Below are 68,976 nucleotides of genomic sequence, written 5' to 3'. Positions count from 1 at the left end.
CTTTTTCTTCTCTGCTGTAGGTGCACATCCAGCTGTCCATCCTCGAGTTGTAGGTTTCTAAAACATTTGTAGGAGACAGATTGCTGATGCCGCCGCCGGCGAACAAGATGGAATATGGGAGCGGCAGGCAGATCCGGGTATCCGGAGTTGTCCAACCTTGTTAATGGCCATCAAGGCACGGGTGATGATGGACTGACACTCCAAGGAGCTGCTGAAAAGCAGGGGTGTCTCGATATTTTCCAGGAAGTATTCCAGATCTATCAGAGCCAGCCGCACCTGATCACACAGCACAGAAAGTGGAATAGAGAAAAAAAGTGGACTGTTGTATGATGACATGATTTTCCCTTGGTTCTCTCTGTTTTAGATCAAAACTTCTGCTGTATCCGGTCACAATGGCTCACATTGTGCGTTCTGATCTCGGCTCATGACCAAAGAAACTTTTTTATAATGTGCATAAACCCGGCTTAACCAAACTCGGACCTATCACAGAGTAATTAGAGCAGCAGAGAGGGTTACAACAGTTACAGTTAATTACAACAGTATGTTGAACTGATTAAGTTATTTTGAAGGTCACTGTGAAAGTTGAATAATGATAAAGCAAGTAGCAAAGAGCAGTCTGGTGCATACTATGGTGCGCACAGGTTGTTCATATGTTGTCCTAATATCATGTTTATGCATGTAAATTATGGAGAGGGATGCTTGTATCGATATGATGTGGGAGTAAAAGAATGTGCACTCCCAGAAAAAGGGAGGTTTTGTCTTAGGCAGTTAGAACAGTTAAAACTCAATTCGGAAGCAAAAGAGAGAGAGATTCCTAAAAGTAAAAAAAAAAGAAGCACAGTTTTTAGTAGACTGGAAGGCATTTGGTAAATGTCAGTGTGAGGTACATAAAAGAGAGAAAAATGTCAGGCAGGGCCCTCATCTGTTTCTCAGTGTGCTAAGTTACAGAAAGCTGATCCTGACCTGGACTCCGCCCCTCCACGGCAAACACAAGTAGCAGCAGAAGTGGGTCCCTCAGCACCATCATCAGATCCACATTTCTGTCCAGCCCTCACTGCGCTGGAAGCCCTACCTGATTCCTCTGAAAATGCAAAGCAGGACTTCTCACCACTTAGGACTCAGAAGCACATGCCCACACCTCCCTAAAGGCACAGGGACCTGTACATGAGATAATAACAGTCCCTATGGTGGACATGGCAGGGCCTGATGAGGTAGTGCTCGTCCACCGGCCCTGGGCAATGGCTGACTGAACCCAGGATGGCAATGTAGCCTACACAGGAGCGATTTCAGCTCTCCAACAACGACTAATTTAAGCCGAATGGACATGGAAAAAAAAATAAAAAAATAGCAATGTGCAAGTAGCAAGATTCAGAGGGGAAGATCCAGAAGAGGGGACATCAGACACCCAAACTGTGAGTTAGCTCATAAAGAGCAGGTATATACACATAGATGTACGCTAGGGCTGCAACTAACGATTATTTTCATAATCGATTAGTTGGCCGGTTACTTTTTTTTCGATTAATCGGATGGGGCGGGGCAAACTTCCAGTACCCTTTTTTTTTCCATTTAAGTGTTACAAATATTAACTTAAGACTAAAACTTTACACAACTATTTGTACAATTGTACAACTCTGAAAAGAATCTAATACACAGACCAGAATATATATTATTCAATTTTAACTGTAGTTTAATTCCATGCTTTTTATTTTATGTATGTATGTATGCGTGCATGCATGCCCTGATTGGTAGAACCGGTCATTCCCCAGGGATTGGTTCAAATACCAGATTCAATTACATTTCATTGTTAGTGTGACATTTAATTTGACTCTGAATTATCTTTTGTGTATTTTATCCATCAGTGTGACACTTGAACTTGTCTACCACTGGTTTTTGCAAATTATCATTTCATTTGTAAATAAATTTTGGGAGAGTGTAGCAATCACAGGGGTCCAAGCACTGATGGTAAATAAAAATGTCATGTTGTACAAGTTCTGGTCTCTACTCTACAGCAAAATTAATGGTTAGTCACTCCTTTAAAGGACCGGGAATTTACAGGATAGGCACTTGAATTTACTCACAAAAGTCATGTTTTCCAGTTTACAGTTTGTCTTGTCTTACCTCTCTTGCTTCCTCAGTCACGGTGTACCTGTCTTGAGGCACAGAAGCTCCAGTACAAGTTTCGTTCTCTACACTACAGCCAGACTAAAGGTTAGTCACTCCGTTAAAGGACAGGGATGTTCCAGGGGGACATAAGAAAATAAGAGAAAAAAAAACCCTATCACCCAAGGTGCGCCGGGGCAGAGATTTAGATGCAAACCCCCGGTATAGCCTAGGCTATAGGCCTGCTGGGTGATAGGTGGGACTGGGTGATAGGTGGGAAACACGAACGTGGGACTATGTCCCATGTCCCAGGTCGCGAGTCATAGCAGGGTCTGAACCCTGCTATAACAGAGAAGGGTGGGCCCCCCTGGGATAACTAGAAACCTGTGACTTATGTTCTAAGTCCCACAGCGCTAGTTATACCATGGGCTGTGTATTTCATTTTTATTCCGTGGGCTGTTGTGTTGTACATGGGAGTGGTTTATTTATTTATTCTTTTATTTATTAATTTATTGTCTGTTTCTTCCTGGTGAAGCAGCACAAATCTGATTTCGGTCACACTAAGCTGGCTTTCAACAAAAGTGAGCTGAAGTGCCTGAAATGCTTCTAACACTGCAGGAAGCACATGCCAGGCTATGGGGCTTCTGTCAGGTGGTTCTTCTTCTTGAGCACAGGCTCACAGACCAAGATGTCTTTGCGTGTCAAGAATGCCTTGTGGACACTCGTGGGGAAGGACAACAACATCTCTGACATCAGGACAGCTCTAGCAACCTACGCAAGCTAACATATGTAAAAAAAAATTAAAAATGTAAATGACTAAACGAACGAATTAATTTCAATATTTTAAACATTTAAAGTGATAGACAAATGTCTTCTTTCTTCAGAGTGAGAGGAATCTCAACAGCGCGCTCTCATCACGAAAATAATGTGCCACAGCAAGGGGACATCAGACCGCTTCTACGTCGCGGAGCTGTCGGTCGGTGAGGTGCACTCTGCCCAGTCCCCGCTTGAGGACGCTTTGGGCATCAGTGTCACGTCTATCGAACAACCCGGTGGCCCGGGAGGCAAGGAAAGGCCAATAGTTTTTGGTTAATATCCTGGTATTTGTGTAAAAAGTGTATAATTAACCCTCTTACCCCTAAGTTCCCACAGTATTATGTCCCATAACCCTATATTCCCCAGAGAAACAGCACGCCGACCCTGAGTTCCTGGGCCAAAATCAACATTTTAATTTTAACATTTTTAGGCCTTGAAACAACTTATAATGTATTTGTGTAATATTACTTTGAAAATGAAGCAGTTCAGTGTTTTTACTAAACTTAGAGCACAATTCTTAACTAGAGAAATTACGAAAAAAATGCTCTCTAAAATCCTTCTACTCATTTAGAAGTACCATACGAGCATCAGCGTGGTCAATGCCTTTATAAATAATAAATAAATAAATGCATTTTAGTGCCAAAAGTCAAGTTTCTGGTGATAATCAGACCAGCAGGTAGTGTTTTCCCGAATGCACAGAAATGGTCCCGTTACGACTCCAGACCCCTGCAGTGTCAGTCGCACTGGTTCATGCTGAAGATGAAGATGGATCAGGGTCTGAATCAGGAGAGTTTGCGTCTCTATCGGTTTCGGTTTCAACATCGCCTGAACTTTCACTGCTGTCACTATCTAGAATCCTCGCTCTCGCCTGTGTAACTGTGTATGTTTTTTTGTTTTTTTTTACTGTTTTAGATGTACCTGTGTTCACTGTAGGTGTAACTTTAGCTGGAACACGATTAGCTTGTCGCTTTGGCATTTTTAGTTCACTTCTAGTAGTACACTAATATTCACGCTTGGATCTTCATCATAATGCCGGCGTAAAAACGTAATCACGTCGTGACGTCATCAACCTTCCGGGTCAAAAAATAATAATTAAATAAGTAAGGAATCATAGCAGAGTAATGCCTGTACACCGGCCTTACGGGGATAACGTTTACACTGTAAATCCTCTATATCGGCCTTACGGGGATTTGGCATAGACGACCAAGCCGGTCTATCATCCTTACAGGAATAGATCAAAGACAGGCAAGCCGGTTTTTCGGCCACACGGGGTAAGATGGTTAAATAAAAATCCTCATGTTTGAATGAAAATCTCGCTGCTTGTGTTACTCGACCTTAGTGCAGCTTTTGATACTATAGATCACACTATTCTCCTTGATAGATTAGAGAATGTTATTGGCATTAAGGGAAAATTCCTCTCCTGTCTCAGGTCTTATCTGACTGATCGTTATCAGTTCGTAGATGTAAATGGAGACTTCTCCACGCATACTGAGGTTACCTTTGGAGTTCCACAGGGTTCTGTTTTTAGCCCCACTGCTTTTTAGTTTATATATTCTACCTCTAGGTCTAATTATTCGCAAACATGGAATGATCTTCCACTGTTATGCTGATGATACACAGCTATATGTTTCAGCGAAGCCAAAGGACAGACAGAAGCTTAGTAAAGTTGAGGATTGTGTAAAGGACATTAGACGTTGGATGTTAACTAACTTCCTTTTACTTAATTCTGATAAAACAGAAATACTTTTATTAGGATCACGTGTAGCTAGAAGTAATCTTTCTGATCACATGGTTACTCTGGATGGTCTTTCTGTTTCATCATGTACAGCAGTTAAAGACCTTGGAGTGATTATTGACTCCAGCCTATCATTTGATGCTCATGTAGATAATATTACTAGGATAGCTTTCTTTCATCTCAGAAATATTTCTAAGATAAGAAACATATTGTCACTACATGATGCGGAAATACTAGTTCATGCATTCGTCAGCTCTAGACTAGATTACTGTAGTGCCTTACTGTCTGGATGTTCCAGTAGGAACATAAACAAACTCCAGTTAGTCCAGAATGCAGCTGCTAGAGTCCTAACTAGAACCAGAAGATACGACCACATCACCCCGATCTTATCAACACTGAATTGGCTCCCAGTAAAATCTCACATTGATTATAAAATACTTTTATTAACCTATAAAGGACTAAATGGTCTCGTGCCACAATATCTAAGTGACCTTTTGGTTTTCTATGATCCGCCACGCCTACTTAGATCAAAAGATGCAGGCTATCTGACGGTACCTCGAATAGTGAAGGCTACAGCAGGGGGAAGAGCTTTCTCTTATAGGGCCCCATAGTTATTGAACAGTCTTCCAATTAGTGTTCGGGACTCAGACACAGTCTCAGTGTTTAAGTCTAACCTTAAAACGTATTTGTTTACTCAAGCCTACCCTGATTAGATTCTGTTCTACTACTTCGCAGTCATAATAATCTTTTTTCTCCCTCTCTCCTTTCACCAAGCCCCACACGAATTTATGGAGATACTAGAGATCCTGATCCTTTCTGATCTCCGGACCTGCCTGATCCGTTTCGGATGTCCTGCCTCTGGATGGAGCTCTAATCTACTCCAATTCCAGACTGCTGGGACTACGGTTGCTTCTAAGGCCATACTGACTTCATATAAATCCATAATGAACTTTTTCACTATCTGTTGTTAGATGAGGACAGGTTCCCTTCTGAGTCTGGTTCTTCTCAAGGTTTCTTCCTCTTAAAACATCTTAGGGAGTTTTTCCTTGCTACTGTCGCCACTCAGTGGCTTGCTCATTGGGATAAATTCACACCTTTTAATATCTGTATAGCATGTTGATATTTCTGTAAAGCTGCTTTGAGACAATGTCTATTGTAAAAAATGCTATACAAATAAAATTGAACTGAATTGAATTAAATAATTTTCTTTAAAGGTGCATCTTTAAGATGTTCTTGAGTTTTTGATATATATGCCAACTGTGGTGTAATCATTGAGGTTTCACTCAATAGTTATTTGTCTGCCAGGGTGATTTCCCTTGAACTGAGACCCATAAGGGCTTTCAGTATTGAGAAAGAGAGGGCTAAATATTAAAGAGTTGTAATTCCTAAACCCTTCCTCCAATGTGGATATGTATATATTCAAATTAAAGATGAGAGACTGCACTTGAAGCCCATATTCATTATTTAACTGTAGCTTGAATGTTTTGATAAACAGCCAAAATAACACAACTTGTCAGTTTCCAAATGTATATAGACCCAACTGTGTGTGTGTGTGTATATATATATATATATATATATATGGTTGTATATATATATATATATATGCATGTATTTATGTATGGGACATTGTTTACATTAACCCCTTGTTGTAGTAATAAGGAGGAAATATAGCCAAGAATAACAATAGTTTATTTTCCTTAAGGTCCAAACCCACCACAGCCTCAACAGACTCAATTACATGGATGCCAAAGGACCATGCATCAGACCACCACCCCTAAAGTTATTGTCTGTAAGTTTATCAAGTTATGTTTCAGCTTATCAGCAGAATGTAGTTGAGCATATAATAGCTAGTTCAAACTGCCCCAAAGAATGGCAACAAATAATTGCTGGAGTTTGTTTGATCAATGTAGTAATCCCTTCAGTGTTTGTTGGATATTGTTTTTGTTTTTGTTTTTTGTTTTTTGGCGTCAGTGTTTGTCAGGTTTGGAAAGTCTGATATAATTTTGACACCCTGATGTAATCAGACATGATCAAGAACCTTCACCATGATGATGAGTTTAGCATAAGAGTAAGGTACAACCATACCTTCTGGTTGACCAATATGAGTTTTTCAGTGGCTGATGCAGATATAATGAAGATAATAAAGAAATATAATGAATTAAAACATGGTAAACAAGACAGGCAAGGTTGCTGAAATATAACATTTATTACACATTATATTTGTTATTATTATTATTATTATTATTATTATTATTATTATTATTATTATTATTATTGGCAGAAATTTAAACAATATCTCCTCCAAGGGCTTTCAAGCTACAACCACTATTTTATTAAAAATAAAATAAAAATTAAAAATAAAATTAAAAACTCCTGGAGGACATCCTCCTCTGGCAATATTGGCAAAGCAAGCGAGAAATATTTTAGTTATCAAACATTGTCTGACAATGACTAATAAAACAGTGCTAAGTGCTAATAACAAGTGATAAGGTGCACTCCTAAACATGCATGCACGCACACATACACACAGAGACCTTATACTCTGAATGCAAGCATTAGTTTAAATTCACTGATATGGTGGCAGCCCAAAAAGATTTATTAAATGCATAAATGTGTGAATAATTATTAGTGACACGAGCTGAATGGTGATGCCGGGTGGCCCATTAGGAGGTAGTTTGTAACATTGAAATGCGTTAGCATTGTTAACAAATAACTGGCTATCAACGGCTACAATGCCAGCTGTCTCAAACAAACATAATATAGGACCTGTCTTTCAGGTGCTTCGCCAAATTCCAGGTGTGTCCTCGCTTTGTTTGAAATGAACGATCGCATCGGATGCACACCGGGAACCGATGCTAGCTTTCCTCTCAACGAGCTTTCCTCTCTTTGCTGCTCAACGAGTCAGGGCGGAGCTAAACTTCTGTAGTTTTTCCCGTGTGCTTGATGTTTTTCTTCTTTTTTACCACTTGTGGACCGACTAAAACACTTGCGCGTATTTGCTGCCATCTTCATTTCCGGAAGAATTGCAACCACGGTACCTTCATTAATAAGGGTACTTACGCTACTGCGGAAAAACAAGTACCGTCACGTTTTAAGAATGTTGGTACCGACTTAGTACCGAAGTATCGGTTCTCGTGATAGTTCTGACTCAAGTTGCTATATCTTTTTGAAGTGACCAGAATGTCAGGTATGGAAGCTCAAAGTGGCCAAAATTTCCATTGACTTGCATTAAAAATGTCTTACTGTTATAACTTCAGCTTATAATCAATCTACTTCAAAGAAATTAAACACAGTCCTTTAGGTTGATCAGACTGGTCAGGCTGTATTTTTCCAAACTGATCGGACTCCCAGTATTTCCATTGCGGATGATGAAATTTCCCCAAAATTCCCATTCACTCACATTGAGGGAATGCTCAGAACCTGGCTCCAACTGTCAACTCACACACACCTGAGTGCACACGGCCTGAAGCCTGAGTGCGGTTTAGCTCCAAAGTATTGGAACACTGTCTTGCACCACCCATAATACCCCAGCAACTGCCTAACAGCACCCTAGCCGACTTGGTTTCTCCAGTCAACATCAAAGTTTGTCATGATGAAATTTACCTATCTAGTTATATATTCTCAAAAACTAGAATATTCATACAAGAACTCAAGGAATAACAATGAAAAATTAATATATAATAATAATAATAATAATAATAATAATAATAATAATAATAATAATAATAGTTAATACTTTTACTTTATTCCTTCTTGTTTTATTAATCTTGCAATATTAATTTATTGCTTGTTTTATCTGCAAAAAATATTTGCAAATTGGGTAAGTGAAACAGCACTTAATTTCTCACATCTCAGTGGGTTTTTTAAACCACAGTAAGGATGTGAGCACATATCGGCAATGATTTTGGCATGGGAAACAATCGGCCTTGAGGGAAAACTTATCTTAAAGTTTTATATTCCAAATATCAGCCAATTTGTTGGTCAACCAGTGCATACATCCCATTTCCACCTGGTATTAAGATGTGTGTTTTTGTGATTAGCAAAGTATAGTTGTAAACAGGATCCAAAACTTTTGGTTGCGGATCACTGAAACCCCATACAGAGGTAGTCAAAAACTCATGGGACCACATCACATTTTTAGTGGAAACGATATCTGTCCTGAATGCGTCCTTAATGGTATGGAAGGCTGCCCATCCACTACACCGAAGCTACATCCAATTGCATGTCTGCATTTGTTAGCATTTGTTGAGGTAGTGTGAACCAGCCCTAAAGCTTAGTCATTCACATCCCCTTGCTGTAGACCTTCAAATGTTTTACCATTGTCCATGTTATATTCTCCTAAAATTACCCTTATTATATTTCCTAGCACTAATCCATGAGATGCTAACAAAGCAAGAAATGATTCTTGACCAGCAATAGTCCATTCTGCGCATCCTCAATGCGAAGCAACTCCAGGACACCAATTCTGATGTTGACGATGGACTTTTGCCAATGAAAGGCCCACAGGGCCTCCAGAGACTGGAGCAGAAATTCCAAGAAATGATTTCAAGGAAAAATTGGTGAGTTTGCTGGGATGAAAACTAAGGGGAGAAAAAGTTTACAAAAAAATTTTTTGTGAAAAATTCAAAATCAGACTGTTGCAGTGTGTATGTGGTTTCTAATGCATATTTCTCCACAATGAGAACATATCACTTGAAGATCCACCAAAAATTTACATTTTGTTATTGCTCACCCTCTTCGTTCTCAACCGGTATGACTTGTGTTAATCTTCATAACACAAATGTAGATACGGTGCTGTGAAAAAGTACATGAGGGTGGGTAAATGACTGAATTTTCATTTTGGGGTGGACTATGACTTTAATGTGTGTTGATGTGTTATTGATTGATATGTTGCATGAAGATAATCGATAAAAAGCATGTGTTTCCCTAATCACCTAGGCCTGGTTGGAGGGTGTGACCTTAATGACACTGTGTGGAGAATAATGAGGCGAACACATTCAAATGAACTTGCAAGAAACATAAATTGGAAAGGAATGAATGGGAAAATATCCTTGGCATCCCTGCAATTCAAGGATGTTGTAATTGGTAAGTTGTGATGTCAAAGGTATCTGTACCAAGTTGATACTAAAATTTTAAAAAGAATGATATGATAAGTTTTTTTTTTTTTCAGTACCAGCAGTACCAAGTATTCTTCTGTCTTCTGATTGACTTTCTTTTGTAGGTATTAATTAACCATGATTTCCACTCAGCCATCTTACTGGAATTTGTGTAGGTTAGGAATAAGACTGAGGATGGAGTTGTACAGTTTTGTAGTGTGTATCGTTTGTAAATATTGTTAACTTCTTTACCATAGCCATGCTGAGGGAGGTGTTGACTAAATTAGAGATGGTGCTGGACCAACAAACCACTGAGCTTGCTTCAACTACAGGAGGTCATGGTGTAGCCTTTGGATATTGATGAAGATTTACTGCCTCTGCAAGACCTTCCTCAACTGCGTAGTCTGGAGCGAAGGATGCAACAGAGCCCAGATTACAAGCAAAAACTGGGAGGATTTTTTTTTTTTGTTAACAATTGCTTGCACAATTACACAGCTACTGAGAGCATTTCTGTTTTCTCAAGGTGACACACTCGTACTCAAAGCACAACATTCAACACCACTTTGATATGAGGGAAAATCCATCCATCTATCTTCTACCGCTTACTCCTTCTTCAGGGTCGCGGGAGAACCTGGGGCCTATCCCAGGGAGCATCGGGCAAAAGGCGGGGTACACCCTGGACAGGGTGCCAGTCCATCGCAGGGCACAATCACATATACACTCATACACCCATTGACATGAGGGAACAGTTATGACCTTTGGATCTTTGGTAGAGGAGGAAAACATGGAAAACCCACAGGGCAGGGTAACTGCAGGAGTAGTGAGAAGCACTGACACAGTTGACGAGGCAATACATGCTTATTAATTATATATATTTTATATTGTTTTATATCATATTATTGTTTTAAAAATCATCGGTTTCAGGTAAACTGGTTGGCGCTTATTGATCTGATTGATTAGAATCTGATTAAAGTTATACTCGAAGTGAGCACTAATCAAATTAAGACGTGAAGTACTCCTGTTTTAATAGTATTATCGACGTGTATAACAGACATGTAAACATCTTAATCACATTATTAACGTTGTTTGAGAGTTTTCACCGCATTTTGTGACAGGACACGTACACACACGCTCAACGTTTTACGGCGAACAAGAGAGCGCGGCTGCATCCCAAAACGCATACTTGCCTACTATAGGCCTGTAGTGGGGAAAATACATCTATCTCGGCTACTATATAGACGGTAAGTGGGTGGTTTGGGATGCAGCCCACGGCTTCAAGCAGTTGTCTGTTTGCACGCATAGCGTGACAAATAATTAACTGCACTTAAAGCGTTCGTAAAAAAATTAAATAAAAACACCCAAAATTGTATACTATACCATAACGAAGACGAACTGTATGTTGATACGTGAAATTTTGGAGGGACATCAGATGGCATGGCGCTGTTAATCTAATTATGTTCTGAAACATGTAAAACGGGAACATGACAGGAGTATTCTAAAAGCGACTCATGTAAAAACCTTAATCACATTATTATCTTACTCAGAGTAAGGTCAATAATTACATTACTGCTGTCCATGTAAACATAGTCAGTGTTGCACAGCAGTAGTGTAGTAAAACTGAGAGTTGAATTACTTCATAAACATGGATGGTTCCACCTCGTTGCTGAGAAATATAATGTAGCTTTTCACCAGCAAAGCTATTTTTATTGTTAAAGTTGCAGACAGCGCTGGCAAGAAGTGTCTGTGCGTATGAATGTGTGTTCACGAGTGTCTCTGTATGCTCGAATGTCTTTGCGTGTGTGTGTGTTTGTGCATGCGTGTGTGTGTGCATGTAGGCTGCGCATTGATTTAGAAATGATCACGCTGATCAAACTGTCTGGAACTACCTGTGCAATAAACGGTTATAACGCACACTTTTTTTTTTTCCAAGATGGCACCAGCGTACCTGTCGGCATGCCATCTCTGTTATCTTTCCCATCTATTACAGTTTGTTCTATCTGTTTTGTCTGTTCATCTGGCATCTCTGCTGTTTTTACTGTGTATCGTGTCACACTGGTATCATGTAGATTCAGTATTGACCTGCAATCGTCAAGCTTTGCTTAACATCAGAAGTCATATGGGAGCTCATCTGCGATGTTGTCCTACTCTGTATTCTCGTTTTCAATCCTCGTCCAGCGGACCCGCGGTGGAGTGCACTCGCCGGCTACCTCGCTGCTTTCCTCCTCTAAGGAAGCGCCGCAGGAAGAGAAGGAATCGTGCTGGTGTTCGGGTGAGAATCAGACGGACAATCGCTTCCTCCATACAATCGATTGAGTTTCCCTTAAGCTTGGAAGGGCTCCACTTGAAACGACGGTCATGGGATTACAGATATGTTTTTCATCTGCCTATTTTCCAAGGACTTCCTACACTCGTCTAATTGTTCTGCTCCTCCACGATTACGGATTCGCCAGAGAAGAGTGAACTGTTTAAAACTGGAATTCGTTTCACCGGATCGGACCTCGCTACCTCAGGTCCGTGTGCAACAAAACTTTCATTTTAAATGACTTTTCTAGCAGACATAACCTGGATATTTTATTCCTGACGGAGACCTGGGTTAGTCCTGGTGAGTCAACCGTCTTCGAGGAACTCTGTCCACCGAACTGTTGTTTTATTAGTACTCCAAGGCCTTCTGGTAAGGGCGGTGGGGTTGCTATGGTTTTTAAACAGTCACTGAACATTCGGAGAGTTTCTGTTGAGAGTTACTCGTCGTTTGAGGTACAGTGTGTTGTGTTGGAGTCGACCTCTTCCACACTATTCTGTGCTTTGATCTATAGGCCACCTAACCTGGACAATGCCTTTTTAAGTGATTTTTGTGATTTTTTAACTTCTATTGTTCCGTTGTATGATCGTTTGTTATTATCGGGTGATTTTAATGTGCATGTCTGCTGCCCTGGTCGACCCTTGGTTACTGAATTTTGTAATATCTTGGATTCCTTTGGTTTTATTCAACACATAAATCAGGCAAGTCATGTCCTTGGTCATACACTAGACCTTATATTGTCATATGGAACCACTGTTGATGATGTTAATATTGAAGATGCGTCCTTCTCTGATCACAAGCCCATTGTTTTTAATGTCCCTGCTGCCAGCTCTGCCGTTATGACTAGGCCTTCAGGATATTATTCTCGCTGTATTAATTCACTCACTGCCTCTCATTTTAGTGAAAGTTTTCTAGCTAATGCTGTTGAAACATCTATCTTGAGTGCTGCAGCGTCTTCTTCTGGAGTTCTGAAGTTTTTTTTAATTTCTGAAGTTTTTTTTACATTTTTTGCTGATAAAGTAATTACTATTCGTTCTTCCTTCACTTTGCATTTATCAGACCTGTCCCCAAATTCACTAGCTTTACCGGTTTCATTTGATCAATTTGAACACGTTTCTCTAAAGGAACTGTGTGATCTGGTTAACCAGATGAAAATATCATCCACGCCCTTGATGTTGTTCTCGCTGTGCTTATGAAAGCAAACTTTTCTGAAATTGGCCCCAGTATCCAAGTGTTGATAAATTCTTCTTTGGATGCAGGGGTGGTCCCAAATTGTTTTAAGCATGCTATTATTCACCCTTTGCTTAAGAAACAGGGTTTGGATGAAGGTTGCCTTAATAATTATCGGCCTGTCTCTAAGCTACCGTTTCTGTCAAAGCTGCTAGAGAAAGTAGTACAATCTCAATTGCTCCTGTTTTTAAACTCAGCTATGTTATTTGAACCTTTACAATCTGGTTTCACTGCTTTTCATAGCACGGAGTCTGCTTTGTTAAAAGCATCCAATGACATTTTACTAACAGTGGATGCTGTGTTGATGCTACTAGATCTTACAGCTGCCTTTGATACTGTAGACCATAACATACTTCTCTGGTGCTTAGAGCATCTGTTTGGTATCAAGGGTACCGCCCTACAATGGCTCAGCTCATATCTTAAGGACAGGTCTTTCTCGGTAGCGTTGGGTAATTTCTGCTCTTCTTCTAGTCCTATTATTAGTGGTGTTCCTCAAGGCTCCATTTTGGGCCCACTTCTTTTTAATTTATGTATGCGGCCATTGGGGAATATTATTAGGGCTCACAATGTCTCTTTTCATTTATATGCTGATGATACCCAGTTGTACATTCCTTTGAAAGCTGGTGACTCCATTCAGCCATTGTTGGACTGTCTGCATGACATTAAAAAATGGTTGACAAATAATTTCCTCCGACTTAATGAAGACAAAACTGAAATAATTGTTTTTAGCCCCCTGAGATTGAGAGATGGTCTTATTAACGAGCTCCCTAAACACTTACCCTCAATTTCTTCCCAGGTTCGGAACCTTGGCTTAATTCTGGACTCAGAATTATGCTTAACTAAGCAGATAAATTTGGTCTTTAAGACTATTTTTTATCTACTACGGATTATTTCAAAACTCAAAACATTTTTGTTTTTCCAGGATTTGGAGAAGGTTATTCATGCTTTTATTACTTCTCGCTTAGATTACTGTAATTCATTATACTTGGGTCTTCCTCAGTCTTCTCTGGCTCGTCTTCAGATGGTTCAGAATGCAGCTGCAGGGCAAAGAAGTTTGATCGTGTCACCCCAATTTTAGCATCGCTTCACTGGCTCCCAGTCTGTTTTAGGATTCAGTTTAAGGTTCTGGTGTTTGTTTTTAAAACTTTTAATAATCAAGCTCCTTCGTATCTTGAGGATCTTCTTAATCCACATTCATCAAACAGATGTCTAAGATCTTCTGATAAAAAACAAATTTTTTATTGATTTTTTCTATTGTCTGCTTTTATTTGGTCTAATTCTGTTTCTATTTTACTTTCTGTACTCTGTTCAGCACTTTGGTCAGCGTTGCTGTGTGAAACATGCTATACAAATAAATTTTACTTACTTACTTACACTTTCCAGCCAATCAGAATCCAGTATTCACACTGACCATGGTATAAACATAATTAATGCTTAAGATTCATAATGACCTTACGATATTTATTGCTTTATTCCAAAGGGTTAAACAAGGGATTTGCCATAAATGGGAAGCAATTTTTCCTAAAAGTCGCATCTATCCTGTGTGATGCTCCAGCTAGAGCTTTTATAAAGGGAATCAAATCACATACTGGTTATTCAGGTTGTGACAAGTGTATCCAATCTGGTGTGTACATCAACCATAGAATGACCTTTCCTGAGACCAACAGCCCACGTAGGACTGATGAGTCTTTTATCAACATGTCTGATGAAGACCATCATACTGAAACATCTCTTTTAAAAGCTGCAGGAATTGGCATGGTATCATGCTTTCCACATGATTACATGCACCTTGTATGTCTTGGTGTTATGTGAAAACTGCTGGACTTATGGCTTGCTTCAGGGCCTTTATGTTGTCATTTGTCTGCTCGCCAAAGTGTTATAATCTCAGACACACTTGTTAGCTTGAGACGTTATATTCCTGAGGACTTTTCTAGGAAACCCAGGCAATTCTCAGAAAGACTGAGGTGGAAAGCAACTGAATTGCGACAGTTTCTGTTAGACACAAGTCCAGTGGTTCTTCTAAATGTGCTGTCAGAACCAATGTACAGCAATTTTATGTTATCTGTTGCTATCTTTATACTCTCCAATCCATTCTTTGTATAGTTCTTAATGACTTTGCTCGCAGTTTGCTAGTGTCATTTGTAAAGCATTTTAGTGAGTTGTATGGTCCTGAATTTGTTAGCTACAATGTACATGGGCTAACCCATCTTTCTGAGGATGTCAAAAAACATGGAAGCCTTGACTTCTTGTCTGGGTTTCTGTTCGAAAACTTCCTGGGATGAATAAAAAAAATTAGGAGAACTCCACACCATCTCCTGTTACAGGTTATACGGCGACTTTCAGAAATGGACTGTTTCATGGTAACTGCTGAACATTTGGATATGAAAATTGTCTTGAAAAAAACAACATGAAAATGGCCCAATTCCACCGGATTTTAATAAAGTTGACCAGTTCCAGGAGGTTGTTCTAGGTAGCACTAGAGTTAATCTCTCATGTATGGGAGATAACTGTCGGAAGTGGATGCTGCATTGGTGTAGTAATGAATATTCTTCAATGTCAGAAGAAGGTAAAGTACTTAAAACACTTATCCAAATGAAAAGCTTACAGCACCTAGTAGTCCCATTCAGTCTCCCAACCAAGTACTAACCAGGCCCAACTTTGCTTTGCTTCTGAGGTCAGATGAGATCAGGCTTTTATTTATTAATTTTTTAATTAAAAGTATTCAAAAATTCCAATAAAAACATATTACAGCATAAATAATTTTTCACATTAAAATATATCTGAATGCACATTATTTTTTAACAATAAATCCTAACTTCATAAACATTTATTATTTACATCCATTGTAATATCAGTTTAAAACACAGTCAGTGCATAAAAAATAAATAACACTTATATTCCTAATATGATAAAATTACCCTTGTTGTCCTGGCACTTTCCATTGTAAATCATTAAACATTTTACATATGTCTGGCGTAAAAACATTATAAAATTCATCTATTTTATCTTCTTATTTAAAATAGAAAAACAAACATTCTATATATCTTTCCACTTTTCTTTTAAAAACACGCTCTACATCCATTACATTTTTTTCCTCTTTTTGCCACAACTCTTCTCTCCCATATTGCACTTTTTAACATCACAAGCAGATTGATAATTTATTGTTTTTACACTTTTTATCCACTCCTAACATGATGATTTTATTCCATTCCGTGTCTCTCATTTTTTCCCCCTCTCAGTTGTTCAATTATTTTCTTACATTTCGCATTAAAATCTTTCAACTCTTTACAATGTAAAAACAAATGTAAAAACCCTTCATCATCATTACATACTTTACATACTGCACTTTGCTCCATTCCTATTTTGTTCAGTAGGATGTCCTTAAATATGACTTTATGTCTGATAAAATACTCTAGGTTCTCTAATTTTGTTTCTGTGATCGTCCCTTTCATGTTATTCCATATGCTTTCTTCTTTAAGGTCATTGAATTTCTGTTGCCACTACTCATTTACAGTAGGTTTTTTTAAAAACTCCATCTCTAAAAAGGCTATAAAACATTTTCACTGTACATTCTTTAAAAGCAGCCAGTTTTTCTCCCACCTTCACATAGACCTCTCTTCCTGTTCCCCCTCCTCCATGTTTTCAATTCTCTTTATCCACTCTTTGGGTATTGCTTTTTTGATGACATCATACTTGTTTATTATTTCTTGTCTGCTAAAATCCTCTTTCGCCTCCTCCATTGCATCTACTGTACACTGTACAGGTAAAAACCCTTCTTTAAATTCATATAAAATATCTCTAACCCTTGTGATTCCCACCTCCCACCATTTCTTTAAAAAAATCTCTTTTCCTTGATTTAAAATGCTGTTGTTTAAGAATAAAGGCTGATTTAAAATGTTCTCTCTGCCTTAGGGATTAAAATGTACATTGGTTAAAAATTTCCCCCAGGCGCTCATCATTTCCTTATAAAAATTTGGTAACCCTTCCATCATCCAGTTGTTTGTTTTCATCCATAAAATATTATCTCCCCAATTAAAATTCACACATTTGTTTATAAAATATTCCATTGTTTTTTCCATGCTGCTTTATTTTCATCATCCATATACTTTTTTTTATTATTTTCAATCTCAAACTGTTTTTCCTTTGCTCAGCATCCATTAAACCCAGCCCCCCCCTTTCCACTGCACCTATTAAAGTATTGTACGTGATTCTTGGTGGCTTTCTGTCCCATACAAAATCTAAAAAACATTCCTTCAGCTTTCGTTCTGCCCACCATGGCATAGATGACACATGTAAGGTATACCATAACTTGGACACCATCAACACATTTAAGATTAAAACCTTCCCTTTTAAATTAAGAGTCCTCAGTTTCCAAAGATTCAGTCTTCTTTCAATACCTCCTAATATGCCTTCCCACATGGTTTCATTACATTTACATTTATTCACTTAGCAGACGCTTTTATCCAAAGCGACTTACAAATGAGAAAAATACAAGCAAAGCGATATATCAAGCAGAGAACAATACAAGAAGTGCTACTGTACAAGATCTATTAATTGAATTCCAGAAGAAGCAAAGTGCAGAGTAGAGGTGTAAGTGCAATTTTTATTTTTATTTATTTATTTATTTTATTTAAATTATGAGTTGGTTAGGTGTTCACGGAAGAGGTGGGTCTTTTAGCTGTTTTTTGAAGATGGTGAGAGATTCTGCGGTCCAGATTGAGATTGGAAGTGCATTCCACCACTGAGGAACAGTTAGTGTGAAGGTTCTGGAAAGGGACCTTGCACCACGCTGAGTTGGAACTGCTAAACGTCTGCTAACTGCTAAAGATTGCGAGAGGGAATGTAGGCCTTCAGGAGAGAGTTGAGGTAGGAGGGTGCTGTTCCTGACAAGGTCTTGTAGGTGAGCATCAAGGCCTACAGGAAGCCAGTGGAGGGAGATGAAGAGGGGTGTGACATGGGTTCTCTTGGGCTGGTTGAAGACGAGGCGCGCTGCAGCACTGCTTTCCCCAATTAAAACACCTAAGATCTTTTATTTCTTTTGTTTCTTTGAAAGTAAAAGGATTTGTTAAATCTGTTACCCATCCAAATCTCATATACACTGTTTTTTCTTCATTTACCTTACCTCCTGAGCCCTTACAAAACATCTGTACAATTTCCATGACTTTAACACTCTCCATTTCTTTTACTATCACTGTGGTATCATCCGCATATTGAAATATTTTGTCCTTTTCTTTACTTCCTTCAACACCTATTCCTTTTATTTTTTCTTTTTGCTTTATGGCTAGTCCTAGTGGTTCTGATATGAGTGAATATAAAAGAGCTGATGGTGGACATCCTTGTCTTATGGATCTTTTTATTTTAAAACACTGTGTTAAAAACCCATTACATTTTATTCTTGTTATTGCACCTCTATATAAAATCTTAATCCATTCAATAAAATTTTTTTCAGAAACCAAAACTCTTTAAAATTCCAAATAAATAATCATGTTCTACCCTGTCAAAAGCTTTTTCAAAATCTAAACTAATTACATAGCCTTCTTTGTTTTTGGTTTTCATGTATCTGATCATATCTTGTATGCTTAATGTTGTGTCTGCTTTGTCTTTTCCTTTTACCCCGTACACTTGATTTGTTTTAATTATGCTTGGCATTACTTCTTTTAATCTGTTGGCTAAAATTTTTGCAAAAATCTTTAAATCAGTGTTGAGCATTGTAATCGGTCTGTAGTTATTTAGGTCTTCCCTTTCTCCTTTTCTTTTATATATCAACTTGATCAACCCCATTCCCATTCTTTGGCTTATCTCTCCTTTCTTAAAAACCTCATCATATACTTCTTTCAAGGTGCTAGTTAAAAAAATCCTTAAAAACGATATAAAACTCACTCCCCAAACCATCTATACCTGGACTTTTCTTTCTATTTAATTCGGTTGTAGCTTTTTCAATCTCTTCCTCTCTTATGTCTTGATCACATTCTTTATCTTCCTCTCCTACTTTTGTTTTTATTTGCTTAAATAATGATGCTTTTTCTTCTTCTTTTACTGCCTCTGAATTAAATTGATTTCATAATATGCTTTTATTTCTTTCAGAATTTCCTCACTTTTTTTCTACTACTTCTCCATTTTCTCCTTTTATTGTTTCAGCTTTCCCTTTTCTCCTTTCCAGATCGAAAAAAAAAATTTTGTGCACTTTTCTCCTTCCACCATCTGCTTTGCTTTGCTTCGCAACCTCGCACCTTGATATTTTATTTTCTTCCATTTCTTTCAGTTCTTCCTCTATTACTTTTAATTATCGTTCCCTTGTTTCTCTTTCCTTGTTCTTTTTGCTTTTCTGTATTTGTCTGCAATATTTTATTGTAAATTTTTTCACTGTATACTTCACATTTTCCCACCATATTCTTTTATCTTCCACATACATTCCGTTTTCTTTTTTGTTTTCAATGATATCTTTTATCTTTTCAACATATTCTTCATTCTTTAAAAGCGCTGTGTTTAAGACCCATACCCATGGCCCTCTTTTCACTGTACTCCAGTCTATTTGCATAAAAAGTGGCTTATGATCACTTGTTTCTTCATACCTCATCCCTTCTATAAAACCTTCTATGTTCCTTGTACATAAAACAAAGTCTATTCTTGTTTTGCACATAAAATTCCCGACTATCTGCCTCCTTGAGTATTCTTTTTTCTTTTCATTCCTTTCTCTCCATATGTCAATCATGTTATTTTCATCCATCAATGATTTTAGCTCTTTTCTCCCAGTGTCAGTTTTAAAAACCATTCCTTCAGCCATATCCAATTTACTAAACACTGTATTAAAATCCCCCATTATAATAACTTGATTGATCCCTTAAACACTTAAAATACTCTCTCTTTTCCTGCTCCCCTGTTGGTGCATGTACATTGACCACCACCACTTTCCTCTCTTCATATTCTATCTCTACTGCCATACATTTCACAAATGTGTCCTTATACATTATTTTACATTTTATGTCTCTATTATCTTTTATTAGAATTGCTACTCCTCTGCCAAACTTATCATCGCCATTGTTCTAAAATATTTCCCCATTCCATCTTTTCCTTATTTCACTTATATACCCATCTCTCCAGTTAGTTTCTTGTAATACAATCACATCTTCCCTTTTACACATTTCTTTCAATTTTTTCATTTTTTTTTTTTTACGTTTAAAAGTCCTCTTGCATTAAATGTAACAATTCTTAAAATCATAAGACTGAGGAAAATGTACATCAAACTCATCTTTTCAGTCATTCCCCTCCAAGTCCTTTAGACACTCATACCTGTTTTCATGTTTAAGTGCATCCTTTTTAATCATTCTTTTTCTGGCTCCAAATAAAAAGCTTATAGCACCTAGTATTCCCATTCAGTCTCCCAACCAAGTACTAACTAGGCCCAACTTTTGGTTTTTAGTTTTTTTTTTTTTTTTTTTTTTTAGTTATGCCTGACCCCAACCCTAAACCCAACCTTTGAACCTGATCGCTGACCCTAACCATAACCTTTCAACCCCTTCACTGACCCTAACCCCAACCATAACCTTGAACCCTATGCCTGACCATCTCCCCATCCTTTAACTTCATTCCTTAGCCTAAGCCTTAGCCTAACCCTAAATAGTCCAATTTATCAGAAAAGGATAGATACATAGTCCATTAAAAACCAACTAGTCCATTTTTAAACCAGGACAGGATAGATACACAGACCATTCTTCACACATAAAGACAGGATAAAACCCTGAAAGTATGATGGATGAAAAAAGAGAAGGAAGAATTAGATATTTAATAAACCCGAATCTGGGATTTTATTTAAGAAATAAGCAATTCAAAAAACCTAAACCCTAACCCCCTGTTGGCTCAAATTTTGCCTATTACCCAAAAACACTTAAACACGTGTGTGTGTGTGTGTGTGTGTGTGTGTGTGTGTGTGTGTGTGTGTTTGTGTTTGTGTGTGTGTGTGTGTGTGTGTGTGTGTGTGTGTGTGTGTGTGTGTGTGTTAGCTAGCACTCCTCAGCTCGTATACTACTTTTTGACTAATAAACCATAGTGTATTACTCTTAAAGACCTAAGATCTTTAAAGTGTAATTCCAATTCAATATTCAATATCAGTCAATATCCTGCAGTGCCTTTGGAGAACTGCCCAATCAAATTTTATATTCCCAAATGCCACAATTCACACACCCATTATTCAATTTTCAGAATCCCTACCTCCACAGGAGCAGCAGAATTTGGAGGTGTTGAATAAATACATTATGTCACACGGTAGTCCATTGTGGGAACTAAACAGATTGTTTTTCAGGGTCGAGAAAGATCACATCCACTGGGCCGCAGAGACGGCACAACGTATGTTTGATGGTTGGTGCGATCAATTAAACTATTGAGAACGGAGATGTGCAATGACCAATCGCACTCCAGTATTTTCAGTCTGTCCAAAACTTTTCATTTATCACAGGGAGAGAGGCTGCTGCTGGAGAAGGGGCTTACCTTCATCCCGACGCCAGGTGGGTCGGATCTTGGGGGGTCTTAAGAGGGATGTCCATTTGCACAATAGAAAGTTAAAGATCTTAAACTATTTTGACTTCCAGACACAAACCAATACCACCCCATTCATAGAAACGTCCAAATGGGAACCGCTAATTGCAGCATGTAACACACACATCAGACGACTAATTAAACACAATCACATAGCAATAGGCTCAAACAGATCTTTTAAAACATCTGACAATTTATCACCCACACAGAAAAGGGCAATCCGTTCACTTAAAACAAACAATACATGGCAGAATGGGAAACATCCCTTCTAGACAGATGCAAATTTAAGCGCCTAGTTTACTACAGATACCTGGATGACATCTTTGGGGTTTGGCAGCACGGAATGGAGGAATTCGATCGATTCATCATACTTGCAAACACACATCATCCAAACATCACAATAAAACACAACGCTAATAGACAATCCATTCAGTTTCTAGACACTATGGTTTTCTTGGGTGAACCTGTTGAGCAGTCCAGGGCACTCAAGACTAAAGTGTACTTCAAAAAAACAGACACGCATAGTCTTTTACACAAATCGAGTTTTCATCCAAAGCATACGTTCAAAGGGATAGTCAAGTCCCAGTTAATGTTTCCACCGCATCTGTACGGATGAGAACGACTTCCATGACACTACTGTTTAAAGCCCTTAGATATAGAAGCTATAGTCGCAGAGTTTTAAAACAAATCAAAGCCACAACACTGAGGGAAATAAAGACTCCACCTCCAGACACCCTGCTGCCAAACCCCCAACAGGTCATCCTGTTAATAACTACCTACAATCAGCAAACACTAGCCTTTAAATAAAAAAGTTAAAAACAATTTTGAATGCACTCAACACCAACTAACGGTTTTACAAAAATTCAAAGTCATTTCGGCGTACAGAAAAAAACAAAAACATTAAGGATATCTTGGTCCATTCCAGATTCAGCTCTAAAACTCTCCGGCAGCGGTCTCCGTGGCAAGCATACCATAGAAACATAAAATATATTTTAGGTACACCCATAACACAAAATCTATACTTGAACACAAGCAATATAGTGTACTATATAACATGTGCATATTGTCGGAAACGCTATATTGGGGGAAACTAAAAACACACTAGCGGCAAGGTTAAAACAACATTTACACATCAAGAATAAGACCATAAATACAAAACTGATTCATCATTTTAAAGAACACTGGATAAACCAATTGACAAGCTCAGGGTAAGACACCGGTTTTAAACCATAAAATGACATTACGTTGAGCGTATATGTAAACCCGGAAATGGTTTAAGAAGTATAAATAGGGAATTCAAGTTTTGAGGGGAATCATAAAATAACATTATCCATAATTACATAGTAGTGTCACATGTGCTTCCACATTTCTTGACCTCCCTTAGATGCTTTGTTTTAATTTGATCTGCTCTGAAATTATGGTCTCAAAATAATAAAAAATAATTAGAATTCGCATTAAGCAAATTATTTAGATAATCTCAGGTGTTAGGCTTTAATTCTCTTTAAGCTTTCAACCCTGTTTTGATTCATAAATTGTTTTATTTTATTAGCAAAACTGCACAATTTAGAATGAATGTTGTATTTGACAGTGTTGAAAGTTGCTGTGAACTTACTAAGTTTACAGGCATTAAGATTAAAAATGTACACTTGTCTAAATGTCCTACATAAACATATACCGTGGGGTCGAAAAGTCTGACCATTTTTTTCTGAGGTTTTTTTATTTAAAATTTGAAATCAACAGAAGGTCATGAAAATTCACAATGAGTCACAACTAGTGATTGGGATGAATAGGTTGTACAGTATTGTCCCATTTGCTCAGGTATTCCAGGTATGTCATGTATGTAATACTGTTCATTATTGTAGCAGGTGGGGAGTTGGTTTAGCGGAAGTCTGCAGAAGGACTGTGGTGGAATGGGGAATTAACATTGCATACCTGTTGCATATTTTTGTTTTCTTATATGAACAAGCTGTTCTCTCTCTCGTGTGTGTGTGTGTGTGTGTGTGTGTGTGTGTGTGTGTGTGTGTGCGTGTGTGATTTAGAGGTGAAGAGACAGGACACAATCGCATGAGATCAGCATGTTTATTAGGGCATATACAAAAATCATAGTCAAGGATCAAAGTGTAGTCAGTTAAAAAGATTAAACTATTGAACTGGTATTTATTTATTTAATATTTATTCTTGTTAGAAATATAACGTTAGAAATCTTCATCCTTAATTCTGTCTATAGCAGGAAAAAAAGTGTTATTTAGAGTGTGTAGTGTAATGATATAAAATATCATATGACACTTTTTGTAATAAAATAATATCTGTAATAAAACCTACGTAGGCCACACTAAGTAAAGAACATAATTAGCATTTCATTTAAAATGTCATGGCGTCAAAACTTATAGCAGAGGTCATCAGTGCAGAATTTATTTCTGGTGTAAAACAGCTAAATGTTTTAAAAAGGTTACTAAAAGTGGACAAGTTTAATTACTTTTCTCACCAAAAAGCTGGAAAGGTAATGTTTATCTGTATAAACATCTCTCTATCTATCTATCTATCTATCTATCTATCTATCTATCTATGTATAAAGCTATTAAACAAACAAATAAATAAAAAATATACAGCCATTATTAACTATTTCATCATTTTAATGTAGGATTAATTCTATTTGGGAAATTCAACCTGGGAGTTTTTCTTTTTTTTTTAGGAAAATAAACAGTTCTTTACACCAGACATGTGCATTTTGGACATGCGCAGGATTTAAAGATGTTTTTAAAGCATTTCACAGAGACTGCTCCTGTACTGCAGGTTTCTGTCAGGTTCGCTGCATCCTGTATGTATCCGTGGTTACAGAATTAAAATTGGAACCTTGGAATCATGAGCTGTTATTATTCTGAAATGTGGAATCAGAACATTCCCGAGTATAAAAGCTGATCTGCATCAAGACAATCCACATTCAGATGAAAGCTGTACATTCAGTAGCTCTGACCTGCACAGAACATGAGTAAACAGGAAGAAGAGGAGGGAATGGAGAGGAAGGTAGACGGGATGTCCTGCAACATCATCAATGAGCTGTGGTTAGAGAAGCAGCTCTGTGACGCAGTCATCGTGGTGGACGGCGCCGAATTCCACGTGCACAAGAACATCCTGTGCGGCTGCAGCCCATACTTCATGGCTCTCTTCACCAACGGCGGGTACCCTCCTGATAAGCTCAGGTACAGCATCCCTAACGTTTCCGCCGAGATAATGGAGCTGATCGTGGAGTACGCGTATATAAGACGTGTTAACATCACGGAGAAAAACGTGTTTAAGCTGCTGATCGCTGCTGATTGTCTGTTGGTGAACAGCCTGGTGAACGACTGCTGCACGTTCCTGAAGGCTCAGCTGTGTCCCGAGAACTGCGTTAAGATCTGGCATTTAGCTCACTCCTACTTCTGCGAGAAGTTGAAGCAGCAGGCCTTCCGGTTTATCTTGCACAACTTTGAGGAGACGGTGCGCCTCTCTGAGGAGTTCCTGGATCTGACGGTCGAGCAGCTGAGCGAGATAATCGAGAAGGACGAACTGAACGTGAAACAGGAGAGCGTGGTGTTTGAAGCCATCTTACAGTGGATCAAACATGCGCCATGGAAATGGAAAGCGCACATAGGAGTGTTACTGCCTAAGGTGCGTCTGGGGCTATTGACACACGATTACCTTATGAACAATGTGAGCAACAACATTTTAGTGATGGACGACATGACATGTAAGCCGATCGTCACCAGCGTTCTGATGGGCATCGATGACCTCAACCCGAGCCTTCCCCTCAGCTCTGATCTCCAGAGACTCCGCCTGCCCAGCGCTGTTCTGCTGGCCATCGGTGGCTATGGCCACAAGAATCTCAATACAACTCAATACAACTGTACAAATGTTTGTACAAGAAACATAGAAGCGTATGATACGCGAGCAGCGCGCTGGGTCAACGTCACATGCAACGACGAGAGTCCACGAGCCTATCATGGGACGGTGTATCTGAACGGCTTCGTGTACTGCATCGGAGGATTCGACAGTGTGGATTTCCTCAACAGTGTGAGAAGGTTTGACCCCATCACCAGAACCTGGGCTCAGGTGAACCCCATGCACTCTTGCCGGTGTGATGTGAGCGTGTGTGTGCTGGACAGTCGTATGTATGCGATGGGAGGATTTGATGGCATCAGACAGGTGAAGACGGTGGAGCGATATGAACCTGAGAATGATCGGTGGTGCATGATCGTGCCAATGCACGAACGAAGGGGCGACTCTAGCGCTACAGTACTGAATGGCAAAGTGTACATATGTGAAGGGTTTGACGGGAACGGGTGTTTGTTCACGGGGGAGTATTACAGTCCTCAGACGGGAGCGTGGACCCTCATCACCCCATGATGATCAGAAAGCGTGGACTGGGCGTGGTTGCATACGGAGGATGGGTTTACGCTGTCTGGGGAAGTGATGGTGTTAATCAAATAAGCAATGTAGAGGTGTATAATCCTCAGACCAGCGTGTGGACACAAGGTCCAGCCATGAACAACAAGCGCAGCAACTTCGGCATTCGGCACTTCAGCAACTTCGGCATTGGACGATCTCCTGTTCGTTGCTGGAGGAGAGAATGGCACTACCATCATGGATGAAGTGGAGTGTTATGATAAGCAGACTTCTGAATGGCATGCAGTCAAAAACATGGGGATTTCTCGCCATGCTCTGAGCTGCTGTGTGCTGTCTGGTTTACCCAACATGGCAGAGTACGCTGCTCCCCGAGACGATCCCTACAGAGTCCCTCAGAGCTCACAGAGCACCAGAGGCTACCTCACACCTCCTGCCAACGTCTGAGACGTACAAATATACCTCTCCCTTTATCAGAATCCTTTTGTTCTCAAGAATCAAATTAACCACTCTGAAGCAGTCAAACTACTGAATTTGCCTTTTGTTTACTCTCTTATGCTGCAAACCGTTGTGCTGAAACTCGTAAAACCACAACGTCCCTCATGGAGACGTGTGATAGAACAGTCCTGAGAGCTCTCACACACACACGTACACATACCTGAGATCACAATGACATGGCGGCGCTCATGTGGTCAACGCTAAACAGAATTCCCTTCACGTTATTTTCTATGTGATGAAACTCAACTTTGTTGACTTATAGCTTTTGTGTCATAAGTTTTGGTTCGTGACGTAATTCCGCTGATTTTAGCCCAAATTCACTAATGTGATAAAATCACTGTAACGGATCATTTTTACGAGCAAAGATGAAGACAGGGGACGACGATTATACATCATTTCTCTCTGTGCATCACAGGAATAATTCATGTAGGTCTTATTAATATGTTTATCAAACTCAAATATGACCTTGCTCAGAGTATCCACCATTATTTCTGAGCCAGAACGCCTTTAGATCGGAACGCCGGAAAACTGGTTCTGTACTTTCAGAGCTCGAGTACAACAGAGTGCAGCATTAATACCAGCAGATCCACAGCAATAGACTCTCGGATAATACTATAAACACACCAGATTCAATTACACAACAATAAAACAAGAGAAAAAACATGGATTAGGAAAAAAGGACATAAAATAATGACAGAGTAAAGGAAAAGGAGAGACAGGGAATGTGTGTGTGTGTGTGTGTGTGTGTGTGTGTGTGTGTGTGTGTGTGTGTGTGTGTGTGTGTGTGTGTGTGAGAGAGAGAGAATGATAGAGAGAGAATTTGTGTGAGTGAGAGAGAGAGAGATGATGAGAGAGAATGATGCAGAGAGAAAGGATGAGAGAGAGAATGATGGAGAATGAGAGGGATATGAATGAAAATTAAATAGAAAGAATGAAAAGCAGAAATCAAGAGGGAAAACAAAAAGAGAAAGACAAACACACTACATGAGGGACTGACAGAAAAAGTTCGAAACAAAAAAGTGAGAAGAAAAATTTAAAAATAATGGAGAGAATGAAAGAGCAAAAAAGGAACAATAAAAATTATAAATATGAAAGAGAAAGAAATCATGGTAGGGGAATAAAAAGGTAGGACACAATTACTAAAAAGCAGGAGAAACCGTGGAAAAGAAGAGGAAGAGAGACTGATAAAGAAAAAAGGAAAGAGAGGAAGGAGAAAAGAGAGAGAGGGATGAAAGAAATTAAGACAGATTAACGTTTCACCTTGAAGAAGTCGGTTTTGTCAGCGATGTGCTTTAACATCCCCTGTCTGAGCGGCGGCCTGATCACCACGGCAACACGACCCTGGCTCGGGCTCATCGGCTGGGCGGAGTCGGCCACGCCCACCCGTTCTGCTGTCACCATGGCGACGGAATGCGTCAGACCCACCAGGTCCATGAGGAGGGAGACAGTGACGGCGCGGATGCTGAAGTCCAGCTTAGAGAAACAGATGTTCATCAGAGACTCGAGCCACCGAGGAGGCGGAGTCACACCGCCGCTGTCTGACATCATCATCACCACACACACGTCATTAATAATCATATTAATATTAACTATTATTATTGTTGATGTTGATATTAATTTATAAGTAATCATACATTGTAATTAGTAATAATAAACAGCAAATAATAAATAAATCAGTAATATTACATAAAAAAGTAAATCCAGAATAATCATCAGAAAACTTTCAAATAAACAATAACATGCAAATGTGAGAGTATGTTCTGTTTAATATGCGCTGGTTAAATAAAATCATTTTGGCAGCCGTGAACGCAGACACGCACTCCTTCTGTTCAAATACACACAACCTCTCTGTTAACTCCGCCTCCCCCTGGTTAGACCCCCCCCCAACTGGGTGATGTAGAGCTCCAGCAGTCTGCACAGAAAGTGCTGGAAGTGCCCGAGGCAGTGCTGCATCACAGGAGCACCAGAGAACCAGGCTTTAGTTTAGGATCCTACTGGAGAGGGGCATGGTCATCAGACTCTGCCTCCTCGTACTGAACAAAATCTGTAAAGCTGCTCTCTGGAGAACAAACTGTGGAGGGACTTTCCCTGTCCTCAAACACATCCTCCCTGACCGGGACATCCAGACATGACTGGGCCGGAGAGAGAGAGAGAGAGAAAGAGAGGGAGGGTAAAAAATGATTTAAAAAGTATACAAGATCATAGTAAGAAGTCAAATAAAGTATTAGAAACTAGTGTACAAAACAAACAATCTGATCATTGTCACTGTTTATAATTCATACTGTTTACTGCTTTTCTTTCTTATTCTTGTCATTTTGTGTGACTTACAGTGTGAGTGAAATTTCCAGCATCTCATTACTGCGTGATGACTTCACGCAGACTGTGTGTGTGTGAGTGTGTGATGTGTGTGTGTGTGGTGCACTGACCTGGAGTGTGTCCTGCTCTTGGGTGGGGTCACTGGACAGGAGGACGACGGGGGGATGAGCGGAGGTTGGACTTTGGAGCAGAGGCACAGACAATGTTGCAGACCGAGCTGCAGCGTAACGGCCGACACCATCCTCAACAACTGGGGCAAGTGTTCTGTCTGGATCTCTATATACAAACATCTCCTACACACACTTACAGACAGACAGACAGACAGACAGAGAGAGCAAAAGTAAGACAGTTGATCTGCTGAAAGTCATGAAACTGTTACACAGTCAGTGTGTAAAATGTAAAGTCTTGATACCGTGTATTTGGTGTACGATAGTGTATTCGGTGTACGATGGTGTATTTGGTGTACGATGGTGTTTTTGGTGTAGGATGGTGTAGGATGGTGTTTTTGGCTGTCATGTAAAGAGAAACTGTGTGACAATGAGCCTTGTGAAGTTCACTCAGCCCTCAGGGGTTTAATAAGATCACCACTAAGAACTGAATACTTACTGCAAGTTGGTTAATGACCTTGAAACATTTAAACAGAAATGGTGTGTAAATCAATGTATTTGTGATGTTGATTATAACGGAAATAGTTACATATTTATTTGAGGTTTTTGTAGTGATAATATGATGTGCTGAAAGATGATGCTTAATTGATTCGTCTATGAGGGGGAAAAAATTTTAATCTTTGGTATTAAAGGATATTTCCAGTCCAACCAAGGGTTTTCTCTCTCTCCCTCTGTCTCACCTAGGATTCTCTCTCCCCCTGTATCACCTAGGATTCTCTCTCTCTCTCCCTCTCTCCAAGGGTTTTCTCTCTCTCACCTAGGGTTCTCTCTCTCTCTCTCTCTCTCTCTCACTCTCTGTCTCACCTAGGATTCTCTCACTCTCTGTCTCACCTAGGATTCTCTCACTCTCTGTCTCACCTAGGATTCTCTCTCTTTCTCTCTCTGTCTCACCTAGGATTCTCTCTCTCTCTCTCTCTCTCTCTCTCTCTCTCTCTCTCTCTCTCTCTCTCACACTCTCCATCTCACCTAGGATTCTCTCACTCTCTGTCTCACCTAGGATTCTCTCTCCCCCTGTATCACCTAGGATTCTCTCCCTCTCTCCCTCTCTCCAAGGGTTTTCTCTCTCTCACCTAGGGTTCTCTCTCTCTCTCTCTCTCTCTCACTCTCTGTCTCACCTAGGATTCTCTCACTCTCTGTCTCACCTAGGATTCTCTCACTCTCTGTCTCACCTAGGATTCTCTCTCTTTCTCTCTCTGTCTCACCTAGGATTCTCTCTCTCTCTCTCTCTCTCTCTCTCTCTCTCTCTCACACTCTCCATCTCACCTAGGATTCTCTCACTCTCTGTCTCACCTAGGATTCTCTCTCTTTCTCTCTCTGTCTCACCTAGGATTCTCTCTCTCTCTCTCTCACTCTCTCTCTCTCTCTCACTCTCCATCTCACCTAGGATTTTCTCTCTCTCCAAGGGTTCTTTCACTCTCTCCCCTTCGCACGCCCCCTCACACTCTTGCCCTCTCTGGATTTCTGTAAAGCTGCTTTCTAGCAATGTCTATTGTTAGAAGTGATTTATAGAAATAAAACTGATGTGAATTAATGTTTTATTATTATCATGAAATAGAATGTTATTGATATTCTACTGACTGTTGTAATCTCAGAGATGCATGATGCCAAATCTTGAGACATTTATAAAGCAATATAATAATATATATACCAGTATCCAGTTTTATTCAAAATAAAATCTTATCGCTTGATGGCATAGAACCTCGTACTCCAAACACAAATCTGCTACTAGACGCGCAGCATACACACATACAGTAGAGACAAATATTGATTATAAAATAACAAGGTGTCTACAAGGTGAATGAGGCAGAGCAGCGCACAGCTGCGGTGTTCAAAGGTCAGTCTGAGACCGGATCTTCCCAACAGCTGAGAAAAGAACAACAACAAAAAAAGACAGACTAATGTGCTCATTCTAAAAATTATTGTTTTTATTGTAATAACTTCTACAGGGACTTCTACAGGAAGTGTACTGATTATTCAGACTAGTCGCTGCAGACCCAAACATAAGTTATATGAAGTGTAACTATATACAGATAACGTTATTTAGTATTAATGTAATAAATCATTGTGTACTTTGTTTTTCTTTAAAAAAAAGTTAGTGTTAGGTTTTACACACCAGTATAATGTGTCAAGTCTGATACGTAATGCTTAGTTTTCCAGATATACTTTCCTCATATGGGACGAGGCGTATGAATGAATGCTGACGTTCATTCATCCAGTAAATGAAAGGTTTGTTGCAAATGAACATGACGATAAACTGCTGTCCATCAGAAATTGTAGGAGGCAGGTATACGTGTATATCTGCTTGGAGGGAAGGTAGGATGAAGGAGTTATAAATAATAATTACAGTGTTACTGTACATGTAAACTTTAGAGCTTTGTTTTTACCCACTGGCCCTTTAAATTATACTAATACTGTATAAAATGGGAAGAAATCATATATATGCTGAAGCTACAGCTATAAAATTTACATTTGTCTCTGCACTCAGGATGGGACTGAGCAGACGTGCCTCATATCCATGGAGTGCATCTACAGCAAATACACCACTTTGAAAAACAGAAGAAAAGAAATGTGCATATAAAACACTTTTCTCTGATGGGAAAAAGAGCTGTGAAGTGTAATGGAGGAGTTTTTAGTTCACCTCATGAGATCAGGATCCTCAGTAAGATCAGTCACAGAGTCCTGGTACTGGAGGTCCTGTAGTGACAAACACTGGTACTAATAATCGCTCAATAATCTGTGCCAGTATGGGGGTTTTTAAAGATTATTACTTGCTTTGTTTGATAAGATGCTTTGAGAATTATTCTTCAGTCTTCAGCCAACATTTAAAGTTCCTGCGTGTGTTTGAAAACCTCTTACCTTGCCATTTGTCTGCCCTGATGTTCAAAGCCACTTCTCTAGAAGGATATCACAGATCTTAAGAAGGTCAACACCGTTAATGGGTGCGATCTCTTTAGCCACTGCGTGAATGTCTGGTCAGGCAAACAAAAGTGGCACAGAAAACATGTGATGAGTAAATGCTGTTGTTAAGAACTGTTTAAAGCAGCCTTTTGTTATACACCCTAGGGCTAGGGGTCGACCGATAGTTGATTTTACTGATACAAGTAACCAAGTCGGGCAGAAGTTTTGTAAAACTGAAACTGAATGAAAACACTCAAAGTAAAATATTCCTGAACTTTATTACAAAAATAAAGTACTGACTGAACCATGAAAATGTGCTGCACATTTTAAAATGAAATATAATATATTAACTATTAATAAACGTTAATTTAATGTAGCACTCTGTTAGATTTCCAAGTATCTCAGGAATCTCATATTTATGTCTTCAGATCTCCATCAGCCCTATCAGCCTGTTCTACCATTACTTCTATTAACTTTTAGTTCTGTGCTGCTATGAGCTAGAAAGTGTGGTTTACCGCAGAGTTCAGGCCTGGAGAGTCCAAATGAACACACACACACACACACAAACACTGACACACATGAATGTTCACAGAGACTTCTGGTTTATTTCATGCAAAACAAAAGTATTTATACACATTGATAAGAAGCAGTGTGTGGACGGTTTCTACTGGTCCAGGTGTCAGACAGATTTAAACAAAACACACAGCACATAGTCATAATACAAAATATGTCCTGTGTCATGTTGACATGGAAATACATAATATAACCAAGGATAGCAGTTGATCAGCTTATTTAAGGAGGTTATTAAATGAATACAAGGTAATTAAACGAATACATTCATCATAGGTATTTGATAGCAGTTCATAATATAAGAGTACATGATAAGAGAATTTCCCTTCACACTCCAAATAACAAATAAAAATAGAGATGTCCAAAATGAATTAAAAAACACTTCAAATAACAAGAATGAGTGTTTATTTCTCCTCTAGAGGTCACTCTCGTGCTGCATAATGACATCGGACAGTTCTCAGCCGCTCCTGCAAGGGACGCAGTCGAGCTCTACCAAGGGCTGCATGGTTCTCAATGAAATAGGAAACTTTTTTTTTGGCTTGAGCAATTATTTGATTCTTACATTACTTACGGAGGCTGCATTTGAACAGACAATAAGGAAATGTAAAGCTTCAGTGCTCTGAGTTTGACAGCAAAATATTCACATCTTGATCTACACCATGAAAAAAAATTCCGTACATTCTCCAGACTTTCCAGAACCGTGCCTCGCTTGCTGACATTTAGGCACATCATGATTCTAAATGATCAGCAACATCAGTACATCAACCCTAACCTTTCATGAGTCCACACTTTCATGAGTATAACCATTAAAAAAGAGGCTATTGTACCTCTTAATAAATATTCAAGTTGCAATCAAAATGGTGCGTGATTGCTTGAGTATTGGTGCTTAGGGTCTGCATGGTCAGATTTACTCTCACCAGGGGAGGTCTGTCCAGCAGGACTCTTCACGTGCTCCACCACTGAGCTGTGCTCGAACAGAGACATGATGAGACGGCCGGGCAGTCCCGTGAGCTTCAGCAGCTTGGGGCAGTCCAGCTGAAAAGTCATGAACACGTTCTCTGTGGCTGACCGCTGATACTGCAGCTTCGAGGTGAAGCTCTCTCCCCTCGTCTGTAGCTCCTCCTACACACACACACACGAAACAAATCCATAAACAAGTGCATTCAATAGATCATAAAGTTAGTAGAGTCGTTTATGCTGTATTAAATATATACACTGTATAGAAAATATAAAATGATGCCTAATATTTTTGTAATAGTTGTTAGTCAACAAAAGAGCCTCTCTGTAAATGCAACAGGACTGCAAAAGAAAAAACAAAGCAGCCACCAGTTATATTAAAGCGCAGAATAAAACTAAGACAAACCTGTATTCATGGAAATGACATGACTTTAAGGCTTAACCAAGATAAGTGGGAAAACAGTTTGGTCAATAGCGATGGGAAGGAAAGACATCATTGTAAAATTTGTTTATAAACAAAACACTAAAGATTCATCTATAAAAGAATTAAAATAAAAACTCGTACATATATAGATTTATTTTATAAAGCATCTTATTCCTGTGGTAACAAACCTGTAGCGTATCAGACTTCAGCAATTTGTGTACGAGGTCCAAGCTGAATTTCAAACACACGGTTCTCTCTGCACCTGTAAACAAAGCAGCGGGGCAAATTTCTATATTTATAATAAATAAATCTATTCATGATAGATTAATATAATCAGTGATTAGACAAGGTTTATCGAGGCCAATCGTAACAAAACTCAGTGGAGCGGTTTGACTCTTGACCCCAGAGGTCTGTGCTGAATTTGAACCCAAACGGTCACTGGGAGGCACCATCACATTTTGTTTTGTGTGTGTGGATTTTATATCATGTGATGTTTCCCACAAACACAAATTCTTTATATCAAATTGTAGATCTCCTTATTTTGAACAACTGTGCCTCAAGAACCACTGCTGTCAATCAAATTGCTGTCAACTCATACTTACATGCACACACATTATGCACACACACATGAACTGGTGTGACTAACAGACCAGATCTTGTGCGATTTGTAAAAATAAATAAATAAAATTATTATATGGGCACAGTGACAGGGGCACCTTCATAAAGTTTTGCATAAGGTCCCCAGATGTTTAGGACAGTCACTGGATTTAGTTTTACACATTAATTTATAAATATCTATTGAATAAAAATGAAGCCATGTTTTTCATAATTGATGTACAGATAGGTGGCAAATTAAAGGAACACCCTTAAGAAAGGAGTTAGGGGTGAGGGCATTTTTCTGGCATGGTTTGGGTCCACTTATCCCTTTAAAGGAAATGGTCACTGTACATCAATATAAAGTGGTTTTGAATGATCACCTTTTTTCCTATGATGAAGCATTTCTATCCTGTTACAAACAGACCATCGTTACAAATGCACCATCCATAGGGCACAAGGGGTCAATGAACGGTTAATGATGTGAAGGATATGTCATGACCTAACCTGATCTCAACCCAGTTGAACATCTATGGGAGATTTTAGACCAATGTGTTATGTCTATGTGATGTCGTCATCATTATCAAGACAGCAAATGATGATATTTTGGAACAATAGTGTACCATTTCAGCAGTACAATTCCAGAGACTTCTAGAATCAATGCCAAGGCACATTGAAGCTGTCCTGGGAACACATGGTGGCTTAACACTGTTTATTAAGGTACTGTTAATTTTCCCTTTAATTTCTCACCCATCTGTATAATGTCACTGTCACATGGAAACCTAGCATCTCCAGATTGGGTCATTTTTCCTTCTTTAAGTTCTTTATAAAACAATGCTATTGGTCACCCTTTACATTTATCTGTGGGTTTCACAAATATTTAACCAATGAAAAGTATTAAAAAGTGTTTGTGACTAAATCTCAATCTCTAAAACTTTTGGTAAAGCCTCATAACTCCACCCCACCTACATGTTGAAGGATTGATGTGCCACACAGCAGAGCTGAACATAAACAGTGATCTTGAAGGTACATAAAGAACGGGTTGCTTTGAATAAATACAGCGTTTTCTTTCATCAGTAAACACCAAGTCTGTAAAGGCTTTTTTAATCTAACATTAATGTCATTTAAACATTTTTTTTTATGTACAGCCACACTTCCAACTGTAACAGTTCACTGCACAACATACAGGTTTTTTTTCCCCTGAAAAGTAACAGTTTGTCATATGAGGTTTCCACCCGAGAGTGACAACATGTACAGTGTCCTCTACTAATATTGGCACCCTTGGTAAATATGAGCAAAGAACAAAACCTTTTGTTCAAAAAATTCACAAAAATACTCTGCTCTCATGGATAAACAATTGCAAACAGGTTTATTTAAAAAAATGTTACATGGGTGCACAACAATTTTTTTTATTATTATTTTATTTGTATAGCGCTTTTTACAATAGACATTGTCTCAAAGCAGCTTTACAGAAATATCAACACGGTATACAGATATTAATTTATCCCAACTGAGCAAGCCACTGAGTGGCGACGGTGGCAAGGAAAAACTCCCTAAGATGTTTTAAGAGGAAGAAACCTTGAGAGGAACCCGACTCAGAAGGAACCCATCCTCATCTGGGTGAAAACAGTTAGTGTGAAAAAGTTCATTATGGATTTATATGAAGTCTGTATGGCGTTAGGAGCAGCCGTAGTCCCAGCAGTCTGGAATTAGAGAAGATTTGAACTCCATCCAGAGGCAGAAAGGATCTGGATCTCTAGTATCTCCATAAATTCGTGTTGGGCTCGGCGAAAGGAGAGAGGGAGAAAAAAGATAATTATGACTGCGAAGTAGTAGAACAGAATCTAGTCAGGGTAGGCTTGAGTAAACAAATACGTTTTAAGCCTAGACTTAAACACTGAGACTGTGTCTGAGTCCCGAACACTAATAGGAAGACTGTTTCATAACTGTGGGGCTCTATAAGAGAAAGCTCTCCCCCCTGCTGTAACCTTCACTATTCGAGGTACCGTCAGATAGTCTGCATCTTTTGATCTAAGTAGGCGTGGCGGATCATATAAAACCAAAAGTTCGCTTAGATATTGTGGCGCGAGATCATGTGCTTTATAGGTTAATAAAAGTATTTTATAATCAATGTGAGATTTTATTGGGAGCCAATGCAGTATTGATAATATCGGTGTGATATGGTCGTATCTTCTAGTTCTAGTTAGGACTCTAGCAGCTGCATTCTGGACTAATTTGAGCTTATTTATATTCCTACTGGAACATCTAGACAGTATGGCATTACAGTAATCTAGTCTAGAGGTGACAAATGCATGAACTAGTATTTCCGCATCATGTAGTGACAATATATTTCTTATTTTCGAAATATTTCTGAGATGAAAGAAAGCTATCCTAGTAATATTATCTACATGAGCTTCAAATGATAGGCTGGAGTCAATAATCAATCCAAGGTCTTTAACTGCTGCACATGACGAAACAGAAAGACCATCCAGAGTAACCATGTGATCAGAAAGAATACTTCTAGCTACACGTGGGCCTAATAAAAGTATTTCTGTTTTATCAGAATTAAGTAGAAGGAAGTTAGTTAACATCCAATGTCTAATGTCCTTTACACATTCCTCAACTTTACTAAGCTTCTGTCTGTCCTTTGGCTTCGCTGAAACATACAGCTGTGTATCATCAGCATAACAGTGGAAGCTAATTCCATGTTTACGAATAATTTGACCTAGGGGTAGCATATATAAAGTAAAAAGCAGTGGGCCTAAAACAGAACCCTGCGGAACTCCAAAAGTAGCCTCAGTACGCATGGAGAATTCACCATTTACATCTACGAACTGATAACGATCGGTCAGATAAGACCTGAGCCAGGAGAGGACTGTTCCCTTAATACCAACAACATTTTCTAATCTATCAAGGAGAATAGTGTGATCTATAGTATCGAAAGCTGCACTAAGGTCGAGTAACACAAGCAGCGAGACACAACCCTGATCGTAAGTCAGTAGAAGGTCATTTACTACTTTAACTAACGCTGTCTCTGTGCTATGATGAGGTCTAAATCCTGACTGATACATTTCATGAATGTTATTCCTATCTAAGTACGAGCATAACTGCTTTGCTACAACCTTTTCTAAAATCTTAGAGATGAAGGGGAGATTTGATATTGGTCTATAGTTGGACAATTGAGACGGGTCAAGATCAGGTTTTTTAATCAAGGGTTTAATAACTGCTAATTTAAGTGATTTAGGTACATAGCCAGTGCTTAGGGAAGAATTGATTATATTTAGAAGTGGTTCAATTACTCCTGGACCAATCTGTTTAAACAAACATGTAGGTACGGGATCTAGTATGCAAGTTGATGAATTGGCTGAAGAGATTAATGTAGCGAGTTCGGTCTCTCTAAGCGGAGCAAAACACTCTAAACATTGATCTGATATTGCTACATTGTCATGTAATGGGTTTGTTACAGTACTGTCCGGTTTTAATTTAATGGCCTGTATTTCATGTCTAATATTTTCAACCTTATCAATGAAAAATTTCATGAAATCTTCACTGCTATGTAATGATTGAGTGTTTCTTTCTGTAGTGGTTTTATTCCTAGTTAATTTTGCTACTGTGTTGAAAAGGAATCTAGAATTATTTTTGTTGTCTCCTATTAAGGTGGAGAAATAGATTTTTCTAGCATCGCCAAGAGATTTCCTATATTTCAGTAGGCTCTCCTTCCATGCTGTTTGAAATATCACCAGTTTGGTTTGACGCCATTTACGTTTTAATTGTCGAGTTGTCTGTTTTAAGGTTCGCGTTTGATCGTTATACCAGGGTGCTAATTTTTTTTCTCTAATTATTTTCCTTTTGAGTGGAGCCACTCTATCTAGCGTGTAGCGGAGTGTTGACTCCAAGATTTCAGTCGCCTGATCGAGTTCTATGTGATCTGACGGTGATCCAAATATAATTGATGTCTCTGGGAGGTTATTTATGAAGCTCGGTGCAGTAGCTGATGTGTAGGTACGTTTTATGCGGTAGCGAGTCGAGGTGGAAATATTATGATCAATACGTATTATGAACGAGATAAGATAATGGTCTGAGACAACTTCAGACTGCGGAAAAATGATAATATTTTCTATACTTAGTCCGTATGTTAGTATGAGGTCGAGTGACAATTATTGGCACCCCTATGAATCCATGAGAAATACAGTATCTCACAAAAGTGAGTACACCCCTCACATTTGTGTAAATATTTGATTATATCTTTTCATGTGACAACACTGAAGAAATGACACTTTGCTACAACATAAAATAGTGAGTGTACAGCTTGTGTAACAGTGTAAATTTGCTGTCCCCTCAAAATAACAACACACAGCCATTAATGCCTGAACTGCTGGCAACAAAAGTGAGTACACCACTAAGTGTAAATGTCCAAATTGGGCCCAAAGTGTCAATATTTTGTGTGGCCACCATTAAGTTCCACTGCAGTGGCTTAGTAGGTGGCTTTGTACTCAACCTATTTGCATTAAAGGAATTAGATATTATTTTATGTTAACAATATTTTCCCCTTCACATATTGAAGCCATTGATTTCTAATAATTTGACAATTATATGAGTGTACGATATTGACCCATAGAGTAGATACAAGTAAAAAGCAGATGCAATTTGTCAACTTTGCTCATTTATTTATCATCAGTAACCACTTCATCCTGCTCAGGATTGAGGAGGATCCAGAGTTTATCCAGGATTAATGGGCAAGAGGCAAGAATATATCTTACATCAGTCCATCACAGGAGACCACGGACACACACAGACACAGAATCACAGACTCATACACACCCTGGGGCAAGATAGCATAGGAGATCACCAACCAGTAGGTCTGTGTGGTGGGAGAAAACCTGGAGGAATCCTGCACAGACGCAGGGAGAAACTGCAGTTCCACATAAACAGTATCCTGAGCTCAGGATCGAATCAGGGAACATGGAGCTGTGAGGTAAACTGGTCTACATGAACCATACTCATACACAATATATGGTAAATCCACTTGGAGGAAGGAGTGGGGATGATTCATTCATTAATAATTATTAGGGCTGCAACTAACCATTATTTTCATAATCGATTAGTTGGCCAATTATTTTTTCGATTAATCGGATGGGGTGGGGCAAATGTTCAGTACCATTTCTTCTTATTTGAAATAAAATCCACAAACTGAGTGTTACTTCAGACTAAAACTTTACACAAGTGTTTGCCCAAAACAGAAAAGAACCCAATTCAAACACACACACACACACACACACACACACACACACACACACACACACACACAGCAGAATATATAGTATTTATTAGGACTGTAGTTTAATTCAGTGCTTTTTGTGCAGCCATGAAAATAATGCATAAATACTATAAAATAAATAATATAAAATTTTGTGTTTGAATTAGACATTACAGATCTTACTCGCGCTACACTCTGTATCAGCGCGTCTACACCGCGCGTGATCGCAACGCGGCCTTGTTACTAACACATCACTTCTGTTATAATAAAGAACAGAATTTACACTGCAAGTGCGCAGATACAACATATAATGACAATAAACTTATATTAAACTAAACCTTTTAAGCAGCGTGCACCAGTTTCCCCTGCCTCTTACACACAGTGGATATAAACATAACTTTGTGCTCCGCGGTGTTTAATATAAAATGCTCCCTGCATTTCTGATTTTCTTCCTCAGTCACGTGATGATTTCTCCTCCATCTGATGGAGACTGACGTCATGTTGGGAATAATAGGTAACGCTGACAGAGAGTAAACTGGAGAAAGTCAGTGTCGGTGTCTCTGAGTGTCTGCTAATGCTAGCGTGCGTATGACGTCAATTGTCATCGTGACTTATACTACCGGTTAGTAAAAAAATCGCTAGTGATACATTTCAGATGATATTACCTTTCTAAAATCCACACAGTAGAGTATACAGACAGTAGAGTACACTGTGCATAGTGTAAGTGTACAGTACTTCATTTGGGACAGAACTTTAGTATTTACTCCCCGAAGCGTGTTTTCTGAACAGAAGTAATGTAAGGCAGACCATCTAGTCCATAATGACTTTTTGACTTTTTTTGACATAGTGTAAAATGTTAAAGAGCTATCTCTACATCTCTAGATATAACCATATATATATATATATATATATATATATATATATATATATATATATATATCATGTTAGATGGTATGTTAGATGGTGGTATGCTGTATTCAATAGGACTATGTGAGCACTAACAAACACTGAAATCTAAGAATGTTTTTTTTTTTTTAAACAGATAATTAGTAAAAATGTGTCCGCACAGGTCTGTTAGATCTTTAACATATAACAGGTAGTGCAATAATGGTGTAAATGTAAACATAACACACTATGACTGAGTATTCAGCAAATTAGCTTATACCAAATATGATCATAGCAGTTATAGTGATAGCAGCCAGGTAAAGTGTATATAAAGTGTATATAGTGACAATAAATTAGATCCTGTTTTTTTTTTTTTTTTTTTTTTATAATACAGTACAGTATAATTCAGTTGTTCTATTAGTGCAATTTCAACCAAATACAGTGAAGTGTAAAAGTTTGTACCCCCTTTTGGTTTCTTTTAGACAGAAGGGTGTTAAATGTCCTAAACACTACAAAATTTGACTGTAAGTAGAAGTTAATTTTATTATCAGACTCAGATATCCATGTTAATATTTTTAATACTGCTCATTACTATTAAATGACTTGAAAGAATCAACACATCGGATGGTCATGGCAGGACCTTGATTTTGTGGTCAGTAAACCAATTGTGTGTTGATTTTGATGTATGTTTTGGATCACTGTCCTGCTGGAAGATCCAACCACGGCACATTTTAATCTTTCTGGCAGAGGCAGTCAGGTTTTTATTTAATATCTGTTGATATTTGATAGGCCATGATGCCATGTATCCTAACAATATGTCCAGGTCCTCTGGCAGAAAAACAGTCCCAAAACATTAAAGTTCCACCACTATAGTTAACTGTGTACATGAGGTACTTTTCCATATGGTTAGGGTGAAGTCAGCTAACATGGGCCACTTTTTGGAAAATGATTTATAATGCCATCAAATAAGCTATCATGTCTCATCATCTCATCAAATCATGATCTCTAATGATATTTTTATAAATTAGCATGGGCCTCTTCAATATAAATTTATTTTTAAAATATGAAAAAGTATAATTGTTTTAAAATTATGAGGGTTAGAGTATCGGCAGGAACACTCTTGAGCCACAACACAATGTTCAGGCAAATTGGGCCGGCTGTTCAGTTAACATGGGCCAATATAAAAAGATAACAGGTAATTTCGACTGAAATCATTTTAATTTTAACAGTAAATTGATAATATTGTGTTCAGTGTGCCATAGCAGCAACACCGTAAATATATTTCATTTAATAGAAAGCACATCTTCTCCACAGCTCTCGTGGTACAATGAGTTGCACTGACAGCAGCACACCCTAAATGTTCCCGCTGCATTGAATGCTGAAGGACTGTCGTGGTCTCTCCTTTCTCCCCAGCAGTAACCTGTACAAAGGGTTTACCCACCTCCCGAACCACACGAGTAGAGTAAAACTGGTCTTGTAGGCCAAATACATCACAACTCCACAGATGTGATGGAACATTTCTGATTGCATGTTCCTCCAGCAGGTCTTCATACTGTGGAAACCACTTTCCTAACACACTACATTGCTGTATGGTTCAAGCTGCTTGTTTTTTTTCCTGCTCTCCAGGTCCTCCCTCAGTAGAGTAGAGGTCGATGGTAAACTAACTGGTTTCTATTCCATTATTATTTGTAGTTCCTTAGTTAAATCTGTGACCATGGGAACTTCTACTGTTTGTTCTGCATGTTGTTTTAAGTGCCTTTCTCCCCTTTTTCCTTTAGGGCCAGCCTGTGTTGGGGTAAATGAAAGTCTGGCTTTCCCCTCTCTACCGAACCCCCTATTTTCCCTTACGGTCCCCACATAGGAACCCATAACAGGTTGCGTACTCGGTTTAAGAGGTGGAAACGATTCAGGGTCATTGAAGGATTCAGCCAATGGGGTGAGTGACTTTTTTGCCATTTCTGTTAACATTGATTTCAGGGTCTGTGCTGAACTCGCTGTGAATTTCTTTCTATATCTTGTTTTGCTCCAGGTTACTGCGCTGTTAAAAACCCGAATGTCCAATTCCCTTATTTCAGACAAAATGGTTGCTATTACCTCATCGTAGTGTTCTTTTAAGATCTCTATATTATTGTCCATCCACTGTGCTGTGTTTTGTTTGACCTTTTCCAGTGTTGACTGGTTTGGAGAAAGTTTAATGAAAGATGTGAATTTTGTGATCTGTCTGAACACACTTGGTGGATAAGGATTAGCCGGTGTTGTGGCCGCCAGAATTTCTGAATGATGTAGAGCCTGTAAAAATTTGAAATATTTTGTCAATGTTAAATCTACAGCAGTTTTTGATTTGAGACACCTTGAATTTGGTTTTCACTTACATTTGCAGGTTCCCTTATCAGTCCAGAGTCAGCGAAGACTTCAAATCTGTTGTGCAATACTACAGACATATTGTAAAAGTAAGTTCACTTTAAAAAGGAAGAGAGATGGAACAGCCTGTGCAAAGGGGAAGAATGAATAGGGGCAGAAAATCCTTTAAGATGAAATAGAATTCAGAAAGGAGAAACAGTCAAGGAAATTATTCAATCAACACAACACCAAATCAGAAATAAAACACATACCTGTGTACGTATAGGGAAAAATGTAGAAGTGATGCCATCTAGTGGATGAATTAAGGAATCATTCCTTTGATGGACATCTTGGAACATATGCATAAAATACGCCTTGTCTTTCTTCACAGGACTGCAATTTTGAGGTCTGGGTGAGCTACCGGCATAAAATGGAGGAAGAACATCCCAACAGGAGAACAGGAAAACTTTCTTTGCAGAGTTGTATATATCCTTTTCTCTTCTTTGTTTTAAGTGTGCACACTCTTTGTAGACTTTACGTAGAAAAGGATTGTACTTACTCCTTTCAGGGTTTGGTCATCATTGTTGTTTGAGGTTTAGTAGAGCTCCTTTCCTCTCTGGATCTCATTTAAAAAATCATTTATTTATTTTATTAAACATATTCCAGGGCTCCAGGCAAAAAACAAGATCTTGGAGCCATTGGTTCCTAAACCCAAAATATTTATGTGCCAAATCAAATTTTCAGGAGCCAAAATAGTGATGTCATATGACATATGATGATATCATTGTTAAATGGCTACCTCACACTGCCTTTTCTTTCCCTTCTCTAGTGTCTGCCTTTGTTTACTCTGCCTCCCATAGTTTACACAATGTATTCTTTACATACACAATATGTGCGATGTTCAGTACGTCATATAATAATAATAATAATAATAATAATAATAATAATGATACTAATAATAATAATAATAATAATAATAATGAGTCTTTATTGATCACATATACATTACAGCACAGTGAAATTCTTTTCTTTGCATATCCCAGGTTGTTAGGAAGTTGGGGTCAGAGCACAGGGTCAGCCATGATACAGCACCCCTGGAGTAGAGAGGGTTAAGGGCCTTGCTCAAGGGCCCAACAGTGGCAGTGATGCCCCCATCTTGAATCATATTACCGTAAATACTTAAATGTGCAGTCATTTGTTTCTTTTTTTCCACTTTTTTATTAATTTCCTGCTTATTCAGGCTCAGAGTCATGTAGGCTGCATTCAATTTTATTTTCAATTCCCTCATCTCTTTTTCAGTGACTTTATCACTAGCACGTTGCATTGCTTTCACGATTGGGGTGGCACGAGGGGCAGAGCTAGCAATGACACAATCCCTGGCGGTCTCATGTTTTGTACTGTCTCCATGCTTCTTCACGGTTTCTTTTTTAAAATGACTCGAACTGGTAATGAACTCTGTTTTACCAGCAATATCTTGTCCTGCTTTAGCACAAAAGGTGCAGTACATTTTCCCTTTGTCATAACGTAACCAGGCGAACTCTTGTAGGCAAGCTGATTTAAACTGTCTTGTCGGGATGAGAGCCGCAGGGACGGGAGAAGACTCAGCTCGCTGCGCTTGGCTGTCATCATCTATAAAAGATTGCACACCGATTGAAACGGGCTGGGATGACTCAAATGTCACTTGGGAACTTTCACTGGTCGAGTTGGTCTCAACATCGTCGGTATCTGATGTAGAGGGGGCAGGGTTTGGACAGGCAGGGGATGAGGAAAAAGTCTGATATATTTCTTCTCAGCTGACTAACGTTAGTTAACTACGCAGTTAGCTAGCCTACATATAACGGATAAATTCACATTCTAACAAACTAAACCACATCAAACCAAATTAAACACCTTTAATAAAAAGGCTCAGGCGGGGTTAGGTTAGGGGATGACTCAACCCAACACTCATTGGTGTGGGAGGTGGCACAGGCACAAAACCTTGTCCTTCATTCTGTATATATTTCTCTATATGTATTTAACATTCTATGAGAAAATATCAGTTGTATAAAAAAAAATGGAAAAGAAATTATATATATTTTTTAATCTATATATTGTGTTAAAAACGAATTCTGCCACTTTAAAAAAAAATAATTTTCATGAATCTCATGAAAATGAATCACATGTAAATGAATCAACGTAAATGAATCACATGAAAATGTATCACTTGAATATGAATCTCATGAAAATGAATCATACGTAAATGAATCACATGTAAATGAACCATATGAAAATGAATAAATAAATTAAAGACTTTAAAAGAAAATCTGTCTAAATGTAAGACGTTTTAGGTGAGGTTAACTCTTGGGGGTTGGAGGATCAGTTTAGAGAACATATTATTTGTTTCTGATGGTTAAGTTCAGGGTTAGGGTTGGCCCCTAAGTTTCAACATTGGAAAAAGGAGTTATTGGTTAAAAATTAGGTGATTAGAGTTTATTGTTTGGGTAAGCCCCTAGATTTCAAGATAAAAAATGGTTTTAATGGTTGGAATAGAAGTTCTAATTGGGTTTAAGGGTACTGGATCTATGTTCCCCTATTGTCCAACTTGTACAGATGAAATTTAATCTGGCCCAAATTTAGGGCCGAACCAGGAAAAAGTTCCATTAATTTTGTCCATGTTCCCTCTCAGATCCTTCTTCCTATTGATTACTCCCCTCTCCCCTGAGAAGAAATGCCTTTCTCTCTATTAATATATAACCCCACACACATTTTATATATAATATTATATTATATTTATATTTTTGTGTCACGATATGGAGGTTGAGACGGATGCAAGTGCAGATTTTTCAAGTTTTATAAAGAACTAAACAAAATACAAAAGACACTGACATTGGGGCAAATCACTGTGGCAAAGACTAAACATAAACCAAAGAGAAAAACACAGCACCAGGGACAAAGGCAAAGAAAGACAAACGTGAGACAAAGAGTGCAGTGAAAACTGTGGCTAAATACACAAGTGCTTACCAGGAATGTGATCCAGGTGCAGATGGTCATGTGACTGTGATGCAGTGGCTGCTGGGAACTGTAGTTCAGATTTCCTTCTCTGATTACATGACATAATGGTGTATGGTGTAATATGTGGTAATGTATGGGTATTACTCTGTGCGTGTGTGTGTGTTTATACAGAGGCTGAATGTGTTGGCCACTCTGGTTCAGGGTAACTTACCCAAAATACATCAGAGCATCATCACAGCTCTCATTACTGTGGATGTCCACGCCAGAGACATCGTCACGGAGCTCGTCAATGAAAGGGTACAGACGGCTACAACCTTCTCTTCAGAGCGAAGGGAATCATGGGTGTGGTCAGATCTGATTGGTCAGAAGCTGTTAATAAATCTTTTAAAAATAACTGCAGCTCTGACAGCAGTGCATATGCAAATCAGTTCCCAGGTTTATACAGTATGAACGCACTCATTATAAACTATCCACGCTATATCGTCAGCGAGAATGCCCAATTCGTATACAATGAGATCGTATATATATCACATGTCTTTGTGTATGTGTTCACGTAGGTGGACTCGAGCAGTAACTTTGAGTAGCAGAAGCAGCTGTGCTAATACTGGGACGTGGATCTGGATAAGTGCGTGGCCAGAATGGCTCTGTATCAGTACGTCTACGGATATGAGTACCCGGGAGCCTGCCTGCGTCTGGTCATCATCCCGCTCACAGTAAAGACGTGTTAACAATACGTTAAGAATTCATAATGCATAATGTAGTGTAGTGCATGTTATTATAATAATATTTATTTAAATACTATGCGTAATGCATTATGGAGGCCTTATAACATGCTTCGAATGCGTTTATCGCTCGTTATAGGCGTGTGAAAGAGTGAAGTCTTAAAGATACATTTGTGTGTGACCTTTCCATCAGGAACGCGTTTAATGTAAAAAAAAAAATCTTCTTGGAAATGACATGCTTGTGCTTGTTTGTGATGGTTTTTAGGACCGATGCTACCTGTGTCTGATGGGTAACACCTCGAATAACATGTGTGTAGAAGGTGTGAGCTTGATCCTTTCACCGTTAGCCAGACAGAGCGTCTTGTTGTTGTCCAACACGGGGGTAATTTTCTCAATCCACAGGCACGTCCACAGGTACGTCACTCACCACCCACTTGTGCGTGTCGGCGGTGTCACTGCCGAGGGACGGTTTGATGGCACTCCAATCCCGTGTGAGAGGGTCGTCTTCACCATACAGCTCGTCCAAGCTTACTGACTGTGGGTTGAGCACGTCGGTCTCGATGGGCTTGTAGAAGGGATTCACCTTGCAGCCCTCTGTCTCATGGAGGGTGCGGAGTGCGTCAGCGAGGGCACGGTACGTTGTGGTTTTACCGCCTCTTGTAGGGCCCACCAGCAAGACGCCCTGGTGCACCAGCATGGTCTCGTACAGCTGGATCACATTGGCGGTCATGCTGGAGACGGGCTGCAGGGAGCGGGCGCATAGAGCTGCCTCGATGTTCGACTGAAGCGCACTGTAGTCATGCTCGGGGATGCCCACACCAGGAAAGAGGTCCGACAGAATACCGGTAAACGCACACAAGAAAGATTGGATTGACTCGATTGACACTAGGTTCAAGATTTTCAGATTATGGATGTTCAGATGTTCCAGGATTCTTTACTTTTCATCTGGTATAACATTACAATGTGCTAATGTTATATACTTTAAATGCTTTAAAAAAAAGTTATATAGTATATAATTACAGCTTTTTAGTTGCAAAGAATTTGCAAATGTCAGTTAATTGTATTTCCTAATTTGTCTTGGAATTTGCTCCTAGAGCCCGATTCCAGTGATCCTGTGATAATGACCTTTGATACTCCATATGTAAGCTTTGGCGTTCTTTACTATTTATCAATTTATTTTATTTTAAGTTCTGCGTCATCCTTGAGTAACTTGGGCAGGTTGGAGTATCGTAGCGCTCTAATCAACACCACGTTCTCACTCAGGTGTGGGTTCTCTCGCATCAGAGACCTGGAACACACACACACACACACACACACACACACACACACACACACACACACACACACACACACACACTCAATTTATTCCAGCAAGACATCTGTTACATTTATAGATAGTTTTAATTAACAATTTAGAAAAAACAACGGATGAATCTAATCTAATCTAATACGTTCACCCTGTTCGTAGACGGACATACCTGGCCATGACGATAACAGAGTTGACGACTCTCATGCTGAAGTCGTAGTGGTCCTGCCGGGAAAGCTGCTTGCTGCACAGCTTATACAGCTGAATCATCTTCTTCACCAGAGTCTCACTGGACTTGAAGCCCTCAGCTCACAAGTCCACCTACAGCAAAAAAGACAACGTGAAACGGTTCTGTAACACGCCAGAATACATCCGTTATCGCGTTCATTACATAATGTAATGAATGACGGCACCCGAGCACACCTCTGCGATGACTGCGTGGTCGGGCACAATCATGGAGACGGATCTGAAGCGGCCTCCAGGTTGTCCCGGAGTTCGGTCCTGCCTGCGTAGCCTGGGTTCATCGTGATTAAGGCAGCTTCCTACAAATGGAAGCAAGGGAAATGATAACGATTCAAACCCTTGCTAATATTCTGAAATCGATTGCAACACTGAATGAGTCTGTTCCAAGAATCGATTCAGCACAAATCTCGAATTAAAGGTTAGGGGAACAACCCACAGTATTAAGTACATAGGATCATTATCATGATTAACAGGGAGATTCCTAATACCTGGTGTCAATTCGTAGATACCAGGTAATGGGAATAGAGTCGATTCAAAGGAATCAAGCTTTGGAGTCGACTCTATAGTCATTGTGAATATGGAGTCAACTCCAAAGCTTGATTGTGGGGGAAGCATGACTGAAGAACCTTGATTTCTCAGTTTGGGAACAATCCCAAAGAAATAGTCGGGAGATGCAGAGCGTTTGGCATCGTTGTGACAAACGCTGAATCTCACAGCTTTTTTTTAGTTTTTAATTACTCAACAACTAAGACACAAACCTCTCGTTTATTCCTTCGCTTTCATCTTTCACTACTTTTTTTATTTTACATTTTATTCTGATTCTTTCCCCCTGAATGTCTGGCTAGAACTTTCTGGAACTGGGAGCTAATGCTAAATTTAATGTTCTGTTAGAAAAGACAGCTTGATGTGTGATTTCATTAAATTCATTCAATTTAAATATCTTGTCTTTCTAAGAAAAACTGCTGATTAAGCAATGCACTACACCATATTCATGAGAAAGTAGGATTTTGTATTTGTTATTTGACGTTTGTGTAAATTCAATACGTCGTTTTCAGCTAGTGATTAAAGAATTGGTTCATGAGTCATCTTTGTCAAATATGCTGGTGAAGCTTTCTGATTTTAGTCATTTAACCATTCAAAAGAGTTATTTGTGTGTGGAACAGTGTTGCATTGCACCCGCGAATACCTGCAACCTGTAATGGAAAATAAGATTTATTTTGTTCCAACACTTTTTTGTTGTTGTTGTTGTTGCTGTTATTGTTGCTCCAAAACTGAAAAGTGTTACAATGGAAGCAGAAGTAAGTGTAGCTTCTTAAATTGTGTAGTGTAACGCAGTGTTTTTCAATCTTTTTTGAGCCATGGCACATTTTTTACATTGGAAAAATCTTGTGGCACACCACCAACCAAAAATGTTACAGAATGACACTCTGTAGCCTAATCCAGTATATATAATTACAATATAGTTTCTCAATTTATTTATACTCACTCAGTGTGAAACCTGGGCCTGTTTAGATGAACACAAAGCCGATATCCTGGCAGGAATTGAAGAAAGGCATACACAAAGCTCTTCTTCACCAGCTTTCCGTCTCTCTCTGCTGCCAGGTATGCCAGCTTTGCACACCACTCATCACTTGCAAACAGATTTGAGTAATCAGACCTCTCGTTTGTCAGAAACACTTTAAGTTCCTCCCGCAGCTCATACACACGGGCCAGCAACTTGTCATGCTACAACCATCGGACCTCCGTATGGAGCATTAAGGCTTTATGCTCCGCTCACATTTCCTCACACAAAGATGCAAATATACGACTTTACAAAGGTCGTGTCTTTACAAAGTTCCCTATGTGCACAACATCATCCAGCACAGGAACTAGTTCTGCTGGTAAAGTCTTTGCAACGAAGGCCTCACGGTGCAGAAAACAGTGTGTAACAATAAGATCTGGGTTTCTTTCCTTCACTCTGCTAACTGATGCGTATCTTTTCCAAAACATGGCTTTCGATGTCTGTAGACATTTCATCAGTACGTCTGGCGATTGTGTTATCTGAGAGCGGGAGTTTAGATATGTCTTTAACTGCGTCAGGGTCGAGCATCTCGTTGACAGTGTCTTTGCGGGCAGGTAGTATTAACGTCTCTGCCACAGTGTGGGACTTTTTTCATTTAGCTACAAGTTCGGCAACTAGCTTTGAGGGCTTTCTAATTTACCTTTGTGGTTTTTCTCATTAATGTTGCCTGTTTCGGTGTTTTCAAGCAGGCAAACAAAATAGTCCATCGGCTTGTTTTGAAGCGACGGGTGTTTCGCTTGGAGATAGCGTTTAAGCTTGCTTGGCACCATGGCGCTATTGGACTGCTTCTCGCCACACACCAAGCATAATGGAGTCGGGGTCATCTCATCGCTGGTGAAAGTAAATCCTAACGAAAGATAACTTTCGCTGTATTGCCTCGAGCTCACCGTCTTTGCTTTCTTTTTACCACCACTCATACTAGGCTCTTCACCTGGGTCACAGTCTTGTCCAGGGCCCAGTTCGGAGTTTGCATTTTTCCTTTTTAAAAACTTCTCCATCACTGCCACCACGACCTGTCGCATGCGTCACTAATTCTCTTGTCTCTAAGAAGGTAGGAGGCAATTACCTACTGCCACCTAGACGAATATTACATTACTCTGCCAGTCACTATATTACAGCACAGACACTCAACAATGGCTTATTATTTGCAGATAATAATTAATAAATTTTAATAAATAACAATTTCTCACGGCACACCTGACGATCTTTTAACGAAAACTATGCAAATGTCTTGAGGTATGAGCTGTGCCGTCATATAAACTGAAGGGTGACGATGCGGCGAGACGGCCCAAAGGTCTCACAGAACGGGACAATTCCATAGTTGAGCCATCGCAATGCATTCCAATCCTTGGTCGGCTAGGTACCGACTACCTATGGACTGCCCATCTCAGCGAGTTAAATTTCTTTGGAAAATGTAACTTTTACCCGTGACCTGAGAAGGATTACGCGGTATAGAACATGGATGGATGGAAATGTAACTTTTATCCTTACCTGGATATACACAACGACTGTGGAAAAGGGGGGCATGAATTGGGACGTTTGTGAGGCAGCATGCTGTGGCCAAAAAGCGTTGAAATACAGCTCATGGTTGCGAAACACGTAGCCACAGTGCTAGCTTTTCACATTTCTCCATCTCTCTCAAGGATATTCAGCTGGCCTGCCGTATTCGCGGAGAATGCACTTAAACGACAACTCCGTCTAATATACACAAAGGCTCTTTTAAGAGTCACTTCATCGTCTCAGAAAACAGCAAATTTTATTTCTTGGGCTGTTTGAATATTTAGATAAGAGAAGGGGACACACACACACACACACACACACACACACACACACACACACACATATATATATATATATATATATATATATATATATATATATATATATATATATATATATATATATATATATATATATATATAAATGCTTTATATTTCTATCAACATATAGAAATGTTTATTATTCGTTATTAATGAGTGAACTTTATTATGATAAATATACTGCTATGTATATTACATAATGTTTGTTTGTTTTATAGATGATGATGAACAGTGCAGAAGAGCCGTGTATTGTCCTTATGTGAAAACTAGACAATACACAGTAATAACGCCGATGAGCTGTGTCTGTGTACAGTATATATATATATATATATATATATATGTGTGTGTGTAAATGATGTAAAAGGCTTTCTATCAACATTATAAAGAGGTTAGTTATTAATTTTGTATTTTTAGTATAAATATAGTGCTATGAGTATTACATAATGTTTGTTTTTATAGAAGAGCCGTTAATTGTGGTTATGTCCGAACAATACAATGCACAGTAATGAGCTGTGTCTGTAAAATAGCCCAAACCTACCTTCTGCTTCAGGTGGCGTTGTGTGTTGTGCTGGATGGAGCTTGACTGCCCTCCTGTGCCCAACCTCGGGAACGGCAATTTCCCAGCAGCAGTATTCTGTCATAAGAGTACATTTGTAGTTAGGCCCGAGTTGGGTAAGAAATATTACATGGTCTATATTACTGTGTCCCCTTTTTTAACCCGTTCATGATCATTATTGTATACATTACAAAGATAAAGGTAATGTTCTTCCCTATTTGTGGATATTCTCGAAGTGAAATAGATGAGGCCACCTAGGGAACACTAAGTTATCTAGGAGCAGTGATGAGAATGACATGTCTAATAACATTAGAAATACATTAATAATGTTATTATAATAGAAATCAAGGTGTGCACTTTAAGATTATAAAATATACATACACAGCAAAATCAACAGAAACAAATCCACTCTATTGGAGTTTCATTTCAACACTTTTAAAGTGTCCGGAGGGGTCCACACTCCACAGTGTCATTTTAACACTTTAATAGAGTTCACATCAACTCTTTGTATAGTTGAAATTGAACACTACTCAAGTGTTAGTTTCTCAACAGCAGTGTGTAGTGTTAGAAATTAATTCTCATAGGAGTAATTCATTAAATCTCATAGTGTTAATTGCGTACTATTAAATGAGTTGCCTCTAACACTATAAAGTGTTAATATGCTACTGCACAATTAAAATAACATTTAAATGATTACAAATCTAAAAGGCAAATAAAGAAAAAAAAACAGCTGGTTGCTTTATAATAGTTTTCTTTTTTCAAGGGCGTTAACATTACTGACCCCTCAGGTCAAGTCTTTCTAAATATAACAATTGGGCACTATGTACTCTCTTTGATTATTCTCATTAGAGCACTGCTGATCAAATGGCCTAAAGTGTGTCAGTTCATTCACAGAGATGACAGAAAACTCATCCATTTGGTTATCTTCTTTACAGTATGCATTGAAGTGGTCATCATAGTACATCGTTTTTACATTGCAGGAAATAATGAAAGCACTCTCTTCATATATTATTATATCACAGATCTTTTTGAACACAGGGAGATCATAGGTACATCCAGTGCATATGAACACACCAACCTGATACTCAGTACCATAATGTCTGACCCACTTTGTACTTGTAACTGAGTTCTTCCCCACCTTGCAAGTTACAGATGGTTTTTGATGTAGGACCAAATTCAAACCTTCTAAAACAATCATTTTCACAGTTAAATGCCAATTGACGTTGATGTTGCTTTACTAATGATTTAATGAGATTCTTGAAATTTGTGCCACATCTTTTGAAAATATGGTGCTTAGCTTCAAATCGCATTCACCACATATGGATAAGAGGGACATTTTTTTTTATGCATCTCAGATAGTTCATCATCAAGTGGTGCTTGGGAATCGATGTCTTATCAGGAAACAATTCTTTGAATAGAGTATGGTGATCACAGATCAGATGTTTTAAGTAACATATCATCCCATCAGTTATGGTGTAGGAGAACACCATGACTGTATGGCATTCAAACCCAGGTGTTTGCCCATATCATCAATTTTTAACCCACTTGGTTTGTTTTTACGGTCTGTGTAACCATAATTAAAGCTGTGCATCCTGTTTAACAAGGTACTCAAAAACCAGTTTAAGTTCATACTGTACCACACCCTCTAGCAGATCATGCATGATGTCAACAGCATAGTTATCAGTACAATGGAAATACTCTAATGAATTGAGCGCACATGACTTTTTGACACCATATATTGACCGTAGTTCATGATTTTCATTTAGTGCCTTACAATGTTCAGTATGAACCTCTTTGGAACGAAAAATTAACCCAGAATGATCTTCAGTAAATATAGATTGAACTTCTTCCTTACTAATTAAACAAAGCCTACAGAAATTAGTTGCACTGTAAGATTCCCAGCAAGCCATTTAAAGCCAAATTATCTCCTGTTACTTGAATTACTGAGCCAAACAATGGTTGTTCAAAACAAGGAAGCTGTATGCCTTCGGTTTCTAAGATTTTCAGGTCATCAATAAGGGGCTTTAGTATCACATCAAAACCATATGTCTTAAGATCTTCCGTGTAGAATCAAGCTGCAAGATGTACATTAATCAGTACAGAGTTACACTTGGGTGGAAGATTTTTTAGAGTAAAATAGATTCAACCAAGTTTGTGGATCCCCCTCTTGGAACCTAGAGGGTTAGCAGTTTCAAAATCATTGTGATAGAGTAGAATCTGAAAAGCGTGCTTTTGCTGTGAGAACAGTGCATGGTTTTGGAAACACGACCCATCAGTAATGTCTTTGTAAACTCCAACTTTGTAAACTTGGGCGATCATTTGAACATTCTGCCTCATATTCTCCCTGAGTGGAAAGATCCTGATTAGTATCAATCTCCTGATCCATAGTGTGACTATGTACCTTGCTGAGGTGTTTTCAGAAGCCACTATATGTACAAAATGATAACAGGCGACCTGGCTCTCCACATTTTAAATGTAACTTTTTGCTAGGATATAAACCATGTTGAAATTTTAAATGTTGACGAAGAGCCAAACAAGTTCTGAGGTATGCTTTACATTCAAAACATGTGAACATCTTCAAGGCAGTTAATCTCACTGCAGCAATCATGCTCGAAGTTCTTTAACACGCGGGCTCTCCATTGCTCTTCTGACATCGATGTTATAGATAGTGGTTTGGATAAATGTGTAGAAATCACAAAGAGCTTTATCATATGAGAAACTGAAGACATAGTGAGCTTTGAACAGTTCATCAAAAGCTGCCACTGATGTGTGCGCCTTACATGGGATCGCCTTTTGGTCAATAATAACGTAGAACTTTGGGATATCCTTCTTTCACTCACCGATGCAGAGGAGAAATGGTTGTCTTGTGTCAGCACTCTCAATGAAGGTAGTCACACTGGCTCCTTCCTGAAGGTCAGCAAAGGGACATAAAATAAATATGAAAATAAAACTCTGCATGTTTTTTACATTATCACTAGCACCGTCACATCTTGTTTGTAGGTGGAGTATGCAAAATGAGATGCAGGTCTCAGAATCCCAAAATAATCTACACCTCAAGAGTTCGTAAAATTAAGATCTGATGTTTAAATATTAACTTTTGCATACCTTAAGATAGCTCACAAGATGGCTGGTTGCTTGAGCTGAACTGATCTTGGATATTTTTTTCTGGCCTCTTGAGGTTAGAGGGAGCAGATGCAGCTGCAAAAGGATTGAGGACATGTCACTGTCCCATCGTAAAGACATCATAAAATAATTAAATGATCTCTCTTTAATTATTTTTTTAAAGACTGGAACATTTTTAAAATACAAAACAGTTTATACTGACCATTGTAGTCCTCAGATTCAGGTTCAGTTCCTGACAGCAGCTCGCCCATATTCTTAAGAGTCTTGCAGTCTGCAATGATTTTTGGCTTGAAGAATATTGACCACATTGCCAGGAACTTCTGAGACACTTTGTCACCAAACATCATGGAGAAATCCTGGTCGATCTTTAAACAAGGTTCATACAGGTTTAAACACAACGGACATAAATGGATAAAAGCTCAAATACTAAAAATTAAGATCTGCTGTGTTATTTATGCATACATTTGGGATATAAAAGATTAGAACGTTGAATTTCTCAGTTTGCACCGGCCTGTTGTTGTTATGGTGATCACTGAACAACTCCTTTCTCTACTGTACCAGTGAACTCCTTTAATAACTACAGAGAAGGTCATTTCCTTTTCAAAACTATTTCCAAAGCTAAATATTTTCTTACCAATCCAGATACAGCAAGGAAACAAGTGAACAAATCCAGGACTGAAGATGATGCATCCTCACCGACCATCTTCGGTCAATACTGGAAAGTCGCTCATCTTCTCATCAGTGAAATGTCGTATTGTAGATATCGCCTCCCTGCACTCCTCACCAAATAGCTGTTGACAAGTTAAGAGAGATTCTTGTCTGTTTTTTGGACCATCCTGAAGAACAGTCTTGGAATAACACCGGGAGCCAGCACAGGTGTTATGTTGAACTGTCTTGGCTTCAAGAATGAATTACTCAACACAATAAGTTCACACAATGACTATATAAAATTACAAAAACAAGTGGAAAATACAAAGCTGAGCAACCTATAAACACTCATCTAAAACAAGATCATTTTAACTTTAAAACTATAAAAGGGAAGAAAATATAAACACACACACTGGTTTGGGTTTTCAGACAAAACTTACATATCCATGTTTGGAGAAAGGATCTTGGAGGTATGGAAAAAGTGTCACAATTCCCAGTGCATAATTGGTCTTCACACTTGACCATGGAATCATCCTTTCAAAATAAATCAATTTACTTTGCAAGTGTGTATGTTTTGCAAGAAGTTAAAGGATAAATTCTCCTTTTATAGCAACACAGAATAGCATTCTTTATCTGTGCCACATGAATCTGTTGTGATGACAAAGGGAGGGAAGTGACCTCCAATTCTTACCCATGTAGCTCTAACATATGCCACACGTAAACAGATGGTGAACGTCCTGGTTGCAGACATGTTAGTGTTTTGGTCTTTTCATACTCCTTGAAGATTTCCTCACCCTTTCGATTGGCCCTCAGAACACAATCAACTTTCTGTCAAAACATCTTACATCGTTATGACATGCTCATGGAAATTTAAGAGGATTTTTAATGCCTTTCCTTTATGTCGAGAATACATTTACAAAACACTTCTACAGATAAGTATCAATAATAAACAATTACGTAATTGAGAATTTTAAATGCATTTATTCAAAGCTTACCTGTCTTGCTTCATTCTGCTCCATTAACCCTGTTGGGTTCCTACTCTTTCGTGTGGACTCCAGGACATCTGATGAATGGGATGAAGCTGGGGATAGTGGAGTCAGTACAGAGGAGGATGCTTGATCTGAGACCAGCTGAACATCCAGATCTACAAAATCACAGACAGAACAAAATCAATTTAAAATATACATGTATTTATCAGTAACAAAAGCATTTCAACAAATACTTGAATGGTTACATAAAAAATATAAAGTATATTATCTTCATTAAGTACTTTCCATATAAGAATAAGATGTATGTAACGTAATGATCAATAGTATAGCAAATGATAATAGTTTGAGGTTCTTCAAAAAGATATTTTAGACTCTGCTCCTAGGTAACTACATGGCCTCGTCTATTTCACTCGAGAATATCCACAAATAGGGAAGAACATTACAAAAATAAAGGTAATGTATACAATAATTATCATGAACGGGTTTAAAAAGGGGAGAGAGAGTAATAGTAATCGTAATATTTCTTGGCCAACTACCACAAAACTTGGAACAGAATACCCCTTCAGGGAAACTGCCGTTCCTGAGTTTGGACACACGAGGGCAGTCAAGCTCCATCCAGCACAACGCCGCCTGAAACAGAAGGTAGGTTTGGGCTATTTTACACTGACGCAGCTCATCAGCGTTATTACTGTGCATTGTCTAGTTTTCACGTATCAAGGACAATACACGGAGCTTCTGAAATGTTTAACAGCATCATCATTATGATTTATTTTTTTAAAGAACATACCCTATTCTCTAGACATGGAAATGTTTTTTTTTTTTTTTTTTTTAAGTTTACATTGTCACACAGCAGCTGTACAGATATCTGGATATATTATTTCAATGTCCATTCTTAAACACGACAGATGAACAAACAAAGAAACTAAGCACATGAAAAGGTTAGATAGACCAATGATTAAACACTACTCCGTTCAAATGAATACAGAGGCCCGCTCTGATACCACAACGTTTAAAAACCTCGACATTCGCGGCGTCATAAAGGGAACAACCGTCAAGCATACCATCAGGAAACTTACAGAACTCTGAACGTGACGTCATAACAGATCTTATGGCTCGCTCCTCCGATTTGACTACATATGTCTGTGCGCGCGCGCCGGGGAGACTGACCTAGACACGGTATAAGGACAACACACATTTAAAACATATTAACACATTAACATTATATCATGTACATAGCAGTATAGTTATCATAATAAATTACACAAATTAATTGCTAATATTAACATTATTAATGTCTTTCTTAATATTATTAGTCATTTCATTCTCATCACTGCTCCTACGTAACTTCATGTGTTCCCTAGGTGGCCTCGTCTATTTCGCTCGAGAATATATAAGGTTATTACCATTTTATTCCCTATTTATTCATTTTAACATGAGCTCATGTCTACAATTGTTAAAGAACAACAATAATTATCATGGACGGGACAAAAGGGAAGAGAGAGATTAATAATAATATCATGTAATAGTTCTTGCCCAGAAATCCGCTTCTAGAAAATTGCCGTTCCCGAGTTTGGACACACGGGGGCAGTCAAGCTCCATCCAGCACAACGCCGCCCGGAACAGAAGGTAGGTTTGAGCTATTTTACAGACACAGCTCATTCCTGTGCATTGTGTTGTTCGGACATAACCACAATTAACGGCTCATCTATAAAAACAAACATTAATATTCATAGCACTATATTTAATATAAAACCTTGTTTTTATAAACCTTGATTTTATTTAAACAATTTAAACACACACACATATATACATATACATATACATATATATATATATAGTGTCATTTTATCTCTGTACCACGTTCTAATAATGAAACTGCCGAAGAAAGAAAATTTTCTGTTTTCTGAGACGATGAAGTGGCTCTTAAAAGAGCCTTTGTGTTTACTAGACGGAGTTGTGGTTTAAGCGCGTTCTCCGCGAATACGGCGGGCCAGCTGAATATCCTTGGGCATGATGGTCACTCTCTTGGCGTGGATAGCACACAGGTTGGTGTCCTCGAACAGACCAACCAGGTATGCCTCGCTCGCTTCCTGCAGGGCCATGACGGCCGAGCTCTGGAAACGCAAGTCGGTCTTGAAGTCCTGAGCGATTTCTCTCACCAGGCGCTGGAAGGGCAGCTTACGGATGAGCAGCTCAGTAGACTTCTGATAACGGCGGATCTCCCTCAGAGCCACGGTGCCGGGCCTGTAACGGTGAGGCTTCTTCACGCCGCCGGTAGCCGGCGCGCTCTTGCGGGCAGCCTTAGTGGCGAGCTGCTTCCTTGGCGCCTTGCCACCGGTGGACTTACGGGCGGTCTGCTTAGTTCTTGCCATAGCGTCGAACTCTGCACTTCACGGATAGAAAAGCAGAATAAACTGCGGCCTTTTTAAGCCATAACGCCACCCTGCGCTGATTGGGCGTCTCGAACGCGCTCGTCTGCTATTCGATAGAACGTTTTACGTCACCTGTTGACTATTGGACCGTCTTCTCTGCCACCGTTCGAAACACAAGACGCCCGCCAAAATTCTATTCTATTGGCGCTCTCTGTAACACAAATGCTTTGTTCATTAGAAACGCACACAGCGCCGTCACAAACCATTTTCACTCCTCAGACTTCATTTAACCAGCACGCTAACTGCTATTGTTCTCCTAGTCATTACTTAAATATGGTATTAAATCATGACTACAAAATTATCGTCCTTTTTTTTTATTTATAAATATGCTGTCTTAAAAGTGCACAATTTCACTCCTCAGATTTCATTTAGACAACACGCTAACTACCACTATTATTACTACTACTACTTAACGTTATCACATAGTTATTAGCAAAGTATAACGCTTCTGTTTTCATTTCAAACGTGCTGACTTTCTAGTGCACACTTTCAGTAGAAAAACGGGTGTAAAATTGCACTTTTGAAGCAGAGATGGTGGCTCTTAAAAGAGCCTTTGGGTACTGACAAAGCAGCAGTGGACGAGTTTACTTAGTCTTGACGGCCTTCTCGGTCTTTTTGGGCAAAAGCACAGCCTGAATGTTGGGCAGCACACCACCCTGAGCGATGGTCACTCCGCCGAGCAGTTTGTTCAGCTCCTCGTCGTTACGCACGGCGAGCTGCAAGTGGCGGGGAATGATACGAGTTTTCTTGTTGTCACGGGCGGCGTTACCGGCCAACTCCAGAATCTCAGCGGTCAGATACTCCAACACTGCGGCCAGGTAGACCGGAGCGCCGGCACCGACGCGCTCGGCATAGTTGCCTTTACGCAGAAGCCTGTGCACACGTCCCACGGGGAACTGAAGTCCAGCCCTGGATGAACGAGTCTTGGCCTTAGCTCTAGCTTTTCCGCCGGTTTTTCCTCTGCCACTCATCTTGATGCTCAAATCTGTTCTAACAACAACTCCGAAATGAACGTTACACCCCGAGGTCTCCGTGATATAGACAAAACGGCCACTCTCTTATTCGCTAAGAACGCAATGGCAGATTAGCCAATCACAAACAGGCCGTCGAATTCCAGCGTCACCCCTCCCACCCCTGTTTGTGCTTGTGTGTGTGTGTGTGTGTGTGTGTGTGTGTGTGTGTGTGTGTGTGTGTGTGTGTGTGTGTGTGAGAGAGAGAGAGAGCGCGAATGAAAACAGACAGAAGGGAATATTCATACAAAAGCACGAACTAACAACTATATACTGAATTTATTTATTCTTATCATTAACATTGATTTATTATGTATCAATATGTTATCCTACATATTCTGTGATCGTTTTGGAGATCAGGAATGACGTTTAGGAATCACGATCAGGATTCTATTCTACTGTACTCTAATCAGTATCAGCTTGTGGCTGTGTACATGATATGTAGTAGATATGCGTATCCATACTATTGTATGTTTCTAACGTGTATTGCTTTGATTACATAAAGCTTGACTGAAAATGTTGCTCTTTAAAGGAAAATATGGGTGGCTCTTAAAAGAGCCGTTTAAGGAACAAAAGCATGAAAGAAACAAACGTCTTTACTTCTTTTTGGGTGCTGCCTTCTTCGCCTTTGCCGCTTTAGGCTTTGTGGTCTTGGGCTTGACAGCTTTCGCTTTTTTGGGGCTCTTGGCTGCCTTTTTAGGGGTCGCGGGCTTTTTCGCCTTCTTCGGGCTCTTGGTGGCTTTCTTTGCGGCGGCTGTGGGCTTCTTCGCCTTCTTAGGAGACTTCTTGGCCGCGGCGGCGGGTTTCTTGGCCGCTACCTTCTTGGGCTTCTTAGTAGCGGCGGGCTTTTTCGCTTTGGGCGCGGCTTTCTTCACGGGCTTCTTGTCTTCGGTCTGCTTCTTGTTCAGCTTGAAAGAGCCAGACGCGCCGGTCCCTTTGGTCTGCACCAGAGTCCCTTTAGTCACGAGACCCTTAACGGCGATCTTGACGCGGGAGTTGTTCTTCTCCACATCGTATCCGCCGGCAGCCAGCGCTTTCTTCAGCGCAGCGAGAGACACGCCGCTCCTCTCCTTAGACGAGGAAACGGCTTTGACGATCAGCTCGCCGACGCTAGGGCCGGCTTTTTTTGCTCTCGAAGCTGCTTTCTTCTTGGGCGCTTTGGCCGGCGCGGCGGCGGGAGAGGGTGCGACTTCTGCCATCTCTCTTAGAACTACGTAGAATACACGAGTCGTACGCTGTACGTTAGTGTGTAACACAGGATCCTCCCTCCCCGCGGCCGGGGGCTGGTCTTAAAAACAGATATGAGAGCGTTGTAGACTCAACTCGCGCGCCGCTGAATGAATTCACGGACGCGGCGCGCGCTCAGATGTGTTTTCTCGTGGCATTTCTCGGTGAAAATCCCACTCGCAAGACGAGATTCAAAACGTTGAAGCACACGCTGAGCGAGGACGGGCTTTCTCGTTTCTCCCGTGGCCCGGCTAGAGAGCAACAGTCTCGCGCAGCGCACATGAAAAGGCGCGGCGCGCGTTGTACTCAAGCCGGCGGGCTGCGCATTTGGTGCGATGTGGTGTGTAAAAACCGGCGAAAAGCAGGTACGGCCGTCGTATGCGTTCTGGGCCGAGTTAAAGAGGAGCCTTGGGAACGAGCCTGATGTCTTTGCAGCTGTCGAGTGGTGTGTGTAGTATCGGAAGCAGAGCGCGTTGGGGGCAATGTAAAGCACAGCGCGCGTGACTATAGGCTCCGCTATAGCCGTGTGTGTGTGTGTGTGTGTGTGTGTGTGTGTGTGTTGTATTCCATGCTGCTAGAACATTCTTTTCAATGTCTATGTGCTACTAGAACACTCTTTTGAATGACTTTGTGCTAATGTCACATTAGTTCAAATGACTATGTGCTACTACAACAGTTAAATCAGAGATGCCCAAACTACGGGCTGTGGGCCAAAGTTGGCCCGTGGTGACTTGATTTGGCCCGCCATGCCATGTGTGAGAAGGGGGGGGGTTAATTGATGCTGATCTTCATTTCTAATTTAACATTTTTTTATTATTATTTTTGAGCTACAAAAAATGTAAATTGAAATTAAATGTAGAGAATAAGAATTAGAATTTTATTTAATGTATATGCATACTTCAAGGCCAGCATGCATTGCGACAGTCAACAAACAGGTAATAATGGAGAGATCCAGGCACTGGCACACAGACAAGAGGAAATTTAAAAAGATTTGTCAAGTTGACTTTTTATTTACTGAAATCAACTCAAAGGCAGTGTGTCTAGTTTGCAAGCAGTCAGTTGCTGTTTTGAAAGAGTACAAAATCCGTCATTATGAAACAAAACCTTCTTCAACTTTCTCAAAGGACAGTGGCGAGGCATAAAACAGAAGGCTAACGAGCTGCTTGCTAAACTTCGATCTGAGCAGAGCACACTGCTACGTCCTTCATCAGCTCAAGAAAGTGCCACACGGGCCAGCTATCAGATTTCCTGTATTTTACATCAAGAACAGCTATGTGCCCAATCCATCGGGCTTGTGGATGTGATGCGTGACGTCGTCAAAATTGTGAATGATATACACTCCAAGGTGCTCTCTCACCTGCAGTTCAAGGTACTGTTGGATGAGATGGATGCACAATATGGTGATGTGTTGTACCACCAGGAGGTTAGATGGCTGAGCAGAGGAAAAGTTCTCAGGAGATTTTTTGATCTGCGTGATGAGATCAGAGCTTTTCAGGAAAGCAAGATTGGTAGTATTCAAGAGCCCATGGATAAGAAATGGCTTTCTGACCTGGCTTTCCTGGTGGACGTCACAGAGCTGCTCAATGTTTTAAATGTTCAGCTCCAGGGAAAAGACCAGATTATCACTCAGCTTTTTTATCACGTCAGAGCCTACAAACAAAAAGTACTGCTGCTCAGAAGACATCTCTCAGCAGGTAACATTCACAATTATAATATGCACCATAATTTTATGAGCAGTTATTGTTATTATTAATACCTATATTTAGTTAGCATTTATATCCAGTGGTGTCAGCTTTGGGTTTTTTTGTTAATCAAGCTGATAAATTTTGTGTCAAAGTTCTCTTAAATTATCCTGATTTAATTTCCTTGTTTTGTCAGTTATTTATTCTATTTGCCTCCCTCTCTCTTCTTTCACTCCCTGTCTCACACTGTTCCTCTCTCGCTCATCTCCACATCCAGGAAATTTAGCCAATTTTCCCTGTTTTAGAGAGGCAGGCATGATGAAAGAGAAGGTACCTGAGTATGATGCTGTTCTCAGCAACCTTATCCAGGAGTTTGACAGTCGCTTTGAGGACTTCAGACACACTGCATCTGACTTTGAGTGGTTTGTTCAACCTTTCACCATCAGTGTGGACACAGTCAGTGATGATCTTCAGATGGAACCAATTGAGCTTCAGTGTGATTCAGAACTCAAACACAAGTTCAGGTCCCTTCCCTTGACAGACTTCTACAAATGTGTCCCAGCAAACAGGTTCCCAAAGATGTGCAAACAGGCACAAGTGATGCTGTCTCTGTTTGGCAGTACCTACCACTGTGAACAGACTTTCAGTCTGATGAACTTAAACAAGTGTAAACTGAGATGTAAAGTAACTGACATTCACCTCCATAATATCTTGACTTTGACAGTAAGTCCACTGCATCCCAATTTGGAAAAACTTTTGAAAAATAAGGTCCAGCTTCATGTGTCTCATTAGAGGTCACTGATATGTGCCTTAGGCATTAGGTATTGAACATGTATTATAAATGGGATTGGTTCTATGCTTTAATTATACTATAAGTTTCATTGAACTATAGAACTCTGAAAATAAAACTGCATTAGTGAAGCAGATACAGACTAACGTTTTCTATTAATTGATTTATTTGTAAATATTATGAAATGATAAATGAGAACCATGGCAACTTTAATTTTAATATAATACAGTTTGGTATAATGCAACTACTTTTGCCCCACAGCCCTCAATCAAGTTTGATTTTTGGCCCTTCACAAGAAAAAGTTTTGGCACCCGTGATTTAGAATGATTATGTGCTATTAGAAAACCATTTTCAACTACTTCCTGTTGCTACAATCTTAATACGAATAACTTTGTGCTGCTAAAGTCCCATTTTGCATTGCTCAGATTATACAACCCCCGAAACCGTGCTACAACCCTGTTTAGATTTACTCATCTCTGCATTTAGCAGACTGCTAGAATTACCCAAAAGCCTGAACATCCGCGGGAGTGCAGCGCTTCAGAAGTCCCCCTCCCTTTCTCTCTCACACACACACACAGCGAGAGAGAAAGCGAAAGGGAGAAAATTACTCTTTGTATGAAAAGTGGGTGGCTCTTAAAAGAGCCGTTGGGTTGATGAAGACGGCGGTAACGTGCTTTACTTGGAGCTGGTGTACTTGGTCACGGCCTTTGTGCCTTCGGACACGGCGTGCTTGGCCAGCTCGCCGGGAAGCAACAGGCGCACGGCGGTCTGGATCTCCCTGGAGGTGATGGTGGAGCGCTTGTTATAACGAGCCAGACGAGAAGACTCACCGGCGATGCGCTCAAAAATATCATTCACGAAAGAATTCATGATGCCCATGGCCTTGGATGAGATGCCGGTGTCAGGATGCACCTGCTTCAGGACCTTGTACACGTAGATGGCGTAGCTCTCCTTCCTGGACTTTCTGCGCTTCTTGCCTCCTTTGCCGGCCGTCTTGGTCACGGCTTTCTTTGAGCCCTTCTTGGGCGCGGTCTTGGCTGGATCGGGCATGATGCTGCTCCTCGAGTATCCGAACAGTAAATAACTAGCGCCCGCCTCGCGCCCGCTCTATTTACAGACCCACATGCTAATGACGCCCAGACAAGACACCTTTTTTTTGATTGGACACAATTCGATACCTCCCCCTGCATGGCGCCTCCTACTGCATTCTGCTCCCTCCCTCCCTCCATGCTTCCTCCGATACGCTTTGTTTCCCTTCCCGCCCTTGTACTTTCAGGACAACGTGCACTATGAAAAAACAATTGGCTTGAGAAAAAATCGTTTTATATTATATATGCATGTATGCGTGTGTATGAGACAGAGAGAGAAATATAGAAGTAAGTTTATACTAAAATCATTTTCTAAATCGTATTAATCAAACAGTTTATAATATTGAATACTGTGCATATATATATATATATATATATATATATATATATATATATATATATATATATATATAGAGAGAGAGAGAGAGAGAGAGAGAGAGAGAGAGAGAGAGAGAGATTATTACAAAAAAATACAAATAGATCTATCACTTATGCTACTGCTGTACAGCGTTTGATGCCTTATGCTTCACGAAAGAAAAAGCCTCCCCCCCGACACGGAAGAACTCTTTTTCTAGACATGTGGGTGGCTCTTAAAAGAGCCGTTGTGTTCGCGTCGTTCGGTGTTAGAGCGTTTAACCGCCGAAGCCGTACAGGGTGCGTCCCTGGCGTTTCAGGGCGTACACCACATCCATGGCGGTCACGGTCTTTCTCTTGGCATGCTCGGTGTAGGTGACGGCGTCGCGGATCACGTTCTCCAGGAACACTTTCAGCACACCGCGAGTCTCTTCATAGATTAGACCAGAAATACGCTTTACACCACCACGCCGAGCCAGGCGGCGAATAGCCGGCTTGGTGATCCCCTGAATGTTATCGCGAAGTACCTTGCGGTGGCGCTTAGCGCCTCCTTTGCCGAGTCCTTTACCACCCTTGCCTCTGCCAGACATAATGCTACTCTCGAAGTCAAACCACTCAATAGACGTTCTCGAGCAGCGCCCACCTATTTATCCACACTCGACAGGACCTAGTTGAGAACAGGCGAGGAGGCGGGCCTAACGCCAACGGTCACACAATAGCTCTCTTTTTCGAAAACAATCACTAGGCACTGCTTTTCACCTGCTAACGTCTTCTTCTTCCCCATTCTATCTCTCTCTCTCTAAATGCACACACACAGATACAAAACATTATCAGTATTAATGTTTTGGTTCCATTAGTAGCAGCAGCAGTAGTAGTAGTAGTAGTAGTAGTACAACACAATAGTCAGGAACTTTGGGTAAAACATACATAGTAAAGCATACAGCCAAACACTCATCAGCGTAAGGAGGTTAGAAAAAGCTGTCTGTGTTTGTACAACATTGACATTACTGTTTCAAACACAAGACATTCCTTTTGAGCACCTCCTTGGACTCGAGGCCCGTATATACTACAGTCCTACGTCCACTGCAACTACAGGTCACACATAGCAGCACAAGCCTTTATTAGTAGGCCCAGCATTCAGCGGATCAGCACCAATGTCTGTGTTCACTTTGAAGCCAGTCCACATTCTACCACACAAGTACTTCACTAACTTACAAGCACCACAGAAAGGAATGCAAACACAACTCTCAGGCCTTGCTTTATCAGGTCTCGCAAATGCACGATATAATGGACCCTCGAAGGTCGAAATTAGCTACATTGTCTCAAACCCTCAACTTATTCTTAAAAAGTGTCACTCACAAGGAAAGCATATGCACTTCACACACTTTTTTTCAGATCCTCAGAGAGTTTCTTTGCCATGAGGTGCCATGTTGAACTTCCAGTGACCAGTATGAGGGAGTGTGAGAGCGATGACACCAAATTTAACACACCTGCTCCCCATTCACACCTGAGACCTTGTAACACTAACAAGTCACATGATACCAGGGAGGGAAAATGGCTAATTGGGCCCAATTTGGACATTTTCACTTAGGGGTGTACTCACTTTTGTTGCCAGCGGTTTAGACATTAATGGCTGTGTGTCGAGTTATTTTGAGGGGATGGCAAATTTTCACTGTTACACAAGCTGTACACTCACTACTTTACATTGTAGCACAGTGTCATTTCTTTAGTGCTGTCACATGAAAAGATATAATCAAATATTTTCAAAAATGTGAGGGGTGTACTCACTTTTGTGAGATACTGTAGAAGGGGAAAATAAGAGAAAGAAAGTGACAAAAACCTCAGTCTTCCACGCACGCTCTCACCAACACGCTTCACTTACTCCACTGTACTCACGCATGCGCGCACACACACACACACACACACACACACACACACACACACAGAGAGAGAGAGAGAGAGAGAGAGAAATGAGGGGAACTCTATTTAGTTTTACATATTAAGTTAAACCCAAAGTTAATAATGTTTAATAAATCTGTCACCACCCTGAAGTTGATTATTTTCATACCAGAGTGTGCAGAAGAATTTCTTATTTTATTAAAGAATGACACATCATACTTTTTCTCAGTTTATAGTCATGTCTAATGTTACAGAACACCTGTGAGACAAGTTAGTTCCTGTTATCCCTTACATTATAGCAGCTATAGACAGTCATTCATGCACCACCTTCTATTTTTTCTCTCCCACAAAGTTAATAAGAAAAATGCAGCCCTCCATTCTAAAGAATTTCCCATGAAAGGAAAATAAAATGAAATAAAAACCTTCCTAATTAAACCCTTCTGTGCTTCATACTGTGTCACTATTCATCCATCCATCCATCTTCAACCGCTTACTCCTTTTCAGGGTCACGGGGAACCTGGAGCCTATCCCAGGGAGCATCGGGCACAAGGCGGGGTACACCCTGGACAGGGTGCCAATCCATCGCAGGGCACTGTGTCACTATTCCTTCTAAGAAATAGATGGATTCCCCATTGACTGGAGGGAAGATGAGAAAATTTATTATGTAGTTAAGTTACTATGTAGTTACTGTATAGCACACACACACACACACACACACACACAGAGAGAGAGAGAGAGAGAGAGAGAGAGAGAGAGAGAGAGAGAGAGAGAGAGAGACATACTGCAGTATTCTAATATCCATCCATGTCCTTGTATAAGTTTTAATTATAGGACTAACATGTTACAGTGAGAGCATTCATTTAAACCTGCAATTTGGCATGTAGCCAGAACTACTTTCAGTAAGTAGTAATTCATTCCTTGTAAATTTACATGTCAGAATTACACAATTTATACAATTAAAAATGTCCTTGCCAATCAGATCTGCAGTAATATATTTTACCTACATTTTCTGTAATAAGTTTGTTTAAATGTTGCTGAGTTATACTTCAGTAAAATAAAGTGTACAGTACTAAATGAGCAATACTACAGTAAACTTATGAGTGAATATTTAAGCATTAATTAATTATCATTTATAATAATAATCATTGAAAATATTTCACAATATATTTATTAAGTCTTAAAGTGCTTTATAATTATGTATTTTACATAAAGAACAATTTTACTGGAATGTTGTAATGCCTCATTAGAGTTGTAAATATATACAAATCTTTGTTACCAAATTGCAAAGCCTTATATTCAGCAAGCTTTTTAAAATGTTAATAAAATTCTATAAATAAACTCTTACTCATTTAGGCCGATATTTTTATATAAATAATTTTTTTAAATATTTCACCTGGGGTTGTTGTTGACCAAGGAGTTGCCAATGTGAATCTCAGCACCA

At 39.5% G+C, this 68,976-nt stretch overlaps 4 protein-coding genes and 1 pseudogene across 8 annotated transcripts; 2 read left to right on the top strand and 3 right to left on the bottom strand.

The window, feature by feature from the left end:
* The first annotated feature begins 24,623 nt into the window (after positions 1–24,623).
* Positions 24,624–27,440, top strand: LOC108261230 (kelch-like protein 10; annotated as a pseudogene).
* Positions 27,441–56,315: 28,875 nt separating this feature from the next.
* On the bottom strand, positions 56,316–61,950 carry LOC128630142 (histone H1-like). 3 transcript variants are annotated; one of them, XR_008394435.1, is made up of 5 exons: positions 61,096–61,950; positions 58,130–58,220; positions 57,590–57,683; positions 56,756–57,208; positions 56,316–56,598 (listed from the first exon to the last, which is right to left on the bottom strand). XR_008394435.1 is itself a non-coding variant. In XM_053678754.1 (2 exons), the coding sequence occupies exons 1-2, from the start codon at positions 61,692–61,694 to the stop codon at positions 58,184–58,186; spliced, it is 636 nt and encodes a 211-aa protein (XP_053534729.1). In that variant the 5' UTR covers positions 61,695–61,950; the 3' UTR covers positions 57,690–58,183. The 3 variants fall into 3 exon arrangements, 1 of the variants encoding a protein (XP_053534729.1); XR_008394436.1 differs by having other exon boundaries at positions 56,316–57,208; XM_053678754.1 differs by lacking the exons at positions 56,316–56,598; positions 56,756–57,208; positions 57,590–57,683 and having other exon boundaries at positions 57,690–58,220.
* Positions 58,175–64,196, top strand: LOC128630133 (general transcription factor II-I repeat domain-containing protein 2A-like). Of its 3 annotated transcripts, XM_053678737.1 has the most exons (5): positions 58,175–58,229; positions 58,415–58,448; positions 58,580–58,679; positions 62,847–63,416; positions 63,682–64,196. In XM_053678737.1, the coding sequence occupies exons 4-5, from the start codon at positions 63,026–63,028 to the stop codon at positions 64,194–64,196; spliced, it is 906 nt and encodes a 301-aa protein (XP_053534712.1). In that variant the 5' UTR covers positions 58,175–58,229; positions 58,415–58,448; positions 58,580–58,679; positions 62,847–63,025. The 3 variants fall into 3 exon arrangements, with proteins under 3 accessions (XP_053534712.1, XP_053534711.1, XP_053534713.1); XM_053678736.1 differs by having other exon boundaries at positions 58,201–58,229; positions 58,415–58,679; XM_053678738.1 differs by lacking the exon at positions 58,175–58,229 and having other exon boundaries at positions 58,389–58,448.
* On the bottom strand, positions 58,968–59,510 carry LOC128630154 (histone H3). The gene has a single exon (XM_053678776.1). It carries the CDS (start codon positions 59,423–59,425, stop codon positions 59,015–59,017), a length of 411 nt encoding a protein of 136 aa, XP_053534751.1. The 5' UTR covers positions 59,426–59,510; the 3' UTR covers positions 58,968–59,014.
* A 124-nt stretch (positions 64,197–64,320) lies between the features above and the next one.
* Positions 64,321–65,568, bottom strand: LOC128630162 (histone H2B-like). The gene has a single exon (XM_053678786.1). It carries the CDS (start codon positions 65,242–65,244, stop codon positions 64,870–64,872), a length of 375 nt encoding a protein of 124 aa, XP_053534761.1. The 5' UTR covers positions 65,245–65,568; the 3' UTR covers positions 64,321–64,869.
* Between the last annotated feature and the right edge of the window lie 3,408 nt (positions 65,569–68,976).

The sequence above is a fragment of the Ictalurus punctatus genome, unplaced genomic scaffold (genome assembly GCF_001660625.3).
Source record: "Ictalurus punctatus breed USDA103 unplaced genomic scaffold, Coco_2.0 Super-Scaffold_100046, whole genome shotgun sequence".
NCBI classification, from domain to species: domain Eukaryota; kingdom Metazoa; phylum Chordata; class Actinopteri; order Siluriformes; family Ictaluridae; genus Ictalurus; species Ictalurus punctatus.
This window is presented reverse-complemented; position numbering and strand designations above follow the sequence as displayed.

Bases quoted from the DNA above. Each gene is read 5' to 3' on its own strand.
- LOC128630154 (XM_053678776.1), bottom strand. From the start codon at position 59,425: ATGGCAAGAACTAAGCAGACCGCCCGTAAGTCCACCGGTGGCAAGGCG.
- LOC128630142 (XM_053678754.1), bottom strand. From the start codon at position 61,694: ATGGCAGAAGTCGCACCCTCTCCCGCCGCCGCGCCGGCCAAAGCGCCC. The intron at 58,221-61,095 runs GTAAAGACGTTT...TACCGTGTCTAG, and splicing joins AAGGCAGCACCCAAAAAGAA to GTCAGTCTCCCCGGCGCGCG.
- LOC128630133 (XM_053678737.1), top strand. From the start codon at position 63,026: ATGCGTGACGTCGTCAAAATTGTGAATGATATACACTCCAAGGTGCTC. The intron at 63,417-63,681 runs GTAACATTCACA...CTCCACATCCAG, and splicing joins CAGAAGACATCTCTCAGCAG to GAAATTTAGCCAATTTTCCC.
- LOC128630162 (XM_053678786.1), bottom strand. From the start codon at position 65,244: ATGCCCGATCCAGCCAAGACCGCGCCCAAGAAGGGCTCAAAGAAAGCC.